This window comes from Rhinolophus hipposideros, assembly GCF_964194185.1.
Source record: "Rhinolophus hipposideros genome assembly, chromosome: 13".
Taxonomy (NCBI): Eukaryota; Metazoa; Chordata; class Mammalia; order Chiroptera; family Rhinolophidae; genus Rhinolophus; species Rhinolophus hipposideros.
In genome coordinates this window covers 38,010,940-38,065,902 of record NC_138059.1, presented here as the reverse complement: position 1 = coordinate 38,065,902, position 54,963 = coordinate 38,010,940, and the positions used below count along the sequence as shown (strand labels likewise).

Genomic DNA, 54,963 nt, shown 5'->3' with positions numbered 1-54,963 from the left:
ACAGAAGCTTTGTAGACCAGAAGGGATTGGCAGGAAATAGTCAAAGTGATGAAAAGCAAGGACCAGCAACCAAGATTATTCTACCCAGCAAAGTTATCATTTACAATGGAAGGCCAGATAAAGAGCTTCCTAGACAAGGACTAGCTAAAGGACTTCATAACCATCAAGCCAGATTATTAAAAATGTTAAAGGGACTGCTTTAAGAAGAAAAAAAATTAAAAATTAAAAATATGAATAATAAAATGAGAATATATATAACAATTGTTTTAATTGTAAATGGATTAAATACTCCAATCAAAAGAAATATGGTGGCTGAATAGATAAGTAAAACAAGACCCTTACATTTGCTGCCTACAAGAGACTCACTTTGGAGGGAAAGACACACACAGACTGAAAGTAAAAAGATGGAAAAAAATATGTCATGAAAATGGAAACAAACAAACAAAAAAAGTCGGAGTAGCAATGCTTACAGCAGACAAAATAGACTAAAACATACACTATAACGAGAGACAAAGAAGGATCCAGTAATCCCACTTCTGGGTATTTATCTGAAAAAACCCACTAATTCAAAAAGATATGTGCATCTATGTGTGCATTGCAGCACTATTTGAAATAGCTAAGATGTGGAAGCAACCTAAGTGTCCATCAATTCATGAATGGATAGAGAAGAAGTGGTACATATATACAGTGAAATATTACTCAGCCATAAAAAAGAATGAAATCTTCCCATCTGCAATCACATGGATGGACCTAGAGATTATTATGCTGAGTGTAATAAGTCAGACAAAGACAAATACCATATGACTTCATCTGTGAAATCTAAAAAACACAAAATAAATGAACAAACAAAACAGAAACAAACCCATAGATACAGAGAACATTTTGATGATTGCCAGATGGAGGAGGCTTGGGGAATGGGAGTAGGGGGAAGGGATTAAGAGGATTAACTACTAATTGACAGTTACAGAATAGTCATGGGGATATAAAGTATAGCATAGGGAATATAGTCAATAATATTATAATAATTATATATGCTGTCAGATGGATACTAGATTTATCATGGTGATCACTTCCTAAGTTATATAAATGTCTAATCATTATGTTCTATAACTGAAACTAATGTACTACTGTATGTCAACTGTAATTGAAAAGTAAAAAATTATTTAAAATATAAAACAAAATGTTATAAGTGCAACCTGAGTGTACTAAGTTCTACAACATTTAGGAGAGCGATATGTGAGACAGGGGATCAAAGAAGTTCTCTTTAGAAGGTTAATTTTGAGCCAAGCCCCAAATGATGTAAAGGAGCCAGTAAGGCTCTGTGAATCTCTAAGCAATGACTCTGATAGAGGCAGGAACAGTAAAGTGTGCACCAGAGGACCAGCAGTATGACTAAAGACCAGTGAGGGAGGGGGGAGTGGAAGGAGATAAAGTCATAAAGATGGGCAGGGCCCAGGTCACAAGGGAACTTGTCAGTAGGATGAGATGTTTGGATTTTATTCTAAATGTGATGGGAAATTAGGGCCAGTAGCTTGGGGTTTCAGACATGTTGAACTTGAAATGCTTTTTGGATACCTAAGGGGAAATGTTTAGGCAATCGAATATTTGAGCCTGGAGCTCAACGTACATGTGGGGGCTGATGATGTAAACACGTGATTTATCAGCCTTTTAATAATATTTGAAACGATAGCACCAGATAGAATGCCATAGGGAGAGACTGTGCAGAGATGAGGGCTGAGGCCTGGGCCTGGGGCTCTGACATTTAGAAGAAAGATAGATAAGGATGTTCAGCCAAGTAGCCTGAGAAGGAGGAGCCAATGAGGTGAGTGAAAACGTAGTGAGATAAGGGAATCCAAGTGCTGAAAATGCTTTCGGAAGGGAAGAGTGAACAACTGTGGAGAAGCTGGATATGATGAGGACAGAAATGTATCCTGTGGATACAGCAAGATGGCCGTCAATGGTAACGCTGGATGAGTAGTTGTGGTGGATGGGTGGCTACAGAATCCTGACTAGACGGGTTAACAACAGAAAAGAAAATCACGAGCTATCAAAAAAAATGGCGGCGTGAGGTGAGCCTCTGTAACGCTCCCCTGGAAGTTACAACGAATCGGAAAACAATAACTCCACAAAGGACTCCTTGCACAGCAGTCAGGCAAGACGAAGAGGCCGACTACTGAATTCACCTCCAGGTGGGTGAATCGCGCGAGCGGGGGAGGAGGGAGAGGAGAAGTGCGGAGACGGAGCCGCACGGGCACAGGACGCAGACCTAGCTCAGTGCTCAAAGCCCGCTGCTCCCGGATCTTCCGCTGCTGCGGGACAGGGAAGGACTCGGACTGCTAGGGCTCCGCTTACGGCCCACAGGGCTGAGGGGGCAGCATACAAAACCGCTGAACCCAACGCTCGCTCACGGCAGACCTCGGAGCAAAGACTGAGGGAAGAGGGCTGAAATCGGTGGTTTAAGCCCTCACTGCCGAGCGGAGAACGGAAGCCTTAGGCACGGAGACTAGCCGCCCCCTCCCTACCCTCCCAGAGCTCGCCCCGCCCCCACCTGCCCGGTGCTAGAAGCGATAAAGTAGCAGTGTCGGATCAAAGGACAGAATATTTGCTGCTCTGAGAACTGTGGACCGCAGACACAGATTCGCAGCTCAACTAGTTCCCGCAAAGGGGAGGGAGCTGTGGAAGCAGGACTGGCTGTGGTGGTGGTCGCCGCCATTGCTCTGGGCCACCTCTCACAACTCACCCCGCCCCTAGCCCCACCTATGTGGGCTGATCCCTGCAGGAGTAAATAGAACTGCTGAAACAAACGGGCTCTGAATCTGGTGCAGAAAGAGCTTTGGAACTCCAAAAGCTCTTCGCATACCTATCAACCTGTTGCAGAAGACACTCCTGTAGATGTCTAGGAGAGAAATAGTAAATCAGTGATTGCCATGAATAACCAAGGCAACAAGATAGCTCAGAAAGAAAGTGCAAAGTCTCCAGAAAAGGAACTTAGAGATATGGACCTTTGTGATTTAAATGACACAGAATTCAAGATCGCAATTCTGAAAAAAACTGAACGAGATGCAAGAAAACACAGAAAGGCAGTTTAATGAACTCAGAAACACAATCAAAGAACACCATGAGCATTTTACAAAAGAGATTGAAATCTTGAAAAAGAACCAAATAGAATTTCTGGAGATTAAGAACTCAATAGAAGAAATTAACAATAAAATATCCAGCTTAGGTAGTAGAGTTGACCAGATGGAGGAAAGAATCAGTGACATCGAAGATAGGAACCTGGAATTTACACAGAGGGAAGAAGAAAGAGACTTGAGACTTAAAAGAAATGAAAGAACTCTACAAGAACTTTCTGACTCTATCAGAAAGAGCAATATAAGAATAATGGACATACCAGAAGGAGAAGAAAGAGGGAAGGGAACAGAGAATATGTTCAAACAAATCGTCGATGGGAACTTCCCAAACTTGTGGACAGAACTGGATCCTCGAATCCAAGAAGCAAATAGAACACCTAATTACCTCAATCCCAACAGGCCTTCACCAAGGCACATTGTATTGAAGCTGTCTAAAATCAATGACAAAGAAAGAATCCTCAAGGCAGCCAGGGAAAAGAAGACGGTAACTTACAAAGGAAAGCCCATTAGATTATCATCAGATTTTTCAGCAGAAACTCTACAAGCTAGGAGGGAATGGAACCAAACATTCAAACTATTGAAAGAGAGAAATTATGAGCCAAGAATAATATATCCAGCAAAGATCTCCTTTAGATATGAAGGAGGAATAAAGACCTTTCCAGACATCCAGAAGCTGAGGGAATTTTCTAATACACGACCTGCACTACAAGAAATACTAAAGGAGGCTATTAGACCACCATCAACAGGGACAACTTGTGGCAACCGAAACATAAAAAGGGGGAGCGTAAAGGCCTGAACTGGAATATGGGAATAGAGAAAGTAAGCGTACTGAAGAAACTGGAATACTCTAAATATCAAACTTTCTTTTACATAAACTCAAGGGTAACCACTCAAAAAACATCCAAATCTGAAATATATACTGTAATAAAAGAAGAAACAGAGGGAAACATCATAGAACACCACCACACAGAAATAACAGACAACAACAAAAAGGCAAAGAAACAATGGAGACACAGCCTTACCAGAAAACTAAAGACAGAATGACAGGAAATCCTCACATATCAATAATCACCCTAAATGTAAATGGACTGAACTCACCAATAAAGAGACACAGAGTAGCAGATTGGATCAAAAAAGTAAACCCAACCATATGCTGTCTACAAGAGACACATCTCAGCTACAAGGACAAGCATAGACTGAAAGTGAAAGGGTGGAAATTGACACTCCAAGCAAATGGTACCCAGAGAAAATCAGGTGTAGCCATAATAATTTCCGATGAAACAGACTTCAGGGTGAAAAAGATAACAAGAGACAAAGATGGACATTTCATAATGGTAAAGGGGACTATACAACAAGAAGACATAACAGTCATCAATATTTATGCCCACAATCAGGGAGCACCGAAATATACCAAGCAACTACTAACAGAACTAAAGGGAGAAATTGACCAAAACACAATTATACTAGGGGACTTAAATACATCATTGACAGCTATGGATAGATCATTGAAACAGAAGATAAATAATGAAATCGCAGCCCTAAATGACACATTAGATGAATTGGGCATAATTGACATATATAGAGCACTTCATCCTAAAACATCAGACTATACATTCTTTTCGAGTGTAAATGGAACATTCTCAAGGATAGACCATATATTGGGACACAAAATCAGCCTCAGCAAATTTAAGAAGATTGAAATCATACCAAGCATATTCTCTGATCACAAAGCTTTGAAATTGGATATCAACTGCAAAAAGAAAGCAGGAAAAAACACAAATACATGGAGATTAAACAACATACTTTTAAAGAACGACTGGGTCAAAGAAGAAATTAGAGGAGAGCTCAAAAGATACATAGAAACAAATGACAATGAAAATACATCCTACCAAAATTTTTGGGATGCTGCGAAAGCAGTTTTAAGAGGGAAATTTATATCATTACAGGCCTATCTCAAGAAACAAGAAAAATCCCAAATAAATAACCTCATGTTACACCTTAAAAAACTAGAAAAAGAAGAACAAGCGAAACCCAAGGTCAGCAGAAGAAAGGAAATAACAAAAATCAGAGCAGAACTAAATGAAATAGAGAACAAAAAGACAATAGAAAAAATTAATGTGACAAAGAGCTGGTTCTTTGAAAAGATTAACAAAATCGACAAACCCTTGGCTAGACTCACTAAGATAAAAAGAGAGAAGACACTAATTCACAAAATCAGAAATGAAAAAGGGGAAGTTATCACGGACACCACAGAAATACAAAGGATTATCCAAGAATACTATGAAGGACTATATGCCACCAAATTTAATAACTTAGAAGAAATGGACAAGTTCTTAGAAACATATAGCCTTCCAAGGCTGAATCATGAAGAACTGGAAAATCTTAACAGGCCGATCACCAGTAACGAAATTGAATCAGTCATCAAAAACCTTCCCAAAATCAAAAGTCCTGGACCAGATGGCTTCACCAGTGAATTCTACCAAACCTTCAAAGAGGATCTAATACCAATTCTGCTCAAACTCTTCCAAAAAATTGAAGAAGAGTCAGTACTCCCTAACTCATTTTATGAGGCCAACATTACCCTGATACCAAAACCTGGTAAGGACAACACAAAAAAAGAAAACTACAGACCTATATCTCTGATGAATACAGATGCTGAAATCCTAAACAAAATTCTAGCAAATCGAATACAACAATGTATTAAAAAGATTATTCATTACGACCAAGTGGGGTTCATCCCTGGGGCACAAGGATGGTTCAACATTCGCAAATCCATCAATGTGATACATCACATAAACAAAATAAAGGACAAAAATCATATGATTCTATCAATTGATGCAGAAAAAGCATTTGATAAGATACAACATCCATTTATGATTAAAACACTTACTAAAATTGGTATAGAAGGAAAATACCTCAACATAATAAAGGCCATATACGACAAGCCCTCAGCTAATCTCATAATTAATGGTGAAAAGCTGAAGCCCTTTGCTCTACGTTCAGGAACACGACAACGTTGTCCCCTATCACCTCTGCTTTTCAACACAGTGTTGGAAGTCCTCGCCAGAGCTATCAGGCAAGAGAAAGAAATAAAAGGCATCCAAATTGGGAATGAAGAATTTAAATTGTCACTCTTTGCAGATGACATGATGCCATATATATAAAACCCTAAAGACTCCACCAAAAAGCTATTAGAAACAATCAATGAATATAGTAAAGTTGCTGGCTACAAAATCAACGTACAAAAGTCCATTGCTTTCCTATATACCAACAATGAAATCTCAGAAAAAGAGTTAGAAAAAACAATTCCTTTTGCTATTGCAGTAAAAAGAATAAAATACCTAGGAATAAACTTAACCAAGGATGTGAAGATTTTATATGCTGAAAACTATAAGACATTTTTGAAAGAAATTGAAGAAGACACAGAGAAATGGAAAGACATTCCGTGCTCATGGATTGGAAGAATCAACATAGTTAAAATGGCCATATTACCCAAAGCCATATACAGATTTAATGCAATCCCCATTAAAATCCCAATGGCAATTTTTAAAGAAATAGAACAAAAAATCATCAGATTTGTTTGGAACCACAAAAGACCCCGAATAGCCAAAGCAATATTAAAAAAAAAGAACAATACTGGAGGTATCACACTCCCTGATTTTTCCTTGTACTACAGGTCTACAATAATCAAAACAGCTTGGTATTGGCAGAAAAACAGACACATAGACCAATGGAATAGAATTGAGAACCCAGAAATAAAACCACATAAATATGGACAGATAATTTTTGACAAAGAAGCTAAAAACATACAATGGAGGAAAGACAGCCTCTTCAATAAATGGTGCTGGCAGAATTGGATAGCTATATGCAAAAGAATGAAACTGGACCGCTATCTGTCACCATGTACCAAAATTAATTCAAAATGGATCAAAGACTTAAGCATAAGACCTGACACAATAAACTGCATTGAAGAAAACATAGGTACTAAACTTATGGACCTTGGGTTCAAAGAGCATTTTATGAATTTGACTCCAAAGGCAATGGAAGTAAAAAGTAAAATAAACAAATGGGATTATATGAAACTGAAAAGCTTCTGCACAGCAAAAGAAACTATTGACAAAATAATGAGGCAACCAACTGAATGGGAGAAGATTTTTGCAAACAGTGCCTCTGATAAGGGGCTAATATCCAAAATATACAAGGAACTCATGAAACTCAACAACAAAAAAACAAACAACCCAATTGAAAAATGGACAGAGGACCTGAAGAGACATTTCTCCAAAGAGGACTTACAAATGGCAAATAGACATATGAAAAAATGCTCAACATCGCTAATCATCAGAGAAATGCAAATGAAAACCACAATGAGATATCACCTCACCCCAGTCAGAATGGCTTTCATCAACAAAACAAATAGTAACAAGTGTTGGAGAGGCTGTGGAGAAAAAGGAACTCTCATACACTGTTGGTGGGAATGCAGACTGGTGCAGCCACTATGGAAGGCAGTGTGGAGGTTCCTCAAGAAATTACAAATAGAATTACCATATGACCCAGCAATCGCTCTCCTGGGTATCTACCCCCAAAATATAAAAGCATTTCTCTATAGAGACACGTGTATGCCAATGTTCATTGCAGCTTTGTTTACAGTGGCCAAGACATGGAAACAACCAAAATGTCCTTCGATAGATGAATGGATAAAGAAGTTGTGGTACATATACACAGTGGAATACTATTCGGCGTTAAGGAAAGATGATATAGGAGCATTTGTGACAACATGGATGGATCTCGAGAGAATAATGCTAAGTGAAATAAGTCAGACAGAAAAAGCAGAGAACCCTATGATTTCACTGATATGTGGTATATAAACCAAAAAGAACAAGACAAACAAATGAGAAACAAAAACTCATAGACACAGACAATAATTTAGTGGTTACCAGAGGGTAAGGGGGTGGGGGGTGGGTGATGAGGGTAAAGGGGATCAAATATATGGTGATGGAAGGAGAACTGACTCTGGGTGGTGAACACGCAGTGGGATTTATAGACAATGTAATACAGAATTGTACACCTGAAATCTATGTAAATTTACTAACAATTGTCACCCCAATAAAATTAATTAAAAAAAAAAAAGAAAAGAAAATCACAAGAAAGAGATTAGGACTTGAGGAAACAGAGTAAGAAAGTCTATTAGTTTCCTAGGGCTTCCATAACAAAGTGCCATGGACTGGGTGCCTTAAACAACAAATGTGTGTTTTCTTACAGTTCTGGAGGCTAGAATCCAGGATCAAGGTATCGGGAGTATTGGTTTCTCCTGAGACCTCTCTCCTTGGCTTGCAGATGGCTGCTTTCTCCCTGTGTCCTCACATGGCCTTCCCTCTATGTTGTCTGTGTCCTAATCTCTTCTGGTAAGGACATAAATCATGTTGGATTAGGGCCTACTCAGACTGCCTCAGTTTAACTTAACAGCTCTGTCTTTGAATACAGTCACATTCTTTGGCGCTGGGGTCAGGGCTTCAACATATACATTTCTGGGGGGAGGGGACACAATTCAGCTCATAACACCAAGCAATTCTGTTAAGAATTTTGCTGTGAAGGAGAACAAAGAATTGAGGAACTAAGAAACAAATGGGGAGACAGGAAGATTTTGTCTTTATTTTGGATTTTTGCTGGGGGAGACATTCTAGCTGCTGGTATTGCTAGTAAGAATGGCATAGTAGAGAAGTTGAAACTGTGGCTGCAGTATAGAGAGGGGTCGTTACAGTAGCAAAGTCCTTGAATACCCAAGAGGGGAGGGGATTAGGAGATGTTAAATGACTTACAGGAGTCACTAACTTCTGTGTAGTAGGGTTTGCACTTGACCCTGGGAATTCTAACTGTGAGACTCTCTGTCCCACCAACTACATTTCAATATCTGTCCTTGGGAGCACCAATAACCATAACAACTCCCCAGGAAGGACACAGAGGAAGCATATTCACATAGGGAATTACAGCTGCCCTGGCGGCCTACTACCCTGTTTATTTGGACTGAGTTTGGCTTCAGGTCACCATCAGTATCAGACTTTTCATGTGCAGATCACTACTCTTTCTTTCACCAGTGCCAAGGAGCATGTGGCCTCATGATTTTGCTTCTACAAATTCTCTTATCATAGCACTTGTGTGTCAGAGCCCCGATGTTAAACAAATCAATCAATAAACCTTGGCTTCACATTTTGTACAGAAAAATTTAACGGACATACATACACAATCTCTTAGCTGCTGCATAGCTTCTGTGTCATGGGGTGTTTGCCTGCAAACACTTCCTTCTACTTCTTTTTTTTTTGTAACAGCTTTTTTGAGATATAATTCACATGTCATATAATCCACTCATTTAAAGTATGCAATTCATTGGTTTTTAGTATATTCATAGAGTTGTCAACACTTCCTTCTTAACACTGTGGTTTTCACTTAAGTAGACAGGTCAATCTCTCATGTCAGTAATGGGAGATGGCTATTTTAGTAATGGCAGTTTCCAAACCTGAGAAGGTTATCTGAAGGTTAATGCAGATCTGACTGCGATTTCCCTGGTGAACAGCTGATGTATTGTCCAAGTTCACCAGTGAAAACCTCTCAGTGCCTGTTACATGGGCGACTGTTACGGAATGCATAAACACAGAATTGCTAGGGCAAGTTTTACTACAGTGGGGGATGGACATCTACTTAGTGCTCAGACAATGGCATCTCAGTATTTTTAATCCAAATGGCAGAACACCACACCCCTTACATTTGTTTTACATTTTCTTTCCAACCCTTTGTCCCAAATGCCCCATTTCATTATCCTCTGAAGTGTTTGTTTTGAAACCATGTATGTCCTCCTTTCTCTCATGGAAACCACCTGTAGCAGCTACCACCAGGGCTGCTGCAAACATTTGTTTCTGATAACAGTATATTTTGAAAGTCTGTGGTTTCAGTTTCTATTTTTGTCCCTGAGTGTTGTAACGTTTCGATCTCTTTATACCTTTTACGGGTAGTTTTGCTTTTCTCAGGCACTTGTACTCTGCTAAATACGTCAGCTACATAAATTGTGACATGATGATTGCAAGGTTCCTTTATCATTATTAACCCAAAAAAATGTCTTGTGAAAGACATCAAGACTCTAACAGGCCAACACGTGGGAATTTTTAGTCTTGTACTGATTATATACAACCACCCCCAAACACTAGAAACTGTGCTAAAAGAATATCCCTTTTCTGAATTGTTGGCCTACAACATAGAGGAGCACAATAAAATAAAGCACTCAGTCCCAGTTAGAATATTTCCTCTCCCTATTAGTCAGGGTTCTCCACGGACACATAAAATTAACCATCACACTCTGTTAAGTTTTATTTTGTCACTGAACTCCAGGAACTATCTCATGCAGAATTTCTCCTCCTCCTTAGCACCAGCCAACTGTTCATTATATCAGCGAAAACTTTTACAATTTTCAAATCACTACAATTTGAAAACAGTATTGATTTAGTTTTCAAAATGTTTTCATCTACATTATTTCAATTGGTCCTCACAGAAATTTAGTGAATGAAGTAAGGGTAACCATTATTATTCCCATTTTATAAATCAGAAAACAAAGTTCTCTTAGATAGCAAGTAACGAAACTTGTAGTAAAAAAATAGGTGATTTGAATTCTAGTCTAGAATTTTTTCCTACCATAATACTAGCCTTTATACATGATGATGGTTCTCCAACTGCAGCTGAACCAAAATCACTTAGAGGGCTTGTTACAACACAGATTGCTGGGCCCCACTCCCAGCATTTGTTTTTATTTATTTATTTATTTATTTATTTATTTATTTATTTATTTATTATTAGTTTCAGGTGTATGAAACAATGTAGTAGTTAGACATTTATCATTTATATCTCTCACACAGTGATAACCCCTCTTCCCAATCTACTAACCCTCTGACATCGCATACAGCCATTACATTTCCACTGTCTCTATTCCTGATGCTGTACTCCATTTCTTGTATCTATATCTATATATCTATATCTCTCTATATATCTATATATATCTATCTATCTCTATATAAATATATATATGTAATTATAGTTGACATTCATTATTGTTCAGCTTCAGGTGTACAGTGCAGTGATCAGGCATCTAGATCATCACTGAGGTGGTCTCCCTAATAAGACAAGTATCCATCGGATACCCAACAAAATCTTTACAACATTATTGATCACATACCCCAAATTGACTTTCGTGTTCCCGTGGCAATCTTGTGGTTACCAATTGTGCTTTCTATTTACCTCACTGTGGGGACAAAGCCCCCCAAAAAACAGTTTCCAGGCTCTCGGCCTCACATAGAAAGGTGCTGGCTCGGGTAGTAAATGGCCATCAATTGTGATCAGATGGCCAGCAGCTGTGGCTAGTTGGCCGTCAGCTGTAACCCGTAAGCCATTGGCCACTAATATAACTGCTGTGGCTACTCTAGCAGAAGGAATGGGGGCTAGCAAGAAGATGGTGGCTGGCAAGCATGGACTGCTGTAAGGCAGATTATGTAGATCCTGCTTCCTGTGTCTTCAGCCCAGCCGCCAGCGAGAATATATTAGTTTGACTGCCCTACTTATGGCTCCATGCGTGTTCCTTTTTGGCCTTACCATGTCCTGCGTTCTTGGGCGGGGAGTGGGAGCTGAGACCCTGCACGACAAATGGCTCAGTGAGCAGGGTCCCCCGCACGACACTCATTTTCCCCTGTACCCCCATCCCACCTCCTATCTAGCAACCCTCGGTTTTTTTTCTTTGTCTTGGAGACTGTTTCTGATTAGTTCGTTCATTTATCCTTTTCTTTAGATTCCACACGTAAGTGAGATCATATGGTATTTGTCTTTCTTTGTCTGACTGATTTCACTTAGTATAATGTTCTCTAGGTCCAACCATATCATTGCAAATGATAAGATTTCTTTCTTCTTTATGGCTGCGTAATACTCCATTGTATAAATGTACCACAGTTTCTTAATCCAGTCGTCTACTGATGGGCAATTCGATTGTATACATGTCTCAGCTATTGTGTATAGTGCTGCAATAAACATAAGGGTGCATAAATTTTTTCAAATTAGAGTTTTGGATTTCTCTGGATAGATACCTAGGAGTGGAATTGCTGGTCTGTAAGGTAGTTCCATTTTCAGTTTTTTGAGATACCTCCATACTGTTTTCCATAGTGGCTGCACCAATCTGCAATCCCACCAACAGTGCACAAGGGTTCCCTTTTCTCCACATCCTTGCCAGGACTGTTTGTTGATTTCTTGATGATAGCCATTTTGACTGGAGTGAGGTGGTATCTCATTGTGGTTTTTATTTGCATTTCTCTAATGACAAGTGAGGTTGAGAATTTTTTCATATATCTGTTAGCCATCTGTATGTCCTCTTTAGAAAAATGTCCTTTATGTCCTCTGCCCATTTTTCAATTGGGTTGTTAGTTTTTTTGGAGTTGAGTTGAGTGAGTTTTTTAATAAATTTTGGATATTAACCCCTTATCGGAAATATCATTGGCAAATATTTTCTCCAATTCAGTAGGATCCCCTTTTGTTTTATTGATGGTTTCCTTTGCTGTGAAAAAACTTCTTAGTTTGATGTAATCCCACGTGTTTATTTTTTCTCTTACTTCCCTTGTGTGAGGAGATATAACAGTAAAAATGTTACCCGGGTGATGTCTGTAAACTTTCTTCCTATATTTTCTTCTATGAGTTTTATGGTTTCAGATATTACATTTAAGTCTTTAATCCATTTTGAATTTATTCTTGTATATGGCATAAGTAGGTGGTCTAGCTTCATTGTTTTACATGTGTCTGTCTAGGTTTCCCAGCAACATTTATTGAGTAGACTGTTTTACCCCACCATAAATTCTTCCTTGCATTGTCATAGATTAAATGACCGTATAGGTATGGATTTATTTCTGGGCTCTCTATTCTGTTCCATTGATCTATGTGTCTGTTTTTATACCATGCTGTTTTGATTACTGTAGGCTTGTAGTATAATTTGATGTCAAGTATCATTATACCACTTCGTTCTTATTTCTTAAGATTGCCGAGGCTGTTCGGGGTCTTTTATGGTTCCACATAAATTTTAGGATTATATGTTCTATTTCTGTGAAAAATGTCCTTGGTAGCTTGATAAGAATTGCATTGAATCTGTATATTGCCTTAGGCAGTACGGACATTTTAGTGATATTAATTCTTCCTATCCGTGAGTATGGTATATGTTTCCATCTATTTATATCCTCTTTAATTTCTCTCTTCAGTGTCTTATAATTTTCTGAGTACAGATCTTTTACTTCTTTGGTTAAATTTATTCCCAGGTATTTCACAGTCTTTGAAGCAATTGTAAATGGTATTGTTTTCTTAATTTCTCCTTCTGATATTTTATTATTGGTACATACAAATGCAACTGATTTTTGAATATTAATTTTGTATCCTGGTACTTTACTAAATTCATTTATCAGTTCTAATACTTTTTTTGGTGGAGTCTTTAGGGTTCTATCTATGTAGTGTCATGTCATCTGCATATAATGACAAGTTTACTTTCTCTTTACCAATTTGGATGACTTTTATTTCTTTTTCTTTTCTGATAGCTGTGGCTCAACATCCAGCACTATGTTGAATAGAAGTGAAGAAAGTGGGCAACCTTGCCTTGTTCCTGATCTTAAGGGGAATTGTTTTAGCTTTTCCCCATTGAGTGTGATGTCAGCTGTGGGTTTATCATATATGGTCTTTATTATGTTGAGATATGGTCCCTCTATTCCCACTTTCTTAAGAGTTTTTATCATAAATGGCTGCTGGATTTTGTCGAATGCTTTTTCTGTGTCTATTGATATGATCATATGATTTTTATTTTTCATTTTGTTAACGTGGTGTATCACATTAACTGATTTGCGAATATTGAACCACCCTTGCCTACCAGGAATTAATCCCACTTGATCATGGTGTATGATCTTTTCAGTGTATTGCTGAATTCTGTTTGCTAATATTTTGTTGAGGAGTTTTGCATCTATGTTCATTAGAGATATTGGCCTGTAGTTTTCTTTTTTGTAATGTCTTTGTCTGATTTTGGAATCAGGGTGACAGTGGCCTCGTAAAAAGTGTTTGGGAGCCTTCCCACCTTCTGGATATTTTGGAATAGTTTGAGGAGAATAGGTGATAATTCTTGTTTGAATGTTTTGTAAAATTCACCTGTAAAGCCTTCTGGTCCAGGGCTTTTGTTTGTTGGGAGATTGTTGATTACTGATTTAATTTCCCTGGTGGGTAATCAGTCTATCCAGATTTTCCATTTCTTCTTGAGTTAGTCTTGGAGGGTTGTATGCTTCTAGCAAATTGTCCATTTTTTCCAGATTGTCAAATTTGTTGGCATATAGTTGCTCAGAGTAATTTCTTAAAATTTTTTGTATTTCTGCAGTGTCTGATGTCACTTCTCTTTCATTTCTGATTTTATTAATTTGGGTACTCTCTTTTTTATTTTTTTGATGAGTCTGGCTAAACTCGATTTTGTTTATCTTCTCTAAAAACCAGCTCTTGGATTAATTGATCTTTTGTATTGTTTATTTGGTTTCTATTTCATTTATTTCTGCTCTGCTCTTTATTATCTCCTTCCTTGTGCTTCCTTTGGGCTTGTATTCCTGTTCTTTTTCCAGATCCCTTAAGTGCAAAGATAAACTGTTGATTAGTGATTTTTCTTGTTTCTTTACGTAGGCCTGCATTGCTATAAATTTTCCTCTTAGGACTGCTTTTGCTGCATCCCATAGATTTTGGGGCGTCGTGTTTTTGGTTTCGTTTGTCTCGAGATGTCTTCTGATTTCTTTCTTGATCTAATTGTTGACCCATTCATTATTTAGCAACACGTTATTCAGCCTCCAAGTATTTGTGTGTCTTACAGTTTTTTTCCTGTAGTTCATTTCTAATTTCATAGGACTGTGGTCAGAGAAGACAACTGGTATGATTTCAATTTTCTCAAATTTATCAAGACTTGTTAAACATGTGGTCTATCTTGGAAAATGTTCCATGTGCGCTTGAGATGAATGTGTATTCTGATACTTTGGGGTGAAATGCTCTGAAAATACCGATTAAATCCAACTGGTCCAATGTGTCATTTAAGGCCGTTGTTTCCATATTGATTTTCTGTCTGGAAGACCTGTCACTTGTTGTCAGAGGTGTGTTGAAGTCCCCTACAATGATAGTGTTACTGTTGATCTCTGTCTTTATGTCAGTCAATATCAGTTTCATATATTTAGGTGCTCTGATGTTGGGTACATAGATGTTTACTAAGGTTATGTCCTCTTGTCAGATCAATCCCTTTATTATTATGTAGTGCCTATCTTTGCCTTTTAATATATTCTTCATTTTAAAGTCTATTTTGTCAGATATAAATATTGCTATTTCAGATTTTTTTCTCATTTCCAATTGCATGAAATATCTTACTCCAACCATTTCACTTTCAGCCTGTGTGTATCTTTTGATCTGAGGTCACTCTCTGTATACAGCATATACAAGGGTCTTGCTTTCTTATTCACTCAACCACCCTATGTCTTTTGATTGGAGGATTTAATCCATTTACATTTAAAGTGATTATTGATAGGTACATAGTTATTGCCATTTTTTTTTATTTGTAGTTAGATTGTTTTCATCTTTCTTCTGCTTACAGAAGCCCTTTTAATATTTCCTGTAATGCTGGCTTGGTGATAATAAATCCCTTTAGCTTATTCTTTTCTGGGAAGCTCTTTATCTCTCCTTCAATTTTAAATGATAGCTGGATAAAGCAATCAAGGTTGTAGGCCTTTGTTTTTCATCACTTTAAGTACCTCCTGCCTCTCCCTCCTGGCCTGCAAAGTTTCTATAGAAAAGTTATTTGATAGTCTTTTAGGAGGTCCCTTGTATGTAACCTGCTGTCTTTCTCTTGCTGCTTTTAGGATTGTCTCTTTGTCTTTAACTTTTGCCATTTTAACTATAATGTGTCTTGGTGTGGACCTGTTTGGGTTTATCTTGGTTGGAACTCTCTGCACTTCCTGGGCTTGTATGTTGGTTTCCCTCATCAGGTTAGGGAAGTTTTCAGTCATTATTACTTCAAATATGTTCTCGATCCCTTACTCCCTCTCTTCACCTTCTTGTATTCCTATGGTACGCATGTTGTTGTGCTTGATGTTATCCCAGAGATTTCTTAAATGATTTTCATTGTTTTTTCTTTTTGTTGTTCCATTTGGGTGATCTCTGCTAAATTGTTTTCTAAGTCACTGATTCGATCCTCTGCCTCATCTAACTTGCTTGTAATTCCTTCAAGTATGTTCTTTATTTCAGTTATTGTATTGTTTAGTTCTGTTTGTTCATTATGATTTCTCTCTGTCCTTCTTTATATTTTCACTAAGCTCCTTAAACATTCTTATCATCAGTGTTCTGAACTCTGTCTCTGACATGTTGGTTATCTCTATTTCATTTTGTTCCAATTCTGGAGGTTTCTTCTGGTTTTTTTTTTTTTTTTGGGACATGTATCTTTGTTTCCCCATTCTGGCTGACTCTCTGTGTTTGCTTCAATGTAGATCCCCTAGGGTTCTTGGTTTTTGCTGGGTTATCTTATCTAGTATATGTCCTTTATATTTCACCCACACCACTTCCCTGTTCTCCTGTGCATGTGCTCCAAAGGTGACCCTTGTGTTGTGTATATTGTTCTGTTAAAGTTGAGCTTTAATTGCTTTTGGCTCATCCAGTAGGTGGGATTGACTCCTAGTTTGACTAGTTGTGAGACTTGGCTCTGCCCACAGTGGATGATTTACTGTGTAAGGGTTGACCACTCAAATGAAGCTTGGCCCCTACGGGCTCTTGTGCCTGTCATGAATTCCCTCTGGGTGTGTCACTTGTAGGTCAAACCCAGTAATACTCTGGTTTGGTCTGGAGTTGGCCTCTGGGTGTGTTGAATCTTGTGCCTCTTGAGCTGGGTCCTGGTGTAGGGCAATTTCATGACAAAGCAAATCACCAAGCACAACAACAACAACAACAACAACAACAACAAAGAAAAACACCAAATATACTCACATATAAAAACAACTGATAACCCACACTCAACACAGGTAAAAATATGAAAAATACAAAAACAAAACAAAACAGAAAAAGCAGCGCCAGTCTTGGCTTAAACCCACAAAATAATCTCCAGGTTGTCCTTTGCTGTACCAAAGAGTCTTGTTTCTTGTGCAGGCAGAGCTGGCCACCTGGTGCCCAGAGTGACCCCGGCACTGCAGTTCTAGATGAGTGGGATTATGGGGTCTGGATGGTAGTTTTCACAAAGTCAGTGCAGTTTCTGCTCTTGCCTGCACATATGTGCACTGAGAGTAACATAGCCAGCCTGTGCCCAGGTCTCCTGAGTCTTAGGGCACTACTTCTGTGTGTGTGTGTGTGTGTGTGTGTGTGTAGGGTGTGAGATTTCTGAGCTGCTGAAAGCCCTGAGCTGCCCCTGCCACTTTCTGCTGACCCCTGGGTGTGTCTCTGCAGCTGTAGTTGCCCTGCCCTAGGCAGGCCAGAAAATGTGGGCACTGGGGATGGAAAAGTCTTCTTTCTCCGAGCCCAGGAGTGTCACATTCTTCTCAGCCTCTTTCCTGGGTCACAGCTGCTGCAAACCAGGTCTTCCCAGATCCTGAGCATTACAGGCTCCCCTGTAATCTGACACTACTCAGTTCAGGGGCCAGCTTGAGTCTTTGAAAGGGTGAGGGTAGGATTGGGATAGTGGGGGGAGGGGCCCAGGTATAGTGTTTACTTCCTTTGTCCAACCTAGCGTCCAGCTGGAGGTCTCAGCTGAGGTTATTGCCTCAAACGCTGGATATGCTGCTTTCTCGGCAGGAGAGATAGGCTATGGGATGCAGAGAAAGAGCCCACCTCATGGCTCTTATGGTCTCTCTATTCTGTCCTGGGACACTCTGCATCTCTACAACCACTGATGGAGGCCATGTCTTCATTCTGCTCCCTTCCCTCTTCCTCTACTCGCCCAGTTTGCCCACCTTCAAGTAATCTGCCTACGAGGTATTCTTTTAGCTGTTCTGTGTGATGAGCAGAGTCCTTTGATGGGTTATAGATGTTCAATTTGTGGTAAGTTCCGGAGGAGAACTCAAGAAGACCAACTCTCTGCTCCCATTCCTATGACATCACTCCCCCAGAATTTCTGATTCAGTAAATCTGGGGTGGGGCCCAAGAATATTCTCATTTATACCCATGCCCCATCACTTTCTCCCTTGCCTTCACCTTTGCAGCTTCCCTTGCAGGTAGGGGTGGTCATGTGACATAGCTCTGGCCAATGAGATGTAAGCAGAAGTCTTCTGGCAAAACGCGTGCTTTCTTGATGAAAAGGGAGAGATGTGGCTCTGTACTCTTCCTACTTCTTCCTGCCTAGAACTTATATATACATATAAGTACACACATGAACTGGAGGTACAGTAGCCGTTTTATGGTCAATACTTTAAAATTGACACGATAGAAAGACAGGAAAAGGCTGAGTCTCTGACAACTCTGGGTTGCTTACCTCCAAACTTCTTTCTGTGTGAGAAAAATAAGTTTCTATTTAAGTCACTGTAGTCAGGTTCTCTGTTACTTGCAGCCAAATGCTTCCCTACCTGATACAGAGACAAAGAAGGATAGAATGGTGCATGGGAGTCCAGGGGACTCTACAAGAAATGGCATTTAACAAGCATTTATGAGGTCCCTATTCTGTAGTTGACATTGTGCCAGGTAAATGAAACATGGTTCCTGCCCCCAAGGTATTCATAGTCAAGGTGAAAAGACCACCATGCAAATACATAAATGATAATATATTGTGATAAGCACAGACATATAAGCAAAATGCTGTGGAAACCCAGAGAAGGAACCCTGCCTAAGGAAGTCAGGGAAGGCTCCCAGGAGGTGACATTTGAGTCAGGTCCAGAAGGATGAATAAAATGCTGTCATATAGAGAAGAGGGAAAAAACCTTTTTGTACTTGTGTTCCTTCTCACCTCTACCCTGGGGGCTAGAAGCTGGCCCAGCTGGAGGTGTGTTGGAACAAGGGCTATAGCAGGATTTCTAGTTAGACAACAGAGGATTCCAAAACTCAAGCTATTAGCAGAGTCAACGGCTCTGCAGGAAACTCAAATTCCAAAGGAGCAGGAGGGAAGTTGTGAGGGTTGGCACAAAACCCTGACAGCAGGCCTACGGAGCCAGAAATCTGGGGCCAAAGACAAGAGCAAGATATCAGAGGGTACATGAGTTGGGGCAGGACAGGAGCCTGAGAAGATAGGTAGAGGCTTGCTTTTCGAGAAGGTAAGAAACTTAGTGCACTAAATACCCCATTTCATGATTTCTTCTTCTCATTCAACTTCATTTTCACTTTCAGCCCCCATCCTATTAGGCTTGTAGGAAATTCAATCTTTGTCCTTCCTGAGGCATCTCCCTGCACTGAAGGCTGTGAATCCTGGTACCATGTCTCCTCGAAAATAAGACCTAGCCAGACAATCAGCTGTAATGTGTCTTTTGGAGCAAAAATTAATATAAGACCCGGTATATCATATCATATCATATCATATCATATCATATCATATCATATCATATCATCTTATATTATATTGTACTTCGTCTTATATTATAGTGAAATAAGACCGGGTATTATATTATATTATATCATATTAAAGACCGATCTTTTATTATAGTAAAATACAACTGGATTTTATATTAATTTTTTCTTCAAAAGACGCATTAGAGCTGATTGTGCAGCTAGTTCTTATTTTGGGGGAAACACGGTATGTTACTCAGCCTGCAGAGCCCTTCAGTCTCTTGCAGTGCTTTTTCTGTGACATAGGAACCTGGCTGTAGGATCCCATCTCCCTAATGTATCATGGGTATTTCCACCAAGTGATTGGTACATCCTCTGGTGCTTCTAGAAAGCAGGACATAGGTCCCTGCTGCTGGTGTGCCCCAGAGACCTCTCTTTCTCTCCCTAGGCTCATATATCTCTTCTTGGTTTGGGGAAAATCCCTCTCTCTAGTCCTATTTTGACCTGAGACAACTCTCACTTCAGGCCCTCTTCAGCTCAACAGGCTTAGGATTTGGGACATACGAGCCAGAAAGGGAAGTATCTCCAGGCCAACTCTGCTGTCCACCTGCCCAACCTCCTCTGAGACTAAGAAGAAAACAGTTTAAGCTTTCAAATACTTATTGGGCCACATATTAATGGTAATGGTGTGGTTTAAAGGACTGAGGCCAGAACATGAACATTCCAACAGGTATGAAGACAGAGTCAGGAAAGGGTCTGACATGTTTGGAGAATGGTCACTACCTGGGGAAAGAAGAGCAAGAGGCTGGAGGGGATGAGATTGGACAGCTTTGGATGACCAATTGTGGGATTTGGCAGCAGAATTCAGGAAAGATTAATAAGCTATGTTGAGACATGATCTTGTCTTTTTAAGGGAAAACTCTGATAAGAGGGTGAGAGATTAAGTTGTGAAGAGCCTGTGATTGGCCATAGAAATAAGCCAGACAAGGGCTAGTAAGAGTTTAATCCAGGAAGTGATAATGAAGATAGAAAAGCATGGTCACAGTTCTGGGATAAAATCAACAGAATTTGGTCATTGGTTGGCTATGAGGGAATGATGGGGAATGACCCACAGAGAGAGAAGTTGAAGCAGATTCGAAGATTTCTAGCTTGTAAGACTGGGTAGTTGGTACAGCTATTTATTTAACTGAAAATGAGAAAACAAAAGACAGTAGATGTCGGCAGAGGGTGGGGAGGAGAGAACTAAATGTATTTAACACTGGTTATATGTCAGGCATGGTTTTACATTAATTTTTTTACCATGAAAAACTTATGAAGTAGTAATTATTATCTTCATTTCACAGGTAAGAAAACTAAGGCTTAGAGATACTGTTGCTCATCCAAGGTTACTCAGACAGTAACAGAGTTAGAGTTGGAAGCTATATCTACCTGACTCTCTAATTCATGTAGTCCGCCAGGATGCTTCTAAGTGCCATCTAGGTGGGATATCTACGAGTCACTCAGGACTCTGAGTCTGGAGTTTGGGAGATAGGCAGGACATACAGGCATCAATCTCTATTGTGTAGATGGTTCCTGAAGTCCTGAAAGCAGCTAAGACCAGCTGGAAAAACTGTGTTTCCTGAAAAGAGAAGACAAGGACAGACACCGGGGAAGTTCATATTTAAGGGTTACTTTTGTTACGTTACAGATATCAAAAAAGACAAGGAATAAGGTTAGGATTTGTATTTCTCTCAAGCCAGAAGTTCTGAGGTGGAGTGCTCAGTGTTAGTACATTGGCTTCATTAGAAAAACCAGGCTCTCTCTTGTCTACCATATTTAGTGTGTGTGTTTCATCCTCAAATTTGCTTCAATCACAAAATGGCCCACCATCATATTTCAGGAAGCAGGAGAGTGGAAGAAATTAAGGGAAAAATATATCTGAGAGCCAAGTGAGCCTGCTTTTAAGGAAGTCTTTGCAGAACACCCACCCCATAATTTCTGATTAAATTGGCCAAAACTTAGTCACATGACCTATCTTCAAGAGAGGCTGGGAAATGTAGTTCTTTAGCTCAGCCCCTCAATGCTCTAACTAAATCAGGGTTATCTTGGTAGAGAAAAAGGCAGAGAATGTAATCTCTGTCATTAGGAGGTAGGCAGAGGAAAGAAAAAGAAAGAATAACATCTGGGAGCCAAGGAAAGAATGATGCCATAAAAACTGTAATAGATAGGATGCTTTTAGTTTCAAGTTACTGAAACTCTGCCCAACCTAGCTTAAACTTTGTTTAAGTAACCAAAAACATTTATAAATAGAGCAGGTGTGTTCATTGGGCTCAGCTTTGCAATTTTGCTAGTTTCTTGGCTCTGTCTCCTCTGTGTTGACCTTATATTCAGGCTGGTTCACGAAAAGTAATAATCAGCCGAAGTACTTCCAGGACTCATATATACACACCACATTGTCCAGAGTAAGACAGAACATCTTAGCACAAGTCATAAAATTCATTCATTGAGAAATATTGCTGACTTAATGACTATGTGTTTTTCTAGATGCTGGGGATAATGTAAATAAAACTAACAGGGATCCTGTTCCATTGGATCTTATTTTAGTCACCTATTGCTGTGTAAAAAATTACTCCAGGTCATAGGAATGGCAGCAGCGGGGTGCACTTTTTGAGTTCTCCTCCAGATCTTATCACAAACGGGACATATAACCCTTCAAAGAACTCTGCTTATCACACAGAACATCTAAGTGACTCCTGCAGGGATTACTTGCAGGTGGGCAGATTGGTTGAGCAGGGGAAGAGGGAAAGGAGCGGAGTGGAGACGCAGCCCGCATCTGTGGCTGGGGGACGCAGTCCGCATCTGCAGAGGTGGAAATGCAGTTCGCACCTGTGGCTGTGGACACGGGCAGCATCTGCGGTGGTGGAAACAGGGCCCGCATCTGGGGCGGTGGAAAGATGGCCAGCATCCACAGCTGCAGAGACGCAGGAGATCCCAGGAAGGAACAGAAAATACAAAAGCCAGGAGGTGAGCTTTTTCCTGCATCCCACAGCTGATCTCTCCTGCTGAGGAGGCAGCATATCCAGCATTTGAGGCAATAACCTCAGCTGGGTCCTCCAGTTGGGCCCTAGGCAGGACAAAGAACACAAACTCCATACCAGTTCCCCTCCGCCGACCCACCCCCGCTCTTCCAATCCTACCCCTGCCCTTCCAGAGACTTAAACTGGCCCCTGAACTGAGGAGTAGTGTCAGATTACAGAGGAGCCTTAGTGCTCAGGCTCTGGGAAGACTGGCAGGCAGCTCTGACACAGGGAAGAGGCTGGGAAGAGTGTAATTTTTGCTGGGCTAGGAGAGAAGAGACTCCTCTACCCCCAACCCCCACCCTTTCTGGCCTGCCTAGGGCGGGGAAAATACAACTGCGGAGGCACTCCCAGGGATAAGCAGTAAGCGGCAGATGCAGCTCCCGGCTTTCAGCAGCTCAGAAATCTCACACCCTACACACACACACACACACACACACACACACACACACACACGAAAGAAGTGTCCTAAGACTCAGGAGAACTGGACACAGGGCTGGTGGTGCTGCTTTCAGTGTGCATATGTGCAGGCTAGGGCAGAAACTGCACTGACTTTGTAAAAACTACCATCCAGACCTCTCAGCCCCACGCATCTAAATCTGCAGTCCCAACGTTACTCTGGGCACCAGGTGACTAACTCTGCCTACACAATACGCAGGGGACTCTTTGGTACAGCAGAGAACAACCTGGAGATTACTTGGTGGGCTTAAGCCAAGACTGGCGCAGCTTTTTATTCTATTTTGTTTTGTTTTGTCTTTATATCCTTGATATCTTTGCCTGTGTGGAGTGGGGGTTGTCGGTTGTTTTTACATGTGAATGTATTTGATTTTTTCTTTGTTGTTGTTGTGCTTGATGATTTGCTTTGTTCTGAAATTGCCCTACCAGGATCCAGCTTAAGAGGCACAAGATTCAACATATCCAGAGGCCAACTCCAGACCAAACCAGAGTACTACCGGGTTTGACCTACAAGTCACACACCCAGAGGGAATTCTCTACAGGCACAAGAGCCCACAGAGGCCAAACCACATTTAAGCGGTCAAGCCTCACGCAGCAGAACACCCTGCAATGGGTAGAGCCAAGTCTCACAACTAGTCAGCCTAGGAGTTAACCCCACCTACAAGCAAAAAGCAATTAAAGATCTTCTTTAACAGGACAATATACACAACACAAGAGTCACCTTTGGAGCACATGCAGAGGAGAAGAACGAAGTAGTCCAAGTTAAATATAAAGGACACATACTACACAAGATAACCCAGCAAGAACTAAGAGCTCTAGGGGATCTACCTAATACATCAAAGCAAACACAGAGAGTCAGACAGATTGGGGAAACAAAGAAACATGTCCCAAATAAAAGAACAGAAGAAACCTCTACAACTGGAACCAAATGAAGCAGAGGTAATCAACCTATCAGAGACAGAGTTCAGAACACTGGTGATAAGAATGTTTAAGGAGCTTAGAGACGACATAAAGAAGGATGTAGAAATCATAATGAACAACCAGTTAGAACTAAAGAACACAATTACTGAAATTAAGAACTCACCTGAAGGAATGACCAGCAGGTTAGATGAAGCAGAGGATCGAATCAGCGACTTAGAAGACAAGTTAGCAGAGATCACCCAAACAGAACAAGAGAAAGAAAAAAAAAACAAAAAACAATAAAGATGGTTTAAGAGACCTCTGGGATAACATCAAGCGCAACAACATGCGCATCATAGGAATACCAGAAGGTGAAGAGAGGAAGCAAGGGATTGAGAACATATTTGAAGTAATAATGTCTGAAAACTACCCTAATCTGAAGAGGGAAACCAACATACAAGCCCAGGAAGTGCAGAGAGTTCCAACCAAGATAAACCCAAACAGGTCCACACCAAAAAACATTATAGTTAAAATGGCAAAGCTTAAAGACAAAGAGAGAATCTTAAAAGCAGCAAGAGAAAGACAGAGGGTTACATACAAGGGAACTCCAATAAGACTATCAAATGACATTTCTACAGACACATTGAAGGACAGGAGGGAGTGGCAGGAGATTTTCAAAGTGATGGAAAACGTAGGCCTACAATGTAGATTGCTTTATCCAGCAAGGCTATCATTTAAAGTTGATGGAGAGAGGAAGAGCTTCCCAGAAAAAAATAAGCTAAAGGAATTTATTACCACCAAGCCAGCATTGCAAGAAATACTAAAAGGACTACTGTAAATAAAAGAAAGATGAAAATGATCTAACTACAAATTTAAAAATGGAAATAACTATGTACATATCAATAATTACTTTAAATGTAAACGGATTAAATGCTCCAATCAAGAGACATAGGGTGGCTGAATGGATAAGAAAGCAAGACCCTTGTATATGCTGTATACAAGACAGTGACCTCAGATCAAAAGGCACACACAGGCTGAAAGTGAAAGGTTGGAGTAAGATATTTCATGCAAATGGAAATGAGAAAAAAACTGGAGTTGCAATACTTATATCTGACAAAATAGACTTTAAAATGAAGAACATATTAACACACAAAGATGGGCACTATATAATAATAAAGGGATTGATCAGACAAGAGGACATAACCCTAGTAAACATCTATGCACCCAACATAGTAGCACCTAAATATATAAAACAGATATTGATTGACATAAAGACAGAGATCAACAGGAACACTATCATAGTAGAGGACTTCAACACACCTCTGACAACAAGTGACAGGTCTTCCAGACAGAAAATCAATATGGAAACAACAGCCTTAAATGATACGTTGGACCACTTGGATTTAATCTATAATTTCAGAGCATTTCACCCCAATGCTGCAGAATACACGTTCTTCTCAAGTGCACATGGAACATTTTCTAAGAAAGACCATATGTTCCACAAAACAAGTCTTGATAAATTTAAGAAAATTGAAATCATACCAATTGTCTTCTCTGATCACAGTGCTATGAAATTAGAAATGAACTACAGGAAAAAAACTGGAAGAAACAGCAATTCATGGAGGATGAATAACTTATTACTAAATAATGAATGGGTCAAGCAGGAGATCAAAGAAGAAATCAAAAGATATCTCAAGACAAACAAAAATGAAAACACAACGACCCAAAATCTATGGGATGCAGTGAAAACAGTCCTAAGAGGGAAATTCATAGCACTGCAGGTCTACCTAAAGAAACAAGAAAAATCACTAACCAACAGTTTATCTTCACACTTAAGGGATCTGGAAAAAGAACAGCAAAATAAGCCCAAAGGGAGCACATGGAAGGAGATAACAAAGATCAGAGTGGAAATAAATGAAATAGAAACCAGAAAAACAATACAAAAGATCAATGAATCCAAGAGTTAGTTCTTAGAGAAGATAAACAAAATTGACAAACATTTAGCCAGACTCATTAAAAAAAAGAGAGAGGACCCAAATTAATAAAATCAGAAATGAAAGAGGAGAAGTTATAGCAGACACCGCAGAAATACAAAAAATTTTTAAGAAATTACTATGAGCAACTATATGCCAACAAATTTGACAATCTGGAAGAAATGGACAATTTTCTAGAGGCGTACAACCTTCCAAGGCTAACTCAAGAAGAAACAGAAAACCTGAGTAGACTGATTACCACCAGGGAAATTGAATCAGTAATCAACAATCTCCCAAAAAACAAAAGCCCTGGACCAGATGGCTTTACAGGTGAATTTTACAAAACGTTCAAAAAATAATTATCACCTATTCTCCTTGAAGTATTCCAAAAAATTCAGAAGGAGGGAAGACCCCCAAACACTTTTTATGAAGCCACTATCACCCTGATCCCAAAATCAGACAAAGACACCACAAAAAAAGAAAACTACAGGCCAATATCTCTAAAGAACATAGATGCAAAAATCCTCAACAAAATATTAGCAAAATATAGCAAAATATTTTGCTATATTAGCAAAATATCCTCAATAAAATATTAGCAAACAAAATTCAGCAATACATTAAAAAGGTCATGCACCATGAACAAGTGGGATTCATCCCTGGTATGAAAGGGTGGTTCAACATCTGCAAATCAATTAATGTGATACACCACATTAACAGAATGAAAAATGAAAATCACATGATCATATCAATAGATGCAGAAAAAGCATTTGATAAAATTCTGCAGCCATTTATGATAAAAACCCTTAAGAAAGTGGGAATAGAGGGTTCATATCTCAACATAATAAAGGCCACAGCGAACATGATACTCACTCGGGAAAAGCTAAAACCATTCCCCCTAAGATCAGGAACAAGGCAAGTTTGCCCACTTTCTCCACTTCTATTCAACATAGTGCTGGATGTTGAGCCACAGCTATCAGACAAGAAAAAGAAATAAAAGTCATCCAAATTGGTAAAGAGGAAGTAAACTCGTCATTATACGCAGATGTCATGACACTCTTTAGAGAGAACCCTAAAGACTCCACCAAAAAAAGTATTAGAACTGATAAATGAATTTAGTAAAGTACCAGGATACAAAATTAATATTCAGAAATCAGTTGCATTTGTATGTACCAATAATAAAATATCAGAAGGGGGAATTAAAAAAGCAGTTGCATTTACAGTTGCTACAGACTATAAAATACCTGGGAATAAATTTAACCAAAGAAGTAAAAGATTTGTACTCAGAAACTGATAAGACACTGAAGAAAGAAATGAAAGAAGATACAAATAGATGGAAACACATACCATGTTCATGGATAGGAAGGATTAATATAGTTAAAATGTCCATACTGACTAAGGCAATATACATATTCAACGCAATTCTTATCAAACTACCAACGACGTTTTTTACAGAAATAGAACATATAATCCTGAAATTTATATGGGATCATAAAAGACTAGATCAGATAGCCTCAGCAATCTTGAGAAATAAGAACAAAGTGGGAGGTATAACAATACCTGACATCAAATTATACTACAATTCTAATCAAAACAGCATGGTACTGGCATAAAAATAGGCACATTGATCAATGGAACAGAGTAGATAGCTCAGAAATAAATCTATGTCTACATGGTCATTTAATGTAAGACAATGGAAGGAAGAATTTACGTGGGGTAAACACAGTCTATTCAATAAATGGTGCTGGGAAACCTGGACAGACACATGCAAAAAAATGAAGCTGGACCACCTCCTTACACCATATACAAAAAATAAATTCAAAATGGCTTAAAGACTTAAATGTAAGATCTGAAACATAAAATACCTAGAAGAAGATATAGGAAGAATCTTCACAGCCATTACCCGGAGTAAGATGAAGCTGATGCTCACAAACAATATGTGTTATCTAACTTCCTGTTATTAGTGTTTTGGTGCAACCATGCCTCTGCTGGCCTGTGCTCAGAAATGCCTGAGCATCAACAGGTGGGTGGTTGTCTCCTTCCCTCTGAGGTTGCTCCTCCATCTTACCTCTTTGGCAAAGACTGGCCTGGAAGATCCTTCTGTAGTGTTGGGGTCAGGCTGTTTGGCATGCTTCTGTTTTCAGGTTTCTCACGAATGGAGATGACAAAGAATCATAGCTTCTATTTCTATAGTCCTTTATGTATATTTCATGTATATTTTTTAAAATTCTAACTCACCTGCAAATTGAAGAATGGTGTCGTTGGTTGTGAAACCAATCAACTGTATTATTTATTTTCTGGCAGTGACACCTCAACCTTGCTTACTTCACCTATTAAAATGCAGTAATTTGATAAATGCTAAATAAGAAAAATAATGGCACTGAGAGCATCAGGGAGAAAGTTCTCTTGGAAAGCTGTTTCATGAAAGTTGACAGAGATTATTTTCAAAATGGTTGTGTTTTAGTCAATGGCATAGCAAGACAGATTTAGAGAGCAAAGACAGAATCTTTAAAATAGATCATAAACATCATTTTAAAGGAAATGTGTTTCTGGTTGTAAAAATAAGTACATTAAAAAAATTCATTTCTCCAAATAAAATTACCATATGACCTAGCAATTCCTCTCCTGGGTATCTACCCCAAAAATCTGAAAACATTTATACATAAAGACACCTGTGCTCCCATGTTCATTGCAGCTTTATTTACGGTGGCCAAGACATGGAAACAACCAAAATGTCCTTCGATAGATGAATGGATCAAGAAGCTGTGGTATATATACACAATGGAATACTATTCGGTTGTAAGAAAAGATGAAATAGGACCATTTGTGACCACATGGATGGATCTTGAGATTATAATGCTAAGCGAAATAAGTCAGACAGAAAAAGCAGAGAAACATATGATTTCACTGATATGTGGTATATGAACTAAAAACAACAAAAGAACAAGACAAATGAGAAACAAAAACTCATAGACACAGATAAACACATTAAACAATAGTTTAGTGGTTACCAGAGGGTAAGGGGGGTGGGGGGTGGAAGATGAGGATAAAGGGGATCAAATATATGGTGATGGAAGAAGAACTGACTCTGGGTGGTGAACACACAATGGGATTTATAGATAATATAATACAGAATTGTACACTTGAAATCTATGTAACTTTACTAATAATTGTCACCCCAATAAACTTTAATTAAAAAAGATTCATTTCTCAAGAGGAACTCTCAGTAATTACCATGTGATCGGGACTGTAACGTCTAAAGACAAATTGCCTGGGTTCAAGCTCTGTGACCTTGAACAAGCTATCAATTTCTCTTTTTCACCTTTTCCTTACCTAAAAATGAGAATAGTGATAGGACCTACTGTATAAAGATTGTTAATGGAACTAAATGAGTTAATATTTGTAAATAGTCCTGAGCAGTATCTGATATGTGATACCTGCTATGTAAGTGCTTGTTAAATAAAAACATTAATAAAAAAAGTAAATGTTAATTTTTCTTGCTATCACTTCTCAGTAAAGCAATCATCACAAGTAAAAACAAGTACATAAAATAGTTCTGTGACAATATATTGAAGTATTCATTTCTGTTTCTTCTTTCTCTAGTTATCCTTCCCTCCCCTTTCAAGCAGGTAGCCATGCTCTCTTGTGCTGTGGCTTGAGGGATTCTTTTAGAGCAGGAAGCCCATGGAAAAGGAAGGAACCTGCAGCCAATGGCTCTTCCAGTCTTTAAGGAAAGCCTAAGCCCACTGAAGTGATAGGTAATGCTGAGTGTCAAAGAAGAGGTGGCAGTAGGTGAGCCTTGCGGGTACAAGAGCAGAAAGAGGAGTTCCCAGAGAAGGTTCTAGGAGATGGGACCTGTACAGGGCCCCAAGTGGTAGCACCCTCTCAGCAGCTGGTTGTTCTGTGTGGTAAGGAAGGCAGCGCTTGTCGTCCTATGCCTCATGGCCCAGAAGCAAGGAGTTCCAGACTCCTGGGGTCTCGGACTAAGAAGGTGTCAGTTTTGACCATGAGAATTCAATGGTTAGAGCAGCGCTGACGAATAGAAATATAATGTGAGCCACATATGTACTTAATTTCAAATTTTCTAGCTACTAGAATCTAGTACCCACATTAAAGACCATAAAATGACACAAATGAAATTAATAATATATTTTATATCTAAAATGTTGCCAATTCAACATATAAACAATATAAAATAATACTGAGATAGTTTTTTTTGGACTAAGTCTATGAAATATGGTATGTAGTTTGTACTTACAGCATATCTCAATTCGGACTGGCCCCATTTCCAACTGCTCAATAGTCACATGTCACAGTGGCTCCTTTATCTGACAGCCCAGGGTTAGAGGCTGTTTTCTTTCTTGCTTTCTTTGTTACACCTAAGATTCCTGGATTCTAGTGTAACTCTGACAAGGAAAGCGCACCCCAAATTGTTTACAAAACAAATATTTATGGAATGTCTACCGTGGGCCAGGTCCATGGTTCCCAAAATGTGTGTGAAGAGCCCTAGCGTGCTGCAGCGAACCCACAGAAGCTCTGAGGTGTACTTTTTCAAGGGAGGCATGTGTTAGATACCACACCTCCTTATATAGCGTGCTGCAGCGAACCCACAGAAGCTCTGAGGTGTACTTTTTCAAGGGAGGCATGTGTTGGATACCACACCTCCTTATATTGCAAGGAAGGTCACAGTTTCAACATTAGATTGTGCTACATTCCTCTTTAGATGCCGTCCATCTTTGTGAAGCTGTTTTTTAGCAGCTGCTATGATAAAAATGCAGGGACTGTAAGAAAATCAATGTGGAATAGGAAGCCAGGGGAGAAATGTTCAATCTAATTCCAAGGTTGGAGGAGCTGGCAGTGCCAGCAGGGTACATGTCCTATTGTTAAGTAATGATGGTAGGAATTAAATAAAATGGGAGGGTGGGGGGTGCTTGGGACAAAGGGAGCCGAGGCCGGAGCTGCGGGCGCTTTTTCTGCACGTGGTGTCTCAGGTTCATTCTTAAGGAACTGAGAACTTAATCTTCCACAACTTCAAAAAGACCATCTTATGCTCCCCCAGCTCTTGCAACGCAAAAAGCCCAGCACACCAGGGTTTGTGGGATACAGTCCATATAGTCATCTCGCCTACAACTACAAGATGGCAGCCTGGGAGGGAACCTGGGCACCAGCAGCCGGGTCATGGCATCCTTTGGTATTCCGATTCCAAAACCCCCAAAGCCACCAGATAAGCCGCTGATGCCCTACATGAGGTACAGCAGAAAGGTCTGGAACCAAGTAAAGTCTTCCAACCCTGAGCTAAAGTTGTGGGAGATTGGCAAGATTATTGGTGACATGTGGCGAGATCTCACTAATGAAAAACAAGAATATTTAAATGAATATGAAGCAGAAAAGATAGAATACAATGAATCTATTAAGGCCTACCATAATCGCCCTGCATACCTTGCTTACGTAATTAGAAAAAGTCATGCAGAAGCCGCTTTACAGGAAGAAAGTCGAGAGACAGTCTCACATGAAGGAGAACCTTACATGAGCACTCAGCCTGTTGAAAACCCAGATGATTATGATGATGGCTTTTCAATGAAGCATACAGCCACCACCCATTTCCGGAGAAACCACCACCTCATCAGTGAAATCCTTAGTGAGAGTGTGGTGCCAGACATTTGGCCACCTGTCACAATAGCTAGAATGCAGGTCATCAAATGTCAGATCCAGTCCTTAATGGTTCATCAGCAAAAACTAGAAGCTGAACATCTTCAAATAGAGGAGCAACACTAGGAAAAGCAGAGATTCATTTGACAATAAACTTAAAAGTCTGTGTGGTTTGAAAGTAGATGTGGATATGGAAAGAATTGCAGCTGAAATTGCATAGGCAGAAAAACAGGCTTCTTTTCGGCCGGGACCGCCATCTTCCAGGTAGGCCGTGCGCGTGGCTCTCCGCCGCTCCCTCAGCGCGGCCTTGCCTTCTGACCCTTGGGCCGCTAAGACCGTGCCCTGGGGCCCTAGCGAGACTGTGCAGACTGTGTGGGACCCAGTGGCCGGGGCGCTGGAGTAATTCGTCAAAATGACCAACACAAAGGGAAAGAGGAGAGGCACCCGCTATATGTTCTCTAGGCCTTTTAGAAAACATGGAGTTGTTCCTTTGGCCACATACATGCGAATCTACAAGAAAGGTGATATTGTAGACATCAAGGGAATGGGCACTGTTCAAAAAGGAATGCCCCACAAATGTTACCATGGCAAAACGGGAAGGGTCTACAATGTTACTCAGCATGCGGTTGGCATTGTTGTAAACAAACAAGTCAAGGGCAAGATTCTTGCCAAGAGAATTAATGTTCGTATTGAGCATATTAAGCACTCTAAGAGCCGAGATAGCTTCCTGAAACGGGTAAAGGAAAATGATCAGAAAAAGAAGGAAGCCAAAGAGAAAGGTACCTGGGTTCAACTGAAACGCCAGCCTGCTCCACCCAGAGAAGCACACTTTGTGAGAACCAATGGAAAGGAGCCTGAGCTGCTGGAACCCATTCCCTATGAATTCATGGCATAAGTGTAAAAAAATAAAAGACCTCTGTAAAAAAAAAAAAAAAAAAAAAAAAAAAAAAAAAAAAAAAAAAAAAAAAAAAAAAAAACAGGCTTGCCAAAGGCAGAAAGAAAGGGAAAAAGAGGCAGCAGAATAAGCTGAACACAGTCAGAGCAGTATTGTTCCTGAGGAAGAGCAAGTCGCTAATAAGACCGAAGAAAAGAAAGAAGACATGAGCGTTTTGGTGGAGACAAAGGAGACACACCTTGAAGAAATGACAGAAAGCCAACAGAATGGTGCGGAAGGCATGTCTACTCCTGAGGACAAGGAGAGCAGTCAGGAGAGGTTGGACAGTATGGCAGAGGAAGGGCCCAGATATAGTAACACTGGCTCGGAGAACAACAGTACAACAGTGGAGGAGTCACCAACAGATTCCATACCAGAAGATGAGAAAAAAGAATAAATGTGGCCTTGTTTTATGTGTTCTAAATATTTTTTTTCAATGAAAAAATGTTTTTGAGTTTGTTTTTTTTTTTTAAAAGAATGAAATAAAATGTTATTTTCCTTCCAGTTTGTGTGCTTTATGTTTTTTAAACAACTACAAAGTTGTTAGGACCCAAATACTTATAGTTTGGAACTAACTACTATTAGGTATCTCTTTTGCCCTAGGTGCTCCATGAAAAATCTGCTGAAACACCAGGTGCACAGAGAATGTCTGGGAAGCACCCTATAAGGCACTCATCTAGGCCCTTGGGATGGAGGGCAAACAAAACAAAAATCCTGTTTTGTGGATCTTACATGATGGGTGCACTGGGGAGACAGATAGTAAGCAATCGGGTGAAAAGCAAAGCTTGAGTTTGAATTTCCTCTGAGCCCACAGGATAGGGTTTGGGAATCAGAATTAGGTTGATTTAAAGGGAATAAAAAGCATTGTGTTTCTTATATACCAGACTCTGTAGATGTTGATTTAATACATATACACCTGTGCTGAACTGTGTGCAATTATTTTAATGGGTGATTTATTTTAAGAGTGTTCATGGAGCAGAATCAAGATGGGTCAAAGTCAGAGTGGTGGTCATGGTCCTGGAGGTGGCAAAAAGGATGACAAGGACAAGAAAAAGAAATATGAACCTCCTGTATCAACTAGAGTGGGGAAAAAGAAGGAGAAAACAAAGGGACCAGATGCTGCCAGCAAACTGCTACTGGTGACACCTCACGTTCAGTGCCGGTTAAAATTATTGAAGTTAGAGAGAATTAAAGGCTATCTTTTCATGGAGGAAGAATTCATTAGACATCAGGAACAAATGAAGACTTTAGCAGAAAAGCAAGAGGAGGATGTCCGGGGCTGGCCTGCCCGGACCCGCCCAGACATGCCCGGACATGTTTGTACCTGGTTGCCCCTGGGCCAAGCTTAAGTTTCCATTCTATTGTTTAAGTTTAACTTTCGATTTCTCAGCCAGCCCGCCATGACGAAGCACCCTCTGATTGGTCGGTCCCCATATCGGGAGACCAGGCGTTTCTTTGATGTGCCTAAATCTATATATACAAGCTGTTACCTTCAATAAAGAGAGACTTGATCAGATTCCTGTCTTGTCTCCATTTCTCGCGTACCCCTGTTCCCCCAGCCCCTATTTCTCCCTCAGGTCTTCCGTTGTCGATCCTGCAGGTCGGGACAACTTGGCGCCCAACGTGGGGCCTGGGTACGAGAAAATCTCTAGAGGGAGAGGACGCCTCATCAAGGCCGGCGAATCGAAAGTAAACCGTTCTGCCGCCGCGGAAGCCTGCCGCGCCGAGACAGAAGGTAAGAGGATAAGCGTCCGAAATGGGACAGGAATTAAGTCATCATGAGGTCTATGTTAAGCAGTTAAAAGATGCGCTCAGGACGCGAGGAGTAAAGGTTAAGAGTCAGGATCTTTTTAAGTTTTTTGACTTTGTTAAGGAGACATGCCCTTGGTTTCCTCAGGAAGGCACCATTGACTGTAGACGATGGAGGAGAGTAGGGGATGCACTCAATGATTATTATAAGGTCTTTGGACCTGAAAATATTCCTGTAACCGCCTTCTCATATTGGAATTTAATTAGTGAAATGATAGGAAAAAGGGAAGGTTGTCCGGAGGTTGAAAACGCTATTCATCACACTGAAAAATTGCTAAAGGAGGACCCCGGAAACGATCCAGGTGAAACCTCGGTCAAGGCCGAGGAAGACCTGATCTCCTTAGAAAGTGATACAGAGGGGGCAAAAGCCAACCCTCCTCCTAGTAAAGATACCCCGCCAGTGGATGTTAGACCCAAACTTTACCCCCCTTTAAAGACCATCGCTCATGATTCAGAGGAGGAAGTAAAGAGGTCAGGGGCATACAAGACTAAAACAAACTTACAGGATTCCTCCTCTTCTGATGATGAAAAGAGACAAAAGAGAATTCCCATAAGACAAAAATCCGTAGACAACAAAATAAAGAGAAGAGGAGAGATAAGCGATCGCCTCAGATATTCCTAGCACGGGAGGTAGATCCCGACCCTTCTGATGTAGATTGGGATGATTTGGCTGATAGAGCGGCAAAAAATCATGACCCTGACTGGCCGCTCCGCCCTCCCTCCTACAATGAGGCTTCCGCCCCGCCTGCGGCCCCGATGGATCCTAATCGAGATCTAAAAACCCAGATTGTAGCCTTGGAAGAAAGGGTCCACCTCCAAGCCAGGCGCCAGTCCTTAGTGGCACAGCTGAGAGGGATGAATCTAAAAGATCATGACAATGCTAGACAGGTCACAGCCTGTAACCAGGCCATCACCGTCCTGCCTCCTTTTGTACCCCCTACACCCGATGCCCCTGTCTCGAGCATCTGTGAGAGACAGTCCTGCACGCTGGGAGGCGTCGACGCCTTCCCGGTTGTCGAAGCTCAAGATGCTCAGGGACAGCCCCAACACTACCACCAACAACATAACTACCAGCACCTGAAGGAATTAAAATCAGCCGTCTCTCAGTACGGTGCCAGTGCCCCTTTTACCCTTACCATTTTAGACTCTATTGCTGAACAATGGCTGACTCCCCAAGATTGGCAGACCTTAGTAAAGGCCGTGCTCGCTGGAGGTGACCACCTCCTGTGGAGAACAGAGTTCCAAGACCTTTGCCGAGATTTAGCTCGAGCCAATGCTAGGGCAGGCACCCCCTGGACTTTTGAAATGCTCACTGGTACTGGAATTTATGCCACCATGAATGCCCAGCTTCAGGCTGACCCAGGGCTTTTTGCACAAATCTCATCTGCAGCCACGAGGGCCTGGAGAAAACTCCCCTCCAAGGAGAACGCTGGAGTTTCTCTTGTTAAGATTAGACAGGGATCCAACGAGGCCTTCTCTGATTTCGTTGATAGATTACAGACTGCGGCAGAGCGGTCCCTCGGCACTACCGCTGCCGCCACGGACTTGGTCCGAGAGCTGGCTTTTGAAAATGCTAACCCGGCTTGCCAAGCCGCTATCAGGCCTTTCAAAAAGAGAACAACTGATGTAACTGAGTTTGTTCGTATTTGCTCTGAGATTGATCCTTCTTACCAACAAGGGCTTGCCATGGCAGCTGCATTTAGCGGCCAATCGGTCACAGAGTACATAAAAAATAAGACAGAAACTAAAAGAGGCTGTTACAAGTGTGGAAAACTGGGTCATTATTCTAAAGAATGCCCATCAAACAATGAATCTTCCCCTGATACGGCCCCCACTAAGCTCCCTGGCCTCTGCCCCTGATGCAAGCGGGGAAAACATTGGGCTCGAGATTGTAAATCCAAGACCGACACCCAAGGTCGGCGCCTTTGCCACAGCAGTCGGGAAACGGGAAGAGGGGCCAGCCTCAGGCCCCGAAACAAGCTTATGGGGCGGTCAGCTTTGTTCCAGCAACACCCAACAATCCTTTTCAGGACTTAGTAGAGCAACCCCAGGGAGCGCAGGACTGGACCTCTGTTCCACCTCCCACACAGTATTAACCCCCGAAATGGGAACACAAGCCTTAAACACAGGCGTATATGGTCCCTTACCGCCTGAAACATTTGGATTAATTCTAGGAAGGAGCAGTGTTACCATGAGAGGCCTCCAAATTTACCCAGGAGTTATTGATAATGATTATACTGGGGAAATTAAGATCATGGCTAAAGCTGACAGTAATATTCTCTCTATCCCACGCGGGGAAAGAATTGCCCAGCTAGTCTTGTTGCCTTTGGTCAAGACGGCCCACAAAAGCCAACGTCCCAAAAGAGAAACAGGTCGTTTTGGGTCATCTGATGTCTATTGGATATAACCAATTACAAGTCAAAAGCCCTCTTTGATATTATGGCTAGATGATAAACCCTTCACTGGTCTAATAGACACAGGGGCTGATGTAACTATTATTAGATCAGAGGATTGGCCCTCCCATTGGCCCACCTCAGAGACATTAACTAATTTGAGAGGAATTGGACAAAGTAGCAATCCTCGACAAAGTTCCAAATATCTCGTTTGGAAGGATATAGAAGGCAATTCAGGCCTCATAAAGCCCTTCATCATTCCTCAACTGCCCGTCAATCTCTGGGGTAGAGACTTGCTTTCCCAAATGAAAGTTATGATGTGTAGCCCCAATGAAGTTGTTACTGCACAAATGCTAGCACAGGGGTTTAGCCCTGGTAAGGGGCAGGGTCTGCGAAACTCTTACACCACACAATAATCCTTCATTCCAAATCCCATAATCGTCCCAAAGCAACCGATGCATACCATCCCCCAAATGACAAAGGTATGGTACATACAAGTCTCACAAGATAAGATTATCCCCGGAGCCAAACAGGAGGGGCGAGATGCTATTGTTCTAATGCGTCCATTACACCTGAGGGTAAAGGACAACAGTTGAGGCATGCGTCAGCAGCTTCTCAGAAGAGGAGGGGCACAGCTACCTCCTAACTTTACATTAGCTCATGGGGGTCCTAGGGGGGTCCCGTCTGGCTTAGGTTGTTTCTCCCGTGAGAAATCTTACCCGCCTTTGACTGCAGACCCTGCTTACAAGGACCAAACATGGAGACTTAGGGTAGCATAAACTCAACCCCAATGAGGGACAATCCCACAGAGTCACCTTTCCCTAAGGAAAGATTGGAGGGGACAGACTGCTAGGTTGCTGTGTGACTACAACTTACAATCTGCTTAACACCTCTAATTCGGCCCTTGCACAAGAGTGCTGGCTTTGCATGCAGATGGGGTACCCTGTTCCCCTTGCCATACCCAGCCTCCCTGGAAACTATTCCATAAACGGCAGTTGCCCGCTCACTGCCCCTCTTTTAGTCCAACCAGTCCAGTTCTATAACTCCACTTGCTTTAGTTCCCCCTCCTCTAATGATTCCTTTACGCTTGATGTAGGGTTCGTAGCTTTCACAAACTGCATAAAAACAATCAATATATCTATGTCCTTGTGTGCTCCTAATGGTTCAGTTTTTGTCTGTGGAAATAATAAAGCTTATACACAGCTACCTCGCAACTGGACAGGATTATGTGTATTAGCCTCCCCTCTACCTGACATAGACATCATCCCTGGGGAAGAGCCAGTCCCGATTCCAGCCATAGATCACATGTTTGGGAGATCCAAATGGGCAGTACAAATTATCCCCTTGCTTGTAGGCCTGGGAGTTAGTACAACTGTAGCCTCTGGGACTGCTGGCCTGGGGGTCTCCTTAACCCAGTATACCAAAATATCTAGACAACTTATCTCAGATATCCAGACCTTATCTAGTACCATTCAGGACCTTCAAGACCAGGTAGATTCCTTAGCAGAAGTAACCTTACAAAATAGAAGAGGTTTAGATCTATTAACTGCCGAACAGGGAGGCATCTGTTTAGCATTACAGGAGAAATGCTGTTTCTACGCGAATAAATCCGGGATCGTCAGAGACAAGATCAGACAGCTGCAAGATGACCTAGAGCGAAGAAGAAAAGAATTGGCTGCCAATCCACTATGGACGGGATTGAATGGACTATTGCCATATCTCCTCCCCTTTTTGGGCCCGTTACTATCCCTATTGCTGATTGCCTCGCTTGGGCCTTTCTTATTTAACAAACTTATAGCCTTCATTAAACAACAGATCGAAGCCATCCAGGCCAAACCCATACAGGTCCATTACCACCGTTTGGAAATGAGAAACAACGGTGGCTCATATTTGTCATTGAATGATATATGATAAGACCCCCTTCCCCTGTGAGATGGACTGGACAGTCAACGACGGGTAAGACCAGGAGTCGGGTTCACGGTGATGTCTGGTGACAGGGTCACATAAATGCTAAGAGTCATGGTTGACTCACTGCTCACCCCACATCCTGGCAACCTAAGACAGACACAGTCCCCGAGGGGCCATCTCTCTATTCCTCAAAACAAAATAAAAAAGGAGGACCTGTCCGGGGCTGGCCTGCCCGGACCCGCCCAGACATGCCCGGACATGTTTGCACCTGGTTGCCCCTGGGCCAAGCTTAAGTTTCCATTCTATTGTTTAAGTTTAACTTTCGATTTCTCAGCCAGTCCGCCATGACGAAGCACCCTCTGATTGGTCGGTCCCCATATTGGGAGACCAGGAGTTTCTTTGATGTGCCTAAATCTATATATACAAGCTGTTACCTTCAATAAAGAGAGACTTGATCAGATTCCTGTCTTGTCTCCATTTCTCGCGTACTCCTGTTCCCCCGAGCCCCTATTTCTCCCCCAGGTCTTCCGTTGTCGATCCTGCAGGTCGGGACAGGAGGAAAGATCAAAGGTGGATGATCTTAGGGGGATCCCAATGTTGGTAGGAAGCTTGGATGAGATCATTGATGACAATCACGCCATTGTGTCTACATCTGTGGGCTCAGAACATTATGTCAGCATTCTTTCATTCGTAGACAAAGATCTGCTGGAGCCAGGCTTCTCAGTTCTGCTCAACCACAAGGTGCATTCTGTGATGATGGATGACAAGGATCCCTTGGCCACAGTGATGAAGGTGGAAAAGGCCCCACAGGAGACCTATGCTGACATTGGGGGGTTGGACAACCAAGTCCAGGAAACTGAGGAATCTGTGGACCTTCTTCTCACTCATCCTGAATATTATGAAGAGATGGATATAAAGTCCCTTAAGGGGGTCATTCTCTATGGTCCACCTGGCACACGTAAAACCTTATTAGTCAAAACAGTAACACACCAAACCCCGGCCACTTTCTTGAGAGTGATTCGCTCTGAACTTATGCAGAAGTACCTGGGCGATGGGCCCAAACTCACTCGGGAATTGTTTTGAGTTGAAGAACAAGCACCATCCATCGTGTTTATTGATGAAATTGATGCCATTGGGACAAAATATATGACTCAAATTCCAGTGGTGAGAGAGAAATTCAGTGAACAATGTTGGAACTGTTGGACCAGTCGATGAATTTGATTCAAGGGGAGACCTGAAAGTTATCATGGCTACAAATAGAATAGAAACTTTGGATCCAGCACTTATCAGACCAGGTCGAATCAAGAGGAAAATTGAGGTCCCCCTGCCCAATGAAAAGACCAAGAAGCGCATCTTTCAGATCCACACAAGCAGAATGATGCTGGCCAATGACATGACACTGGATGACTTGTTCATGGCTAACGATGACCTCCCTGGTGCTGACATCAAGGCAATCTGTACAGAAGCTGGTCTGATGGTCTTGAGAGAACGTAGAATGTTAGTAACAAATGAAGACTTTAAAAAATATAAAGAAAATATTTTTTATAAAATGCAGGAAGTCACCCCTGAGATGCTCTATCTCTAGTGAACTGCAGTTGCCTTCAAGGAAATGGTTGGGGTGTCCCACCCCTTAGAGGGATGAGGTTGGGGAAGGTGCCCAGAGGAATCCATGTCCCAGTTGATCTTCATTAGCAAAACCTCCTGTGTACTTTGTACCTTTCTGAACATGATGTGCAGTGTTCTCTTCCCAATAAAGCATGCTCTTTCTCAAACAAACAAACAAACAAACAAACAAACAAACAACAGAGTGTTCATGGAAGTGAGGAAAACAAATGTCTTCATGGGAAGTCTGCAAAGCCACTGCGCCAGTCCGCAGGGTTAGAAAAGGACTATTGGTGTCTGTACCCCATGGAGACTGATAATTGGTCAGGAATGGGAAGGTCAGTCTGTACTCTACTCAGCTTTCTTGACTAGGCCTCTCCTCACCCATATGCACCAGGAGTGGGTTGGTGTCTCTCTACAGCCAAATCTGTTTCTGTGTGTCCTTTGCATTCTGTTCCCAATGCCAACTGCTCTCCCTTATGTCTGCCTCCTAGATTTTTTTTTTTTACAGCTTCTGCTATCTTTCTTTGAGTGTTTCTTCACTTCTGCCTCTACTATAGCTTGTTAACTCTTTCCACATATCTCCAGGTTACATTTCAGAAAGAATCTAGTTGGTCCATTTAGTAACTTGTCCCTACTGGGCAAAGCTCTTATTGGTGTCCCTCTTGTAATCCATTAGTCAGCAAAGGGATTGACAGTACTTGTGTCTTCCTTGGCCTGGTCATCTGTGGCCACAGTTGTGAGCAGCTTGTGAGAAACCATCTAAGGATTGTTTCTCAATAGAGCTGTGGATAGAACATTACAGATATGCAATGTCTGAGCCTTATACTCTCAGAGTAGATGTTGTGACAATATCAAATTCTGGTGAAGATGCAGAAAAACTGGATTATTTATATATTGCTGGTGGGAATGTAAAATGGTACATTGATTCTGAAAAATAGTTTGGCAATTTCTTTTAAAACTAAACATGCAACTACCATGTGAACCAGCAATTGCACTCCTGAGCATTTATCCCAGAGAAATGAAGACTTATGTTCACATAAAAACCTGTACGTTGTTGTTTATAGCAACTTTATTCATAATATCCCAGAATCAGAAACAACAAAGATGTCTTTCAGTGGGTGAACAGTTAAACAAATTGTGGTACATTCATACCATAGAATACTACTCAGCAGTAAAAAGGAACAAAGTATTGATACAGGCAATGACCTAGATTAATCTCCAGAGAATTATGTTGGATGGAAAGAAAAGCCCAAAGGTATATGTACTGTACAATTCCATTTATATAACTTTCTGGAATCTATAAGAATGAAATTATAGGTATGGAGAACAGATTAGTGGTTTCCATGGGTTAAGGAGGAGGTGGAGGTGGGTATAGCCATAAAAGGGCAACAGGAAGGACACTTCAGTAATGGAAATGTTCTGTATCTTGACTGTTTCAATGTCAATATCCCAGGTCTGATATTTACTATAGTTTTGTAGGATATTACCATTGGAAGGAACTGGTAAAGGGTACATGGGATCTATCTATATTATTTCTTGCAACTGTATGTGACTCTATAATTATCTCAAAATAAAACAGTTTAATTAAAATGATTGCAAGGAATGTCTGATATACTTCCAGAGAGATATCTCATGCAGATAAATGTTATTAAACAAGGCCCTGGGGCAGACGGGTGGCTCAGTTGGTTAGAGCGCGAGCTCTGGGCAACGGGGCTGCCGGTTCGATTTCCACATGGGCCAGCGAGCTACACCCTCTGCAACTAGAATGAAGTCAATGAGCTGCTGCTTAGCTTTCAGGTGGCCAGATGGCTCAGTTGATTGGAGCGTGGGCTCTCAACCACAAGGTTGCTAGTTCGACTCCTGCAAGGGATGGTGGGCTGCGCCCCCTGCAACTAACAATGGCAACTGGACCTGGAGCTGAGCTGCGCCCTCCACAATTAAGATTAAAAGGACAACAACTTGACTTGGAAAAATCCCAGAAGTACATACTGTTCCCCAATAAAGTCCTGTTCCCCTTCCCCAATAAAATCTTTTAAAAAAACACACAAAAAACAAGGCCCTGATCCAGGAGCCTTCAGCTTCAAGTTTATGGGTAGACGAAGCTATCTTTTCAGGTCTTGGTAGTTTGAAAGTGCTAATGGTCCTCCAAAATTAACTTTACTCCCTTTATCATGGACAAAATGAAATCTATATAAAGACACCTGGAGAAAGTTGTGTCAATCCAGATCTTTTACAGCCCTAAAAAGAGGTATCAACAGGATATTATAAGTAAGTGAAATACATGTACAGATCACAGCCAATAAAATACTTGTAATTTGAAGTATGTTATGGATATTACCTGTGTATTTCAGTTCTCATTTCCTAAGAGTAGCTGAGGTTTGGTTGTAGTGGTTGGTTCCTTCAGGAGAGCAGGCTGACTGACCACCTGTTGAGTACCTCCCCTGTATTAGAGGCTTTACATTATTCAGCTTAATCCTTAGTCCTATACTGGGAGATGGGTCGTATCACCCCCAGAGCAGACATTGAGTCTCTGAATGCCTTGTTGAAGCCATTTGCTTCAAGTATTGACCTGAGTTTTAAACCCAAGGCATTCTAGGCCCCAAACAAGTAAGTGGCAACCAGGAAGTCAAACCCATCTCCAGAATGCCACCTCCTTGCTTTTGCCCTTCCCAGACTACCAAGGTCATTGCTAAGGGTAGCTTGCACTGTTATGTGTTTACCAGCTCCATCTCTGTCATCCAAATGCTGAACTGCCCCTAGGATAGAGCAAGTCTTTCTCTGCCTTCCCAGGCAGAGACAGGGAGGGGGTGTGGGTAGGATGGAGAGTCTTCATTCACATCCTGCACATCCTGGCTTTCTTGTTTCTTTTTTTCCTTCCTTCCTTTCTTCCTTCCTTCCTACCTTCCTTCCCTCTTTCCTTCCGTCCTTCCTTCCTTCCTTCCTCCCTTCTTTCCTTCCATCCTTTTTGTGTCTTTAAAATTTATTCTCTAGGTCTTTTAAGGAAGTAGAGATTTCAGCATGAATTTAGTTCACATTCTTCAAACCTGGTAATTTTACTTTTTAACTTTATGTTCTTCTGTGTTATTTGAGTTATTTCTCCACAATTGTTTTACTACTGTAATAATCTTTTAATATATTTCTATGAAAAGTTATTATATTCATAAAGTCTATGTAGTAATCTAGAAAATGTTTATGATATAACGCTAGGGGAAAAGTAGAAATATGTGCAGGAGGATGATAACAATGTAAAATAAGACAGTGCCAAAAAACAAACTTAATCCATGGAAGACAGACTGGAATGAAATATGTAAGAACTAGTGGTTATGCTTACACAGTGAGATTGGGTATAAGTTTTTTTGTTCTTTGTATATTTTAATATTTTATGTATATTTTTAAGAGAGTATATTCTTTTTGTTTTATATAATGGGTGGGAAAATTGAACCACTCATGTTAAAAGGAGTTCAGCCAACTGCAGAAGTTTCCCATGGTAAGAAATGGTTTGTGGGGAACAAGTAAGCTCAAAGAAGCTGAGGCGAGATACATCCTGAGGAAGGTGTGCCTGGAATATGATTATTATCAAAAGCAAACTAACATTATCAACTATACTCTCATATATGGGGCAAGAAGCCATAGTTTAGTGGACACTTGACCTTTATCCCCATTTTTCCAGCAAGAGTGCCTTTTATTTATTTGGGTATCCACTCCTCCACAACCCACAAAGTGTCTGGGGCTCCACTTTGCCTCAAGAGGAACAGCTCATCATTTAGCCCAAGCCAATCAGCAGATCACATTCCTCTTGCTTCATGGTTGGTTAAAAGGTGAGCAAGTAATTTAAGCCAGTTAAATTGAAGCCACTACAAAGAGGTTTTTCCCCCCTCCATGTTGAACCTGAATGGTGTGGCTGCAGCAACTGTAGCCATCTTGCTGCCCTGTGGAGCCTGAGAATTAAGTAACACATGGAGAGCAGCAAATTGCATGATCCCCAACCTGGATAGGGTGAGGACAGGTCTTCGGCCCTTAGACTTTTCAGTTATGTGAACCAATACATTTCCTAAGTCAGGTTGAGTTAGGTTTTTAGAAACTTATAACCAAAATAGTTATACAAACTGTGCTTATGGAGATTTGCTTTAAAGGAAGACTAGAGAGTCAGAATGCATTGCGTTTTATCCAGTGCTTCCTTAAGAGAGCTGATGCTTTGATTCCTGACTTCCACCCCTATTCATTGGACAGATGAGTCTCTCCCCTGGAGAAACATTCATTCACTCAGTTAGCTTAGCATGATAAAAATATCTCAGCATGGCATCCAACTCCTATTTACCAAACTGTCTTCCAATTGTGATTTGGCCCTGTGGGGACAAAGCCCCAGAGAGCAGTTTCCAGGCTCTCAGCCTCACATGGAAAGGTGCTAACTCGGGTAGTAGATGGCCATCAACTGTAATAAGATGGCCATCAGCTGTGACTGGTTGGCCATCAGCTGTAACCAGTTAGCCAATTAGCCACTGATATAACTGCCTCAGCTGCACTGGTTGGTCAGTCAATTGGTTGGCAGGCAGAGGACAGCAGGTTGCGGATTGTGTGGCTCCAGCCTCCAGTGCGACTATAGTGGTATGACTTCCCTACGTATGGCTCCGTGGGTGTTCCTTTTTGGCCTCACCATATCCTGTGTTCTTATGTGGGGAGTGGGAGCTGAGACCCCACAGGCCGCCTTGCATGACTAATGGCGTAGCGAGCAGGGTCTCCCGCAGGACAGGCCCCTTCCTTGGGTTTGATGATCAGGTAGGCACCTTCCCATTGTCCATAAACACACTGGCATTACATGTGCTCAGTCAGCTTCCTGTGATTTTGGGTAAGCAATTAATTGCTAGAGTTTGCATGAACTGGAAACCCTGAGATTCTGGCTGCAAAGCTGACAACAGTCCCAACTCCATGGTGACCCACCAACCTTAATACGGAGGAGCCAACCAACTCAAGACTCTTTACATCTCTCTTTAGCTATGACAAGATGTGGGGACAGAGCCAGGAGAGCAGTTTCCAGCCTCTTGACCTCACGTGGAAACGTGCTGGCTTGGGTGGTAGATGGCCATCAGCTGTAACTAATTGGCCATCAGCTGTAACCAGTTAGCCGTTGGCCACACTATAACTGCTGTGGCTAAGCTAGCAAGAGTGGATTGTGGTTAATAAACTCGGATTGCGGCTGGCAGTTTGGTTGATTGGCAGAGAAGTGGGCAGAGGATTGCGGATCGTGTGGCTCCTGCTTCCTGTGTCTCCAACCCAGCTGCCAGCGAGAATATAGTGGTATGACTCCCCTATCTATGGCTCTGTTGGTGTTCCTTTTCGGGCTCACCATATCCTGCGTTCTTGTGTGGGGAGTGGGAGCTGAGACCCTGCGTTACATAAGGTCATATTAATCCTTTGACAAGGATTAATAAAGGCAGAGTGTGCATATTCAGTATGTAGTCCTTATAACATTAGTTGGCTTTGGGACATAGTAGACTTGGATTTTCATTGCCACTGTTTTTGGTATAATCTTGGGCAGGCCACCTGTTCCTTAAGCCTCTCTTTTGATTCTTCTACTATAAAGTGGAGATAATAACACTTTTCTCATGAGGTACTTGCAAGAACTAAATGGAACAATATAAACGAAGCCTGAGCACAATAAAAGAATAGCTACTTAGCAATGTGTTTTTCATGAAGCTAACAAAACTTAAAGACCCTAGCAATGTGTTCACATTGTCATATGTTTTTGTAAAATTTGTAAATTTAAGATATTATTCAACTCTTTTTCTTAAATCAGATCCCCTAAATCTTGTACCAGTATTATCTCATTTAAGCTTCACCACAATACTTTGAAATAGGAACTGTTGTTTTCATTTTACAAATAGGCAAACTGAGGTTTATGGGTGTTAAGTAACTTTTCTAAGACCACATTGTGACTGGTGGAGCCAGAATTCAGAACCAGGCAGTCTGCATCCAAGGGGTGTCCAGAGCCCCTGGCTTAATCATTCCATCTGGTTTCCCAAACTTGCATAGGCTGAAGAATCACCAGGCAAGACTCACCTTTTAAAAGAGCAGATTTCAGGGCTCACCTCAGAACTACCAAATTAGGATCTCTAGAGGATATACTTGGGAATTCCTGGGGTCATACAGTTTTAAAATTTTAGGCCAATGCAATCATACTGTATGCAGTACTCTGCAACTTTTATTGGTTATTCTTGGTTCATTTGCCCTTACAGGTGACCTTGGTCACCCACTCCCACCTAAATCAGGGGTGCAGTTTTCCCCAGTACTTTATTAGTATGCCTTGATGTCTTGCTCCTAGTCACTTTCAGAAATTATGGTGAAACACTGTGAGATAACAGAAAACATATTGGTGTCTGCCTGATTTCTGACACAGCAGTCTGGAAATCTTTGTAATTTCCTGGATGATAGGAATGTCTTTTATTCTTATGAGGCAACTCTAGGTGGGCTCCTGGATGACTCCTGGATGAAGGCTGATCACTGAGAAGACCAAGCCATGATTAGAAACTTGGAATTTTCAACCCTGCCCTCATTCTCTTGAGATGGGAGAAGGGCTGAAAATAGAGTTAATGATTGATCAGGCCTATGTGATGAGATCTCCATAGATTCCCAACAGTATGGGGTTCAGGGAGCTTCCAGATTGATGAACACATCCACACAGGGAGGGTAACACACTCCTGAGTACAGGAGCTTCCATGGGGATGGAAGCTCCTCCTGCATTCAGGACCTTCCCAGACCTTGCCCTATGTATCTCTTCATCTGAATGTTCATCTGTATCCTTTATCATATCTTTTAATAAATTGGTAAATATAATTGTTTCCTTGAGTTCTGCGAGCCACTCTAGGAAATTAATCAAACTTAAGGAGGGGGTCATTGCAACCTCCACTCTACAGCTAGTTGGTGAGAAGCACAGGTAATAATCTAGGCTTGTGACTAGTGTCTGAAGTGTGTACGTGTGTGTGGGGGGCAGAGGGAGTGGATAGGAAGGCAGTGTTGTGAGACTGAGCCCCTAACCTGTGAGATTTGATGCCATCTCTGAGTAGAAAGTGTCAGAATTGAGTTAAATTGCAGGACATCCAGTTGGTATCAGAGAATTGTTTGTTGTTGTGGGGAAAACTCTCCATATATTTGGTGACTAGAATGTCAGAATTGAACTGTTTTGTGTGAGTAGTGAAAGAAACAGGAGATAGACTTAACTGAGGTTTTCCTCTACATCAGGAGGGAAAGAACTGGGTTTTTCATTCTAGACACACACTCACTTACCCTCACACACACCCTTCTCTCTTCCTTGGGAGCGCTCTCCCCTGAATGAGGTCCATTGTCCTGAAGCACTCATTTGGGGAAGTCATTATGTCCCCACCCATGCCAAGACAGATAATTATATTAGAATAGGAGATACATGGGAATCAGAGTATGTTTAGAATTAGATCTTAGTACACAAATATTCGTAAGAGGAGCAGCAGACACTATTGACTGGAACACTCCTGGCTGGCGGATCTGCCCAATTTTAGGCTGGTTAGCTTAACTAGGGAACTGGAATAGGAAGCCGTAATCCCTCCACAGAGAGGAAAGCTGGAGCTAAAAGAGGAAGTGAGAGATGAACTAAATGCAAAACACTCAATGTAGTTGAAACCTCAACTTCAATAAGGTCTGACAATGTTTTCTTGTTTATGTCAGCTCCTTCTGTTTGCCTGCCTTATTAGAGTGGTATTTAATTTTGATGCTTATGAGTTAATTTATTCAACTTTATTATTCTTACTATATGCTACAGACTGGATCTTTGTATACTCCCAAAATTCACTATGTTGAAATCCTAATAATCCCCAATGTGATGCTATTTAGAAGTGGGGCCTTTTGGAGGTGATTAGGTCATGAAAATGGAGCCCTCATGAGTGGGATCAGTGCCCTTATAAAAGAGACCCAGATAGCTCCTTGACCTCTTCTGTTGGGACACAGCGAGAAGGCCATTTATGAAACAGGAGTGGGCCTGCACTAGACACCAAATCTGCCACTACCTTAATCTTAGACTTGCCAGACTTCACAACTGTGAGAAATAAATTTCCGTTGTTTATAACCCACCTATTCTGTTATAGCAGCCTGAACAGATCTTCATAGTACTGTAATTAATGTATCCAGATTGTTTTCCTAGTATTTCCAGCTTAGAATTTGTGGATTGTTTCATTTGCATATAGATTAGTTTCCATAACATGGAGCATCTGTTGATTGTTTATAGAAGAACCACTATCAGGATTTAATGTTGCTGTATGTTACAGTAAAGTTATCTAGAGAGAACACAAAAATGATTTTGGCATACATACCATTAAAGAAACCATCTGTAAAACTCAAATGACCACATGAAGCTTATCAAGGAGTCTAGGTTGCATTTGTTTTATACCATATGGGATGAAGAAAACAGAAATGTTAATAGAGCTCATCATTCAGGGTGCTTTTGCCAGCTGCTGAAAAATAGAAGTTGGCTACTCTTAGAATTTAGTTTAAAGCTGGACGGATTTGCTTTGTTACAGGGTCAAGGCTTTGTCTAACCTCATTTTCTTTTAAAATTAAATAAAATCTCTGTATATATAAAAATTATTATGGTAACCTCTATTAGTATATCCCTCCACCAAGGCCTCATCTAAATGTATAAAATTATTAGAGAGACAAGAGTAATCAGGATGAATTTCATAATACGTTCACATGGCCTATACATTCTGGGGCTTGTGCCATTGTAACAGAAGCTGAATGGTAATGGTTGTTTTGACCTCTAACATACTCCTTTTTAATCAGGAACTTATTCTGCCTCTTGCTCAGATCCCAAAGGCCCATTCTAATGACCTATGACTTGTATACAGGCAACAACAGAGAAAAGAGAATCAGAGAAAGGGTCTGATGAGGGCTATGTTCTACAAAGAACCATTTTTTATTGACTTCTGTTTCATGTTGGACATTCCTTTTCCCCTGGAAAGTGCGGGGCAAAAAAACCTCAAATAACAAAGCAAATAATGAGGCTGCCTAGACTGCCTAGGAGGCAATCTTAGAAGCTATGATGCATTTCTTGGCTTCATTCCCTGTTGCAGAATTTCTTAGGTATGTGTTTTGAAAATAGAAATGAACATGTACTTTTAAGTTATGGGATCTAATGGATCTAATGAAATGAGCACTGAAGACTTGCTTTGAATGGTCTCAGCCCAGCCATTTATTTGCTTTAGTTTCTTTACACATAAAATGAAATATACCATCTACTAATAAACGGATATTAAGATCTGAAATATCCACAAAATAGAATATTATTCATCCATAAAAAGGAATGAAGTAGTGACACATGCCACAACATGGATGAGCCATGAAAACATTATGCTAAGTGAAAGAAGCCAGACACAAAAGATAATGTATTATATGAGTCCATTTATGTAAAATATACAGAATAGCTAAATCTGTAAGGACAGTAAGTAGATTAATACATTAGCTGATGGGTATGGGGTTTCTTTCTGCGGTGATATGTTCAGTTGATTTTGGTGATGGCTGTATTTACAACTCTGTGAATATACTAAAAATCATTGAATTGTCATCTTTAAATGGTAAGTTATATGGTAAGTGATTATATTGCAATAAAGTTGTTATCTAAAAAGAAATAGAAAAGAAACAATAATTTCTATCTACTATAGATTTGTTGTGAGGCTCAAATGGGTTGTTTTTTCAAATAAGAGAAGTATTTCAAACCATAGAATAATCATTTTTAGACTTCATTACTTCCTTAAGTTGGAAGCTGATATACTAAGAGTTCTCCAGTGATAACTGGCATTTATATAGACCAGAGAGGCAGAGCTTACACCTCTGTGCGTGAAGGTCAGATAAGGGGGAGCATTCTGAAGTTCATGAGTGATGAGGGGAGGGAAAAATAGCTGGACTGTCAGCTCTTTGAGGTCAGGGATTGTTTCTGTCTTGTTCTCTTTTGTAATCCCACTACCTAATACGATGTCTGCCTCCATAAGTGTGAATGAATGACTAAATGAATAACGAATAACTGGTGAAACTAATGAACATAATTTCAACCAATGAAAATGATGAGACACTTTCACCCAGCCAATAAACCATTTTACCAGCCAATGCAGTGATCAGGTCTTGCTTTGATGCTGACAGTGACTTGCAGATTGGGGTGTTACACTTATTCCACTGCCAAAGGAGTGTTAACTCTCTTTCAAGTGTTGCACATCACAATGGTTCTTATTTCTCCTGAAGAATGCAAAGAGGGGGAGTTTTGCTCTATATTGACTTTACCAGTGTCATGGCTAAGATTTGCTTCATTTTCTATTATTTGTGATGAGCTGAGGAGAGGATTGGCCTCCAGAACAAAAGCATCATAAGATCTGGTCTGGTTATGCTGAGAGCACTGAGGGGCTCTGGGGCAAGCCGGGAAGTCAGCTTTGCTCCAAGACAAGGACAAAGCATTCATAAGGTGGTTTGAAATTAAGGCAACAATTTTGGGTGGTCCTGGCATTGTCAGACACTGGGATAAGGACAGGAGTCACCAGCCTCAGGAAGAAGCAGCTACTCTTTAATTTTCCATTTTTACCAGCTGGGAAAGGATTCATGAGTTTGGCCCGAGTTATCATCGCAAATCAGTGCCACTGCATCTGAAATCAGGTCTTGGCAGAGCGTAATCCGAAGAGAGGACCCTCCACTTTCTACTACGGGTTCTTGAGATTCCCCTCTCTCTTTCACTAAACTTAAAAAAAAAATCCTTGCCACCCATGGAGCTCTAATTAGAACCCTTCAAAGGACACGGAAGTAACAACCATGAATATGTAACTGATGGACTTTAATATCGAGACTGCTCAGAGCATGAGACACTTCATTCTAGGCCTGGATAGTTCCATTTAGAAGATAAATCTGGCGTAAAAGAGATTTCTTCATGACAGGGGAAAACACAATTAAGAAAATATCTAGAACACACAGTGTAACTTAACTGGGTGCGGAAGCCTTCTTGCAGGCGGATGAACTCCAGATTTTTCCATTTATGCTCAGTCAGTCCTTCCTATCCAGGAGACTTGGCAGCACTGACAGCAGAAGCCTTCTCCAGGAAGAGAATTTTCTTCACTTGTTTCCCTTCCTATATCATCAGTCACTTTCTTGGACAACATGTCTTGGAGCTAAACAGCATAAACCCTAAACTTCAAAATCCTCAACAAAAAATTACCTAAGGGAATTGTATGTACCACATAAAGTAGATCATCTTTCTATCTCCTCCTCCACTTATTTCTTCCAAAACAGACATCTAAAAACCCAGGAGATGAACAAAGGAACAAAAAACAAATAAAAACCGCCAGTAAAACCAGCTCTGTTAAAAAATATCTCCTAATCTCTAGCCCCTGGTATTTGTATATATACCTTAAAATATGTTTGGCTATGACTTTTGATTATTCTGCCTTTGATGCTATTTATTTTAGATCATAAGTCTGAAGACCAGGGGCTAGTGTTTATTCATGAGAGTCTGAATAACATCACAGCATGGACTTTGGTGTTAGGCAGAGCTAGGCTGGAATCAGTCTGTATTTACCAGCTTTGTAAATTGGTAAATTAGGCAAGTGACTTAGTCTTTCTAATCTTCACATGTAAAATGGGGATAATAATACTTGCCTCAGATTTTCTTAAGGATCTAATTACACTGTGTATATAAATGAAAAAATAATCTACAATAATCCCTCCTCTGTCCCTATCTATACCCTTCTCTCCAGATAACCAGTTCTATTTTTTTTATCCCTCCAGAATTTCTTTATTCAAATAAAAGCAAATTAAAAAAATATATACATTATACATATATGTATAAGTATATTCTTTTGCCTCTTTGTTTACATAAAATGAGGATACAATTGCTCTGTACGTTGGTTTTATCACTGAATCTATCTTGGAAATTTTTCCGTATCAGTACAAGGAGAGCTTCCTTCTTTTTTTTTTTAAACAGCAACACAGCCATTGTGTGGCTGTAGCACAGTTTCTTTTAACACCCGTAATTAGAAGACACTTGGATTATTTCCAGACTTTTCCTATAACAAATAAAGCTATAGTAAATATCTTTGTACATAGTGTCGTTGTGCATCTGTGTGAGTATATCTGAAGGGTTTATTATTTGAAATATTTTTAAAATAACTTTTTTGAGGTATAATTTACTGCATTTGTAATTTTGATGTTTTTTTTTGCCACATTGCCCTCTAATGGGGTCGTGCCATTTTGCACTCCTCAGCAATGTATGAGAATGTGCCCTAAACTCCTAGAAGTGGATACTTCTGAAAGGTAGGGGTGGAGGGTCCAGAGAGGATTTTGACTTTCTTTCTTTAAAAATTACTATATTTAAAAAAATTTTTTTTTTACTTGTGTGTATAATCTTATGGCTTCTGTGACACAAACATTTGTCTGGTTCTCTCATATTTCTCTGATCCTTCACCATCTTCTCTGGCTTCTCTTTCTTCTCTTGCCTTGAAACAACAGGCCTAATAACAAGCAATATTCACTGAATGCTGATCATGTACAAGTACAACAGACCTCAAACCACAAGTTGCTTAAGGTCTTGGGGGTGTGGCAAATTGTTGGAAAACGTAGCTGTGACAATTCCTCCCAACTCTTTAAGTGTATTTAGTCTGCTTAGGCAGCCATAACAAAATTCCATAGACTGAGTGGCTTAAACAACAGAATTTTTTCCACCCCTCACAATTCTGGAGGTTATAAGTCCAAGATTAAGGTGTTGGCAGGATTGGTTTCTTCTGAGGCCCCTCCCCTCTCCTTGGCTTGTAAACAGCCATCTTCAGGGTCATATGGTGTTCTCCCTCTGTGTGTATCTGTGTCCTAATCCCTTCTTCTTATAAGGACATCAGTTATATATTGGGTGGTGCTCACCTTGATGGGAAGGACAGCGAAGTCATATTATGAAGGAGCATACTTACTGTTATGGGCTGAACTGTGCCCCTCACACCCCAATGCATATGTTGAAGTCCTAACTCCTAGTACTTCAGAATGTAACTGTGTTTGGAGATAGGGTCTTTAAAGAGGTGATTAAGTTAGAATGATGTCGTTAGGGTGGGTTCTAATCCAACATGATTTGTGTCCTTATAAGAAGAGGAAATAAGAACACAGACATACACAGAAGGAAGACACTGTGAAGACACAAGAAGGAGAAGACAGTATGGGGTTCAAAATAATTCTCTGTGATATGTGGATTGTTTTGAGTTAAAGGTAACTTTAGCTGTGGACTCAAGAGAAACTTCTGCCCCTCCCTTAGCTACCTAGAACTTGAATTAGAGCCCTTTTCCATAATAAGAGGTTATCAGAGATAACTGTTTTTAACCTACCTGAATGGCCTGGCAAACTACTAATTACTGAACATGTGCTCTCCCTGCAATGACCTTCTGAAGCCCCAAGGTGCATGACTTCATCCCTAGCTCAGGCTGTCTTATAAACCCATTTTCCCTTTCTGTCTCTGAACTTTTGTGCATGTGAGGTCTCTGACTCTCTCATGTAATATATATCAAAATGTATATAATTAAATTTGGTTACTTTGTCTAGCTAATCTGTCTCATGTCTATTTGATTATTAGACCATCTGAAAGAACACTGAGGGTAAAGGAAAAGTTTCTTCCTCCCCCACAGTGACCACCTATAAGCCAAACAGAGAGGTTTAAGAAGAAACCAACCCTGCCAATACTTTGATTTGGACTTCTAGCCTCCAGAATTGTAAGAAAATAAGTTTTCTGTTGTTTAGGCCATCCAGTCTGTGGTACTTTGTTATGGAAGCCTCAGCAAACTAATACAAAGGATTATGCCATTTGCTCTCTTTACAATAAGTCAAGAACTTATGTCAGAAAATACGAATCAGAAAGGGCTGATCTCAGGGCACCCTGTTTGGAGTTCATACTCCATTCTGAGGAAAGGAACATGGTGGATACAGGAGAAGGCTGCAAATTCCCTTCTGCTTTCACAGGCAGCCACAGGGCAGGCCCTGGCCTGGGGCCAAGATCATCCCTGCCAGGATTCCAGCAGGCATGAGAGAGAGAGAGAGAGAGAGAGAGAGAGAGAGAGAGAGAGAGAGAGAGAGAGATTTTGAGCATTTAATGTACAAGAAAAAAATGATCTTTTCTTCCATTAGCAGATATCCTTAGAACATCCTGATGATAATCCTAAAGTAGCCATGAATATTTTTTTGACTCAGAATCATTTCAGTGACTTTAACAAAAGACATTTAGACATTTGTTGGGTTTTTAAAAGTTTGCAGATCTCCTCAGCCATTCTTGTTACAACACATAGAGTAGTTGACAACCTAATGAGTTGTTTTATTACAGGATTCACAGGACTATATATTATTAGTGTATGTTATTTTTCTTAATGCTTCAGACACTTCGGCATTTATTTTACTGTTGGCATAGAAGCCCAGGTCTGTAATAGCAGCTCCTTTAATTCTGAGAATTAGGGTTATATAAAAGGAGATATATATATATATATATATATATATATATATATATATATATAATTTTAAATTTATTTATTGCGGTGACAATTGTTAATGAAATTACATAATTTCAGGTGTACAATTCTGTATTATATCATCTATAAATCCCATTGTGTGTTC

At 40.7% G+C, this 54,963-nt stretch overlaps 1 protein-coding gene and 2 pseudogenes across 3 annotated transcripts; all 3 read left to right on the top strand.

Annotated features, from left to right (window-relative positions):
* The first annotated feature begins 31,068 nt into the window (after window positions 1-31,068).
* On the top strand, window positions 31,069-33,011 carry LOC308506532 (SWI/SNF-related matrix-associated actin-dependent regulator of chromatin subfamily E member 1-like; annotated as a pseudogene). The gene is made up of 2 exons: window positions 31,069-31,912; window positions 32,661-33,011. The product of its transcript is annotated as an SWI/SNF-related matrix-associated actin-dependent regulator of chromatin subfamily E member 1-like (transcript).
* LOC308506533 (large ribosomal subunit protein eL21) lies at window positions 31,931-32,575 on the top strand (the record flags this gene model as incomplete). The annotated part of the gene is made up of 1 exon (XM_081070236.1): window positions 31,931-32,575. The coding sequence occupies exon 1, from the start codon at window positions 32,093-32,095 to the stop codon at window positions 32,573-32,575; it is 483 nt and encodes a 160-aa protein (XP_080926362.1). The 5' UTR covers window positions 31,931-32,092.
* Window positions 33,012-33,600: 589 nt separating the features above from the next.
* On the top strand, window positions 33,601-40,309 carry LOC308506957 (26S proteasome regulatory subunit 4-like; annotated as a pseudogene). The gene is made up of 2 exons: window positions 33,601-33,879; window positions 39,280-40,309. The product of its transcript is annotated as a 26S proteasome regulatory subunit 4-like (transcript).
* The last annotated feature ends 14,654 nt before the right edge of the window (window positions 40,310-54,963 follow it).